This window comes from Drosophila miranda, assembly GCF_003369915.1.
Source record: "Drosophila miranda strain MSH22 chromosome Y unlocalized genomic scaffold, D.miranda_PacBio2.1 Contig_Y1_pilon, whole genome shotgun sequence".
Lineage (NCBI taxonomy): Eukaryota > Metazoa > Arthropoda > Insecta > Diptera > Drosophilidae > Drosophila > Drosophila miranda.
This window is the reverse complement of record NW_022881603.1, coordinates 14,345,243-14,417,331: the sequence shown is the minus strand read 5'-3', so window position 1 is coordinate 14,417,331 and position 72,089 is coordinate 14,345,243. Positions and strand designations below refer to the sequence as shown.

The 72,089-nt window shown below is 43.6% G+C and overlaps 4 protein-coding genes across 4 annotated transcripts; 2 read left to right on the top strand and 2 right to left on the bottom strand.

The window, feature by feature from the left end:
* Positions 1-5,385: 5,385 nt before the first annotated feature.
* On the top strand, positions 5,386-6,202 carry LOC117191002. Its single transcript, XM_033395982.1, has 2 exons — positions 5,386-5,703; positions 5,774-6,202. The coding sequence occupies exons 1-2, from the start codon at positions 5,528-5,530 to the stop codon at positions 6,027-6,029; spliced, it is 432 nt and encodes a 143-aa protein (XP_033251873.1). The 5' UTR covers positions 5,386-5,527; the 3' UTR covers positions 6,030-6,202.
* Positions 6,203-6,999: 797 nt separating this feature from the next.
* LOC117191998 lies at positions 7,000-9,216 on the bottom strand. The gene is made up of 2 exons (XM_033396722.1): positions 7,740-9,216; positions 7,000-7,670 (listed from the first exon to the last, which is right to left on the bottom strand). Exon 1 carries the CDS (start codon positions 9,087-9,089, stop codon positions 8,094-8,096), a length of 996 nt encoding a protein of 331 aa, XP_033252613.1. The 5' UTR covers positions 9,090-9,216; the 3' UTR covers positions 7,000-7,670; positions 7,740-8,093.
* A 19,114-nt stretch (positions 9,217-28,330) lies between these two features.
* Positions 28,331-29,129, top strand: LOC117190957. Its single transcript, XM_033395950.1, has 2 exons — positions 28,331-28,637; positions 28,708-29,129. The coding sequence occupies exons 1-2, from the start codon at positions 28,462-28,464 to the stop codon at positions 28,961-28,963; spliced, it is 432 nt and encodes a 143-aa protein (XP_033251841.1). The 5' UTR covers positions 28,331-28,461; the 3' UTR covers positions 28,964-29,129.
* A 1,045-nt stretch (positions 29,130-30,174) lies between these two features.
* LOC117191441 lies at positions 30,175-32,229 on the bottom strand. Its single transcript, XM_033396307.1, has 3 exons — positions 31,029-32,229; positions 30,673-30,753; positions 30,175-30,603 (listed from the first exon to the last, which is right to left on the bottom strand). Exons 1-3 carry the CDS (start codon positions 31,561-31,563, stop codon positions 30,422-30,424), a joined length of 798 nt encoding a protein of 265 aa, XP_033252198.1. The 5' UTR covers positions 31,564-32,229; the 3' UTR covers positions 30,175-30,421.
* Between the last annotated feature and the right edge of the window lie 39,860 nt (positions 32,230-72,089).

Here is a 72,089-nt window from a genome sequence, read left to right as displayed (position 1 = left end):
CGGTGTACTATTTCCATAATTTAAATACTCGCAATAAATTCCACCAAAACCACATATCCACGGTTCGTAGTTCTGAACTTCCACGTCGCCATTTCCGCTCACCTACCTTTGCGACTCTAATACGCGTTATCGCAGATCCATCAGCAAAACATGCCCACTGTTGAGAAGAAATTTCGCAAGAAGTTTAAGCGGGTGAGTTCGCTGAGTTTGACCCATCCACCCAGCTCCAACGGCTCAGTCACTACGCCCACATCTTCCCGTCCGGCCCCAGCTGAGCGAGGTCCGACCACGTCCAGGGCTCACGGTGCACGGCTCCTAGCACTATGGCCGCCAGTTCCGCACAGTCTAAGTTTGCCTTGGCTGAAAGCAGACTGACCCGCTTCGACCAGAAGCTCAGCGCTCCAGATGCTAGCACACCAACCCGCTCGCTCTCCCAAGTCCATCGAGAACAACTCCGAAGCCTGTGGGCAAAGGTGGACGCGGAGTTCGCGGCCTGTTCGGTGACGATGGCGGAAGAGGATCCAGAGGGTGTAGCTGATGTCCAAGAGATGTACGATGACTGCTACGCGGTCTACGCGCAATGCCTGGCCGAACTGAACGATCAGCTCGAGCCCCCGACTGTCCCTCACACGCCGCAACTGGCCGTTCAAGTGCCGACTTCCGGCGGTTGCCGCCTTCCTCCATGTGACACTGAAGTTTTCAGTGGGGACTACCAGCAGCGGCCCACGTTCCGAGACCTGTTCACCGCCATCTACATAGAAAACCCAAGGTTGGCTCCAGTGGAAAAACTGTTCCACCTCAACAAAAAGACCAGCGGTGAAGCCCACGACATAGTGCCACAGGCTCCACTTACGAACGAGGGTTTCGCGTCCGCATGGAACGCCCTCCGTGAGCGTTTCCAAACAAGAGGCTGATACTCAAGGCCCAGCTGAAGATCCTTTTCAGTCTGCCCCAAATCCGTACCGAGTCAGCAGCAGCGCTAAAAGATCTCCAGAGGGCCGAATATTCCATTGCATCCGATCTCGCAAGGGTTCTTGAGAGACCTGCCGAACCTCTCATGGGCGGATGCGACCTTCTATGAGAGTTCACAAATAGATGTCCTGATTGGAGCGGATATCCTTCCGTCCATTCAGTTAAGTGGCTCACTTACCAACATCTGTGGCTCTCTCCTCGGGCAGGAGACCATTTTCGGCTGGGTACTCACAGGTCCAGTGCCTCAGGTGATGAATCAAATCTCATCGTTCTCGAGTCAAATTTCCAGACGACCTATCACACTGGTAGAAGACTCGGGGTCTTTCTACGACAGCAATTTCCTTCCAGCTTCCTCCGCAGAAGTTTTCGAACGGTCTCCTGACCGACGGAAATATTTCCAAAATAAGCACTGTATGAAAGCTCTACGCTCCGGTCCGAATTCAAGCCTGAACTCGAAGGTGAATCCGTCCTTAGATCAACATATCCTCACCAGACTATGTAACCGGGCGGCAATTTCCAATGTCTTAAATGTTCCTCTCACCCGTTCCAAGATCGTTACTAATGTGTCTTCGACGCCTTTTTTTCAACTTAGTTCTCCGCACCCAGATATGGCCCCACGTCCCCGCGCCAACCGCACCAGGGAGAACCGACGTGCTCGGGAAATTGGCTCCTACCGTTGCCGAATCTGCCAAGGAGTCCATCCGCTACGGACCTACCACCAATTTCTTCTCCTGAGCCCCAAAGAGAGACTCCGAGCTGTCCTTATCAACCAGTATTGCGGGAACTGCCTGGCTCACCAACACTCCGGCAAGAACAACCACACGCTACTCCACGTACCCACGTGGACGTGAACGTAAACTGAAGTGTCGCATATTTAATTATATATATATACACAACGAAACCCATTGGCCTTTCCTTTCTGTGACGACTGCTAGGAGTTTAAGCTGGAACATACACCTCGCCGTTGGATAATTGAATCTCGATCCGCCCGATTGAACCTACAAACATACACATTTAATTAATTAAAATTAATTTATGTTAAAATTTGGATTCCAATTTTGATTTGTTTTTTACCTATTAATACATTTAATTAGATTCCTGTATATATATCTCGATTCCAATACATAAACTACACAACTTCGTTGAGACAGTTTTAAACTTTATAGATAACTTTTACTCCTTTTTAAAATTATTTAACTTTTTATACCCGATACTCAAAATGAGTATTGGGGTATATTAGATTTGTGGTAAAAGTGGATGTGTGTAACGTCCAGAAGGAATCGTTTCCGACCCCATAAAGTATATATATTCTTGATCAGCATCAATAGCCGAGTCGATTGAGCCCTGTCTGTCTGTCCGTCCGTCCGTCTGTCCGTCTGTCCGTCCCCTTCAGCGCCTAGTGCTCAAAGACTATAAGAGCTAGAGCAACGATGTTTTGGATCCAGACTTCTGTGATATGTCACTGCTACAAAAAATTTTCAAAACCTTCGCCCCGCCCACTTCCGCCCCCACAAAGGACGAAAATCTGTGGCATCCACAATTTCGACGATACGAGAAAACTAAAAACGCAGAATCGTAGAAGATGACTATATCTTCTAGAGTGCAAAATCTGAACCAGATCGTATAATTAATATAGCCATAATCAAGAAAACAATTTCATTTTTTCTCGCCCTGTCTCTCTCTAACACACACGTAGCATAGCCGGCTTTGCTTAGAATAAAACATTAGCGCCTAGATCTCAGAGACTATAAAAGCTAGAGCAACCAAATTTGGTATCCACACTCCTAATATATCGGACCGAGACGAGTTTGTTTCAAAATTTCGCCACACCCCATTCCGCCCCCGCAAAGGATTAAAATCTGGGGATATTCACAAATCTCAGAGACTATTAAGGCTAGAGTAACCAAATTTGGTATCCGCACTCCTGTTAGATCTCACTATAAAACGTATATCTCAAAATTTCGCCCTACCCCCTTCCGCCCCCACAAAGGACGAAAATCTGTTGCATCCACAATATTGAGGACACGAGAAAACTAAAAACGCAGAATCATAGATAATGATCATATATATCAGATTGCTGAATCTGGATCAGATCAGATCATTTTTATAGCCAAAAGGAACAAATCAATTTGCACTGGCTACGCAGCACCCGACGTCACGCTCAGACTGATTTTCTGTCTCTCTCGCACGCACTCCTTGTCGTGTCGTTTAATATTAGCGGCGTCTGCCGGAGGAGAGCCACACTGACTTAGTATCGGGTATAACCGTAGAGTTGCGGTGTCCGCAGCAACTCACAACGTTCCACCTCGTTTTATTTGTGAACGACCTTCCTCAAGTTATAACATACTTTACTACACTAATGTATGCTGATGATGTCAAAATCTGTCTTTCTTACTCTGATTGGTATTTGCACACACGCCTTCAACTTGATCTAAGTGAACTACTATTGTGGTGTTCAACTAATCTTCTTTTTCTGAACCTTTCCAAATGCAAACTTATGACATTTTACCGTCGCGCTCCTCATATTGTCTCATATGTTCTAGGAAATCATGTCCTTGGCCGAATTTCGAGTTCAAATGACCTCGGAGTCCTTTTTGATCATAAGATGTGTTTCAACACCCATATAGCTGCAACTGTAAATAAAGCTAAGGGTGTTTTAGCGTTCATCAAGCGTTGGTCCAAGGAGTTTGACGACCCGTACGTTACGAAACAACTGTACATCTCGTTAGTACGTCCTATATTGGAGTATTGTTCTTTTGTGTGGAGCCCGCAGAATAAAGAGCAGCAGGCTGTTATTGAATCCGTGCAAAAGCAATTTTTAATTTTTGCGCTTCGGAACTTTAACTGGGACTCGGGTAGAATCTTGCCACCCTACCGTTCTAGGCTAAATCTTATTGACCTGCCGTCGTTGCACCATCGCAGAATATGCAATGGCGTAATGTTCGTGCACAAGCTCCTTCTTGGGACTGTTAACTCCCAAATTCTCTTGGGTCAGATTGACTTGGCCGTTCCATCTAGACCTACCCGTACTTTTAGGCCTATCCGTCAACCCATATGTAGGTCTAATTATGCTGATCATGAACCTTTTAGGGTTTTATGCCATAATTATAACTCCCTCTGTCAAACCCTATCCCCTGAACTGTCTCTTAAACTAATTGCATGCAATATTTATAATCATTTAAATTTAGCTAACTTTTAACTTCTCTTTTTCCGCCTTTAGTAACTAAGTACCTTTATTAACAGATAAATTGTTAATTTAAAAAATAAATAAAAAATAAAAAAAATACGCCTCGGACTTCCGTTCGCGGCAACGTCCGCGGTGTGTCTGAAAGCGGAGCTCTAAAAGGTGGATTCCTGGTCTGGCGACCACCTGCCTGGTCTGGTAATTATAGGTTCCTGTCACACAACCCCATCCGCATACCCCTGGCAACCCCACCACGGGCAGCCGATTTGGTTGGGGACCTCGGCTAAGTCCTAAGCCAGCCAAAACGCCCTCCCGTCTGATTCAACCAATTACGCAATGTTGACGGTAATTATTCGTCAAATACATGACACTTTTCCACGCCGACTGGCATTTATATTGCTGCCCGGTTACAAGGACTTCATATAAGGTTTTCCATATTGTTTCACTTAAACATAATCTAAGAAGTTACAATCCGCCTTGGCGTAGAAGTCCCGGAACGCTACTTTTACCGTCTTCCCGCACGAGTCTTCGTTCAACCCGTTCATGTGCCCCATACCATCCCATCACATTTCGTCCCGTGCGGTGCAGTTGAGAAACTTTCACCTGTTTGTAAAGGTTAATTGGCAGTTTGAGCCCCGGGCACCACATCGTAGCCGGAAGTTAGACGGCAAAACAGTCGCATCCTCATAACATTTCGTAAGGTATGCGCTAATTTATTATCTGTGGGTAAAAGTTTTGCCACAGTTAACCCTTTGACTGGCGTGGCACCGAGTTATGTCTATTATTCGATGTCTTTTATGGCGCGTCGCCTTACAATGGGTTGAATCGGGAATACGGAATAGGAGGATTGCGTGCTGGGGTGACATGTCTGATCTAATAGAAGAACGGGTTTGCCATACATATTTAAAAACTATACTATGCATAGAAAATATGTCTTTAGGAATACAATTAGTAGGGAAATCTATAAATTGCCTCCCATCCAAAGGACTACGACTAATGCAATGGGGGGAACGGAGAGAACCCTTCGGACAGAGACTATTTTACTATAAGTATTGGGCATATTACCAAGTAATAAAAAACCCCGAACATGTAATTGTTGCAATTTGTACTCTATTTTACTGGGTCAATAATTGGAGAGCACAAGGGACCTCGACACCGACAAACCGTTAATGACACCTCTAATTGGATGACAGCGCTTGGGATTTGAGGCAACACAACTCCGAGTAGGCATGACTAAGTAGCCCCTGCCTAAAATGGGTTCACATACATGTGATATACATATGTATAAGCCCCGTTCTGCTTGTCCGAGATACAGGCGAAAAAATATTGTAGAATACGAATAAATATAGAACTGCCACGAGACTAATCAATATGTCTGACGAGGCCCCGATTAGCGACTGTGCGCCGAGCAATTCGAGTCTGCCCTTCAACGCTTATCATATCCACTTGTCGCTCTACATCATGGACATGGTGCGCGTCTTTCAGGATCATCCCAGCTACGTCGATGGCATACAGGAGGCTACTATCATAGAGATGCTAAAAAAGGAGTAAGACATGCATCACAATAATCTCACAATGCACATGTGTAAGCGAAACAATATTCCTTCACCCTGACAGACCATTCGCCTGTGGCGATCTGGAAGCCCAGGTGAAGACAGCCCTCATGGACCTCACTGCCAAGGGCTTCGTACGTTACATTGGCAATGGGTATCGCACGCTGGGACCTATTGCGAAGTTGTCCAATTCCCGATCTGCGCGCCACTTCAACCAGACATGGCAGCGCATTGCCGCCTTGCAGATGCTCCACGGTGGCAGCCCGGAGGCTTCCACCAGCAGCACTGGCAATTGCCCTCAGCGCGGGTCCAGCTGCTAAGGATGGACGGGGAGCTTTGAACTCTCCCCAAATATATTTATTTCGCTTCTTGTTTCGTTAAATGAGTTGAGTTTCTTCCAACATAAGCAGACAAACGTACACCCACCCAAACAGCAATCGAAATTGTATCAGTGTAGTAAAATTCGTGCTAAGAAGGCCACCAAATCAAAAAAGATGGAGCTTGGGGTGGTTCAGTGCCCATCATCGTCATCATCATTATGCTTTGGAATATATGTCTGGGATCGGGGATTGGGGTCTGCCATCCTTTTGACACTTAACTGGCCGCCTAATTATGGCCAGGGGTTGGCCACAATAGCGAATAGAGGCATGTAGAACACAGCAGGTGACTCTGCCTATCTATTTCGATGGGAACAAAACTATTCTCCTTCCTGAAAGTAATTAGAATCTGGAAATTGAGCGAGTCCAAGGTCCACTTAAGGGAGTACGAGTACATGGTAGATTTCGTTCCTACAACTCTAGTCAGTTCTTGCAATTCACAGTCCAGTCCGAAGCTCATCCCAGCTCTGAGGGACGCGACCCTTGGGCCTTCAGCTATTACCCTTTTGGCCGAAACATTTAAATTGTCAACACCAGGACCAAAGAGCGGAGGACCTGTCCTCAATGTGCTCTCGTCCCCACCCACCCACATGTGCGGGTCGAGCCAAACACGCATGTGATCCCGGCCTGGTGTAAATTATTGCATTTCTAATCGTTGCGGCATAATCTATTAGCACCCCGCACCGCACCGGATCCAGGACGAGACCACGACAATAGCTCGGTTTCCTTTGATTTTTTTGCGCTTGCACATTAGAGGCAATTATTATTATTGTTTTAGTTTTGAGGCTTTTGCTGCTGCTTGTCATTGGCCTTTGCTTTGCGTTTTGTGCCTTTCCTTGGCAATTGGGCGAGTCCCAAGAAAAACATTAATCAAGCGACTTGACGTGTGAGAGAAATGAGGAATATACCCCTGAACATATACATATGTTTTGTTTATTCGGTGTGGATGTGGTACTAAAAAAAAGCTAAGGGATTCGTAATTCAAAGTTATCTAAAAAGGGCATAAATAGGTGGCTCCGCCAGGAAGCATATCCGTCTTTCTCAATCTACGGCAATAGTCAATGTTTGCTTAAAAACCGAACTACTCCAGCACCGTCTCCGTTGTGTTCGATTGTGTTGTGGGTGTTAAAAAATTTAATTAAGAAATATTGGAATGCTATATGAATGACTATGTTATACTTCGTATTACAAGAAAAGGAAATACGTTTACAGATCAAGATCCGAATCATATGGTTACGACCCTCCTCATCGGGCTGTGCATAGCCGCGCTTCATCAGTTGCTCGGCCAGATCGGCATTGTCGCCAAGGAATCGAATCCAAAACCAGCACCACGTCTTCCTCCACGTTGAGTATGTCCAACATATGCGGTTTCTGCTTGAACTGACTCTTGGCCCCTAGGACATCATTCTTGATCCATACCAGAGGAGAAGAGCCATCCACAATGAAACTGCATTTCCACAATGCTTCCAAATTTTTTTGGGAATGGCGCATCAAACTCGGTTTCCGGCAGAGCGTCTTCCACCTCCAAGTCCTTGGTGACGCCCTGAGGTGCAAATAACTCATGCAACAAGCGACAGTGTCTACCTAAGGGGAAACATGAATTTTATCAAGACTTTTCCTGGGAGTTTGATTGTTTTCTATGCACAGACTTACCCTTGAAGCAGCCATTGAGCTTAGGATCGTAATGCCCACAGATTCCTTGTTCTTTTCTGCTTTTGACTGATCTGGGTAGGAATCAACTGCCAAGAGCTCTGCTGGTGGGCAAGAGGAAGTGGACTGATCTTTAATAGAACAGATTTCCTTGCTAAGCAGTGGGTCCTGTGGCTTGGCTGAGGTTGGACCCGCGGAATCGGACTCTACTCCATTAGAATCGACTGCCACTCCTAACTGTGGCCCATTTGTCTTGGTTGGCACGGATTGATCTTGAATAGAATCGGCTGCAGCTGATTTGACAGGACTCTTCCTGCGACGACTGTTGTTGGCCTTGTCATCGGCCAGTTCAACTATTCAATCGCCACCACATTTTTCCAAAACACGCAAGGCCACTCTTGTCAATCGGAACTCGGTCATATGGGAGACATCGCCTTCTTTGAAGAAGCATCTGATGGCCTCCGCCGGCAGCAGCCGTATGTCATCTGGTAGGGCAAATATATTCTCGCCGAAATCAATCAAATAGGCATCATAGCCACCCTCATCCGCATAATCATTGATTGTGACACGTGGAATGACCCCGTCGTGGCAATCGTACACCGCAAATATCTCCCCAAAGTTGGGAAGCTGGTCCAACTCCTTAAGAAGTAATTTCCCCTCGAATAACTTTTGCAGCGGCTCCGCACCCCACATGCCTACAAAGAAACACTTTTCGGCTATGTTTAGATGCATCATTTCAGCTTTTATCACACTTCCCTCTGGAAAGGCGGCTATGTTCTTTACGATCTGATGATAGATTTCACTGCTGGATGTTGTTCTTCCGCATTTCGGTGGCTCGAGGATACGTTTACGTGGTGAAACAGGCAGCATGGTTTTTGTTTTAGCGGAAACAGTGGCCGTGTCCTGTGGCTGTGCTGAAGTGGGCTGTGGGGACGTAATGGGCTTTGCTTTTTGCTTTGGGACTTTTGCATCCGGTTTATTCAACCAACTCGAACGCGTTGATAGCGAAAGACTATCCGAAACCGGCCTGCCTGGACACTGTGTTGACTCCACATCTCGCACTACCGCTGCCGACTGATCAATTGGAATTATATGCTTGGAGTCCGCCATTTGTTGGATTATCGGTAGTCGGTGTAGACGTTCATTCAAGATATTTTCAACTACAATCCCATCTTTATTAGTGTTTGTGACGAAGTCATTGCGCTGCAGAGGTTCGGCGATGTCGGCGACCAAAGTTTCGAGACTGTTTAGATCAATGTGCATGTTACACTTGATTACACATTTATTGAAACTATTCATGCTGCTTAGCATGTCATCGTGCAGACCGATAAGTTCACGATCCGCTTTAGCCATGTTCACCCAACGATGATGAAGATCTGTGTACAAATTTAGCGTGCATTTTATCGATATTTTTCTCGAGCAGCTACTTCAAAAATATCATTCAAATCCATTGCTTATAAACGTTATAAATTACAACACTGGCAGCAGCCTAAAAAATTTACCGGCAAATAACTGTAAGCAGCAGTGTGACTGTGAAATTATCGTTAAAATATACCGACCCTCAGAAATATACCAAAATCTACCGTCTCATTTTAAAAATATACCGTAAATATACTGACGAATTCTAGTTCTATTATACATATTCCCCGATTTTGATATTCCGTGGAATATTACTAGCTAGATAGTACATAGGCCTGCCCACATAATTTTATCCGAATAATCAATCACTGGCTAATCAATTGACTGGCTTATTAAATACTTGACTTTGATTGGTTTTTGAGTCTCGTATGATGAAGAACCGAACTTAGCCCACTTAAGCCCCCTATATTTCAATAGTTAAACTACTTGAGGTAAATGGCGGAATATATTAACGATTGTAAATTCTTCTCGTAGATCCATCCTCTTTATCCTTTTTAACTACACGATAACTACACTGTTCAGGCCAGCAGTAAACCATTTCCGCGCACTGTGCCAACTCCGTGCGCCCCGGTCCCAACTCGCTCTCGCGCGCTCGGAGGGGCGCTCGGATCCACAATCCACGATCCACTCGGCGCTCACGGCAGCAAAAGCATCATAAGGCATAGAGTTAGTTAGTTACGTTTTCACCCCTGCTTCAACCTGTCGACATACCGCGCGAATACCCAATAACTACATGAACAATATATAGTGACATATCTATAGTCCATGCTCCGCATACCCTTGTCTATGTCTATTACCCTGCACCCACAATACTATAAACAATACGACACCCTCAGCTTCGAACCCTCATAAACAATCTCACGCTCGAAATGGACCACGCGCAGCCGATTGCAGGCAATGTAAACAAACACCCTAAACTGGAAGTTGAACATAAAACAATAGATGCCGCCCTAGAATCCAGCCGCACTAGAATCCAGCCGCACCAGAATCACGCCACTCTTTAGAGATCAATTACGAATCGATTCTCAAGAATCACACCATCCTAGCTGACCAATCAGAGGCCCTATTCTCAGCCACCCCCAAGTAATGCAACACCGATCATACGCAGCGGAAACCTTTCATCAAAAGCCGCCTTTCCCACATATCGATCGAGTCACGTACTCCATCTCCGAAGCCGAAGTCGAAGCCAACGCCTCCGAATCCAAATCCGAATCCCAAACCGAGCATCATAATATAAATAGTCTGCATCTAAGAAGCCAACTCAGTTCTGTTCAAGACAAACGTCAATCGCGACACCGTCGGAGAATTCAATCTTTCGTATCTTTCGTAGTGATCAGACGTGTTTTTGTTTTGCGCTCCGCATTTTTTCCTTTTGTTTTGAATAAACAGCCGGTGTTTTCCTAACTAAATTCTAATTATACTTCCTAACCAGACAACAATCTGGAAACCTATGCTATTACGCGAGTGCATGCCTTTTGATTTGTGTTAAAACATTATTTAACTTTTTATTTTTCGGCGTCGGCTTGTGCTTGTGCTTGTGTTTGTGTTGTTGCAGTGAGTGAGTACGCATTACATTGCATTGCAGTCCGCTCTCGTCTGGTAGCTTTTGTTGTTTTATCACTCTCTCGCTATCACCTCAACTTCAATAACTGTTCTTTCTCTCTCGCTCTTTAAACTTTCTGAGCAATAGCGCTCTCTGCTTAGTAGCTCTCGCTATAACCGCTCTCCACTCTGCTCTCTTTTTTTTTACCAATTCCGCTTCGAGCGTTGTCTGGCACATTGGTCTGATACCAATTTGTTTTGCAAATAATAGTATATATATAAATAAATAATAAAATAAAATGGAATACGCTGTGGTCTGTGCCAAAAAAAGCTGTAAGAAGCAGATCACCCACGATCAGCCGAATGTCCCCTGCTGGCTCTGCGACAGCGTAGTGCACGCAAAATGCGCTGGATTTTCTGGCCTCGTGAGTGATGCTATAGCCAAACGTAATGGCTTGCATTACAGTTGCGAGGCATGCCGTGCGGTGGAGAAAGACATGGTGGCTTTCATGAGGCAGACGCGGAGTGGCTTTAAGGAGCTGACCGTTGGTTTTAAAAACCAATACGATCGGCTCCTAGCCATGGAGGCTCAGTTTAGCGGTTTAAAACTGCTGAATGAGTCTCCGAGGCGCAAAAAGGTCACTCCGCGGGATCTGCAATTGCCAACCGTCACTCAGCCGTGCGCCGCCGAAAAACTGACTCCGACCACTCCAAGTGTGCAGCAGTTGATCTCGTTTGCCACTCCAAGGGCAACGACAGCTGCTGGCGACGCAGATTCGGTAGCCGAATTCATCGCCTCGGAGAATGTGCAGCCAAGTACGTCTGCAGCGTCCGTGTCCGTGGTGTCCGCAAGTTCGCTAGTTGTCCCGTCTATACCGATCCCACCAGTAAATAGACGTTCCGGACCTCCGGATATTGCCACCACAGGTACTAGGCCTGTGGTGACTAAACCACTGGTGGGAGTCCCACCAAAACGACAAGTTTTTGTTTCACGGCTGGCCCCTGACCTCACATCTAATGATGTAATTGCTTTTATTCAAAGCAAAATAAAAGCCGTGGGTTTAAAGGTGGAGAAATTTAACTTCTCTTATGCCAGGGAGATAGCCTCGTTTAAGATAAGCATCTCCCCAACTCAATTTGACACCATTTGCTCCGCCAAATTTTGGCCGGAGCATTTGGTGGTGAAGGAGTTTAAGGCTAAGAAGAAGAATAGGCCCCCCATATCCCTTCCAAACCTTTCCAGTGTGCCACCCTCAACCTCAACGTCAACTTCCTCTTCCTCAACTTCCCGTCTTGCTTCCACCTTTCCAAAAAACTAACTTCTCTTTTAGTAACCTATCAGAATGTAAGAGGCTTGCGTAGTAAGCTCAGCATTCTTTTCCGGGATAGTGTTGCATTTGCTTCCCACGTTATTGTGTTTACTGAAACCTGGTTAAAGCCGGACATTCTTAGTTCCGAGGTTTTGGCAGGTCGGTACACAACTTTTAGAAAGGACCGTTCGTCTCGACGGGCAGGGGGGGTTCTAATTGCAGTGGACTCTTACTTCACGTCGGAACACTTCACAGTCCAAGTTCAACAGGAACTGGAATTCCTGTGTGTAAAACTGATTCTTCCCGCTTTCGCTATATTCATTACTTGCTCGTATATCCCACCTTCTTCGGATATTTCAATTTATGAGCAGCACTTGTCCGCTTTAACCGCTGTTTCTTCCTCGCTATCTGATAAAGATCGTATGATAGTTCTTGGTAACTTCAACTTGCCAGGAACTGTTTGGTCTTCGGTGTATCCTAGTATCCTAGTGCCCATATCACGACATGACTTTGTTGACGGCTTGCTTGACCTATCCCTGTCTCAAGTCAACCATGTGAAAAATTCCTTGGGTCGATTGCTTGATCTGTGCTTTGTATTGGATCCGACCATAGTGTTGTTAACCCGAGCCCTTCCGCTCACTATACCTGAAGACGCCTACCACCCTACTTTCGAGGTGTCGCTAGATATAGGACCAACTGTATTGGATCGGTCGAGTAGGCTGCCCGAACGTGTCCGCTGCTTTCGTAAAGCCGAGTTTGCGAAGCTTAATAACCTCATTAGGGATTTTGATTGGTCCGCTTTGTACTTGTGCACTGATATCATAAAAGGCACAAACATTTTTTACAATGCTCTTGGCACATTTTTCGATTCTTGTGTCCCGCTTTCTTGTCCGACTAGATCTGGAAAACCCCCTTGGTTTACCAAAGAGTTATCCAGTCTAAAAAACTTAAAATCAAGACTTTATAAAAAATTTCAAGAAGTGGGTTCTCCTACTTCTCACTCTCGCTATGTATTAGCTCGGTCAAACTTTTCAGTTCTTAATGCTCAATGCTATAAGAACTACCTATCTCGATGCAGGATACGTTTTTCTCAGGCCCCTAAACAGTTTTACAGCTTCGTAAGCAGTAAGCGTAGAACGTCCGCACACCCATCCTCGCTATCATTTTGTAATACGTCGGCAAATAATGATCAGGCAATTGCCGATCTTTTTGCCCAATTCTTCCAAACCACCTATTCTGAGGAAAGCTACTCTGGTCATCCGTACCCATACGGTTTACCGAGGTCGAACGGCATTTTCAGTCCCTTGTTAAATGAATGTTCCCTACTTCATGATCTTCGACTAGTTAAGCCGGTGTTTTCACCGGGTCCAGACGGGGTTCCAGGTTGTGTACTCAGGTACTGTGCCGAGGCTCTGTGTGGACCTTTGCTTAAACTATTCACCCTATCCATTGATTCTTCTTGCTTCCCCCCGATCTGGAAGGAATCGTTTATAATTCCTCTCCATAAAAAAGGTAGCAAGTCTGATGCAAAAAATTATAGAGGTATAGCAAAGTTATCCGCTATTCCTAAAATGTTTGAGAAGGTTTTAACTCCGCACTTGCAACATCTCTGCAAGTCACTTATATCTCCAACTCAGCATGGATTTATAAGGCGGCGATCAACCACCACGAACTTGTTAGAGTTTACCTCTTTCATTATTAAAGGCTTTCAAGGTAACTTACAGACGGATGTTATTTACACCGACTTTAGTAAAGCATTCGACTCTGTAAACCATTCCATTTTAGCGCATAAACTTGACCTTTTAGGGTTTCCGCCCAACCTCCTGAGATGGATTTATAGCTATCTTTGTTCTAGGTCTCAAAGAGTCCTCTTCAAAAACTCCCTCTCTTTCCCAGTAAAGGTTTCTTCGGGAGTACCACAAGGCAGCCATCTAGGCCCCTTACTCTTCACACTCTTTATTAATGACTTACCTTCAGTATTAACATACTCTCGAGTACTTATGTATGCGGATGATGTTAAGCTCTGTGTCCAGTACAAGGACATTTCATTTCATTCTCGCTTGCAATCCGATCTCAATATCTTTCAGTCATGGTGTTGTGCAAACTTGTTACACCTTAATGCCTCGAAATGCAAAGTTATGACATTTCATCGTTCTAGCCCTTTGTTGGCTCCCTACACCCTATTTGGTGGTTCTCTTGAGAGAATTACCCTGGTGGATGATCTGGGTGTTATGTTAGACCCCAATGGTAAATAAGGCCATGGGCGTGCTTGGGTTTATAAAGAGGTGGTCAAAGGAATTTGACGACCCCTATATAACAAAGACTCTCTATACCTCGCTTGTTCGTCCGATCTTAGAATACGGCTCCTGTGTATGGTGCCCTCAGTACAAAGTACACCAGGACCGTATAGAATCAGTACAGAAAAACTTTTTACTCTTTGCTCTGCGGGGCCTTAACTGGGATGCGGGTGTAAGACTCCCATCTTACTCTAGTAGACTACTATTAGTAAACCTCCCATCCTTAGTTAACCGTAGAAAAATGCTTGGTGTGATATTTATGCACAACTTGATCAGGGGTGACATAGACAGCCCTGATCTGTTGAGCCGCATAAACTTCACGATTCCTATTAGACTGACTAGAAATTTTATGCCGTTGTTCCTTCCACTTTGTAGATCAATTTATTCCTTGCATGAACCGTTTAGGGTCTTATGCTCGGATTATAATTCCCTCTACCATATTATATCCACCACTAATTGTCTTCCTCTTATTAAATTATTAATCCTTACACACCTTTCTATTAATTAGTAACTGTAGTGGTATTTGTACTTTGATTGCATGCTTAGTTTCTTAGTAAGTTTAGTACTAATTTTCCTCGAATGTTAGTCTAATAGCTATCTTTCTTGCATGTTCGCGTTTGGTTTGGCTACGCACCGCGCGTCATGCGGCAGCGCCCCTCGGTCGGTTGGGCGGGAGGAGGGCTGCGTTTTGCCTGGGATCCGCGCGTAACAGCCTTCTGCTGGTGTCACACGGGCCACTTGACGGTGCAGTAACTGCATCGCCTCTTGAAAGATGCAGTCATTGCATGTCAACGTCCACACATTCAAAGTTAATTCCGTTCAAGACTTCAGACCTCAGTCATCGTCGGGGAAATAACTAATCAATGTACGCTAAAGTTTAAGTGAAGAATAAAACCTTTTTTAAAACGTAAACTGAAGTGTCGCATATTTAATTGGCGCAGCCGGTAGGATCTCAGTTAAAAGTGAATCCCTTTTTTTAAGACGATCAATTGGCGTAGTGACAGTTACAGTGCGTAATAACCTACAGTGATCAGAGAAAAAGTAACGCTAATACTAAAGAGATCCGCCAAAGAATCTACACACGAAACTCAATTAATATTAGAAAAAATAAATAAATAAAAAGAAATCAACATGCCGCTAACAGAAATACACCAAGCCTTGAAGTCAATCAGGCAAATTCCACCATACGACGGATGCCAAGAACGCCTAAGCTCGTTCATAAGTAGGATCGAGTACATCTCCGAATTGTACTCAACAGAAGACATCCGGCAACAAAGCATCATGTACGGAGCCACTGAGGGTCAACTGTGCGGACGAGCACAACTTTTATCACAAAGCCTTCAACCCAACACCTGGACCGATCTAAAAGCAGCCCTAATCAGCAAATTCAACAACCACACCCCATACGAGACGCTGCTACAACAATTACGCGACACCAAATTCAATGGGAATATTCGTAAGTTCGTAGAAGAACTAGAAATTAAGTCAAATGTTATAGTAAGTAAACTAAATCTGGAGACTAGCCCAGAAAATAAGATAATCTTTAAAAACGCTCTGGCAAATGCCACCAGACATACCATAGAAGATGCTCTACCCAATAAACTATTCATCATTTTAGCAAAAAAAGACATTTCTACTATGGCTAATCTAGAAAAATCAGCTCAAGAGTTAGGAATCTACGAAAATTTCGTAACTGATAACAAGAATCACGAACATTCAAGAAACGGAAACAAAAATCGTAGGAATGTTGGAACTTATTACCCTCGCTATAGTAGTAACGATTACAACAATCAAAACCCAAGTACTTCCAGAAATAATCTTGGATCGAATCGAAATAATTCAGGAAATAATGCCGTAAATAATAAAGGGTTATTTAACGAATTTAGAAATTTCTTAAACCAGGGCAGAGTCCAGAATCCCACAAACTATCAAATCAATCAGACACAGGCAGGTAGCAGTGCACCAAATCAGCCAGTCAAACGATCTAGGGAAAGCCAAAGCGGACAAATGAAAAAGGATGTAAATTTTCAGCAGAGTGCCTCGGAAGAAATCGAGGAAGACCATATATAGAAATAATCGTAAATAATAAAAAATTAAGAGGTATCGCGGACTCGGGATCGTCAATAAATATAATAAAAGAAAACTATACAGATTCCAAAGTCGATAGCGACAACCTCACCGTCCATACCATCAATGGACCCGTCCGTCTGACTCAGAGCATTACACGCGATGCAACCAAAAACTGTCCGACAAAACAAAAATTTTATATTCATAATTTTTCTGAAAATTATGACATACTCTTAGGCAGAGAATATTTGATGGCCAGCAAAGCCGTCATCGATTACCGAAATGAAACGGTAACGTTAGGAGAAAGGTCATACCCAATCATCCAAAGTGGAGAAGCAATTGCCGTCGGCAAGACCGCACACAAAGGTGTTAAGCCATCTTCAAAGGAAGATATATCTACACCTAAGTGCCTTGACCCATCTCCTGAAGGAGAGCAATACTTCGCTTCCGCATTAGAGAATGAATTAAGGGAATGCAACCAGCTAAGGTTGGAACATTTAAATGACGAAGAAAAGGAGAAACTAAAGAAAGTTCTCTATGAATTTAAGGACGTGCAGTATAAAGAAGGTGACATTTTGACCTTCACTAGTACTATAAAGCACGAAATAAAAACCCATCACGAAGATCCTGTATATCGTCGACCATATAAATATGCTCAAATACACGATCAAGAAGTGACACAACAAATCAAAGATATGATTAGACAGGGAATCATTCGTAAGTCGAACTCTCCCTATTGTGCACCCATCGCTATGATACCAAAGAAAATAGATGCTACAGGAAAGTAGAAATATCGTATGGTAGTAGATTATAGAAGTCTAAACGAGGTGACAATAAAGGATAAATTTCCTACACCCAGAATGGACGAAATACTAGATAAACTAGGTAGGTGCCAATATTTCACAACAATCGATTTAGCTAAGGGATTCCATCAAATTCCTATGGAACCTAGCTCAATCCCAAAAACAGCTTTCTCCACGAAGCATGGTCATTACGAGTAAACTCGTATGCCCTTTGGGCTAACCACTGCCCCCGCTACCTTCCAAAGATGTATGAACAATCTGCTAGAAGAGTTAATCTTCAAAGATTGCCTCGTATACTTAGACGACATCATTATATTTTCCACTTCATTGGAAGAACACCTGTTGTCACTAAGGAGAGTATTTGGAAAGTTGAGGGACGCCAACTTAAAGCTACAAATGGATAAGTGTGAATTCCTGAAGAAAGAAACGGAATTCCTAGGCCATGTAGTAACAACTAACGGCATAGTTCCTAATCCAAAGAAAATATCTGCCATAATAAACTTCCCAATACCCAATACAACCACAAAAATAAAATCATTCATAGGTTTATGTGGATTCTATAGGAAATTCATTCCCAACTTCGCTAATATAGCAAAACCTATGACACTCAAATTAAAGAAACGAGCCGTCATAGACCCAACAGAGGAAAAATACGTCGAGGCCTTCGAAAAATTGAAAGTACTTATCACCTCAGACCCCATCCTCAACAAAATGTTCACGGTAACAACCGATGCAAGTAACATTGCATTAGGAGCAGTGTTGTCGCAAGATTACAAACCAATCTGCTATGCAAGTAGAACCTTAAACGAAAACGAAATCAATTATTCAGCAATAGAAAAGGAATTACTAGCTATAGTTTGGACAACTAAGTATTTCAGATCATACCTGTTTGGTAGAACGTTTGAGATATTAAGTGATCACAAACCCTTGATTTGGTTGAATAACCTCAAGGAACCAAATATGAAGCTACAACGATGGAAGATCAAATTAAATGAATTTGACTTCAAAATAAAATATTTACCCGGAAAGGAGAACCATGTAGCCGATGCGCTATCAAGAGTAAAGATTAACGAAAACCTACTCGGGGAAACCATTAATAGTGATTGTGCAACGGTCCATAGCGCGCAAGAAGATAATACAAATTATATTCCACTTACAGAATGACCAATCAATTACTATAATAGGCAAATAGAACTGATTAAAGGTAATGAGGATAAGGTAGAAACATCCCACTATTTCCACAAGATACTGATAAAAATCGCATATACCGAAATGACAGAATCATTAGCAAAAGATATAATAAAGGAATATGTGTGTACCAAAAAGAGTGCACTATATTTCCATAACGAAGTAGACTTCCCACTGTTCCAAAGGGCATTCCTGGAGATAATCAGTCCAAATCACTTCACTAAACTGATTAAATCCAGTACCAAACTCATAAATATTCCCAACTACTCCGAATTCAAAGAACAAATATTGAAGAATCATAAAGAGCTACTTCACCCAGGTATCGAAAAGACCACTAATTGGTTTAAAGGAAAATTCTACTACCCCGATTATCAAAAGTTAATCCAAAATATTATCAATGAATGTCCTACGTGCAACGTTGCTAAAACTGAGCATCGTAACACCAATCTAACCTTCGAAATCACCCCTGAAATACAAAATATCAGAGAAAAGTATGTCATGGATTTCTATTTGGTAGGCAATCAACAATTCCTATCATGCATTGATGTATATTCTAAATTCGCTACCCTTGTAGAAGTTAAGAGTCGCGACTGGTTAGAAACCAAGAGAGCCATCATAAAAGTCTTTAACGAAATGGGCAAGCCACAGGGAATTAAAGCCGGCAAAGATTCAACCTTTATGTGCGCAGCATTGCAAGCATGGTTGAATGCGGAAAATGTGAAAATCGAAATCACCACCAGTAAAAACGGAGTTTCTGATGTAGAACGACTACATAAAACGATCAATGAAAAATTAAGAATCATTTCAAGTGAGGATAACATAGAAAACAAGCTCACAAAATTCGAGTTAATTCTATACACTTATAACCATAAAACGGTTCATAATACTACAAAAAGATCCCCAGCTGATATCTTCCTGTACGCCGGACTACCAGATTATAACACTCAACTGAATAAAGTTAGGAAGATCAATCATTTGAATAACGATAGAATCGACTTTGAAGTAGACACACGCTTCAAGAATGCACCCCTAGTTAAAACAAAAACAACCAACCCGTTCAAAAGAACAGGGGAAATTAGGCAGGTAGACGAAAAGCACTTTGAAGAGAAAAATAGAGGAAGGAAAATCACCCACTATAAAACGAAATTCAAAAGAAAGAAAAAATCTAATTAAAGTAAATACGATAATTGCAGAGTACCCGAAGAGAGTACTGGGAATCCGGAGCTACAACATGATTAAGATTATAATCTTACTAATGTTCACCGTCCTACAGTCTTCCGGACAGAATATAGAGATAGATCCCATCAACTCAAGGAATGGATATCTCATATTCAAAACAAATACCATTAACATACCCATTAATTATGAATACCATTATCTAACAATTAATATAACAAGAACAGATGAAACATATCAGAGTTTACTAGAACAGGCAACCCAATTTAATAACGAAATCCAAGTTCAATATTTAGTCGAGAAATTGCAACGTGAATTCAACGGCATCAAAATAGCCAAAAGAAACAAAAGAGGCCTTATAAATGCAGTAGGCACAGTATATAAATATCTATTTGGAACATTAGATCAAGATGATAAAGTCGAATTAGAAGGGAAAATAAACAATCTGGCTAGCCACAGTGTTCAAGCTAACGAATTAAACTTAGTAATCCAAGCAGTAAATTCTGGCATAGAAGTTGTCAATAAATTAAGCAAGGATAATGATAGAAATAAGCAACTAGAGATATTAATATTTAACCTTCAACATTTTACAGAGTACATAGAGGATATTGAATTAGGCATGCAGCTAACAAGATTAGGGATCTTTAATCCAAAATTATTGAGCCAGGATTACCTGAAACACATCGATTCAGAGAAATTATTAAATATCAAAACATCTACCTGGTTGAAAACAGACACTAACGAAATACTAATAATTTCCAACATCCCACGAGAGATCAGAAATATTCCTATACTTAAAATTGTCCCATATCCAGATGAAGATAATAACATCCTCACTGACCTAACGCAAAACAATTATTACGTTCTAGAAAACGAGGTATATGAAAAAGAATCAAAACGAAAAATAAATGACGAATGTATTTCAGGAATAGTCAAACAAGTAGAAACAAAATGTCCATACACCAAAGCACACCAAAACTTTCAAATAAGTTTCATAGAACCCAACATATTGTTAACTTGGAAATTACCAAAAACCATATTAAACCAAGATTGCCTAAACCCAGCAATAAAAGTAGAAGGTAACGCATTAATAAAAATACATAATTGCAGTGTACAGTTAAACGAATTCTTAATATCCAACTTCATACCAGAATTTGCACAAAGCATCTACATCAACAATAACGTAACAAAAATTAAACCATTGTCTTATTTGCAAACCAAAGAAATCGTAATAGAAAGTACGCGATTAAATAATGTATTACATGTAAGCTTAATACTACTATTTGTCATAATCATAATAGGATTAAGCTACAAATTGTTTAATCTAAGTAAAAGCAATAAGCCTAAAACCGACCCGCACATAGAAACACCTTCAGACGAAGACGAGGAATCCCCAGCAGGCACAGTTTTAGACGCACCCGAACTATATCCAAGGATAATCGCCTGAGGACAGGCTTAAATCTAACAATGGGGGAGTGACATATCTATAGTCCATGCTCCGCATACCCTTGTCTATGTCTATTACCCTGCACCCACAATACTATAAACAATACGACACCCTCAGCTTCGAACCCTCATAAACAATCTCACGCTCGAAATGGACCACGCGCAGCCGATTGCAGGCAATGTAAACAAACACCCTAAACTGGAAGTTGAACATAAAACAATAGATGCCGCCCTAGAATCCAGCCGCACTAGAATCCAGCCGCACCAGAATCACGCCACTCTTCAGAGATCAATTACGAATCGATTCTCAAGAATCACACCATCCTAGCTGACCAATCAGAGGCCCTATTCTCAGCCACCCCCAAGTAATGCAACACCGATCATACGCAGCGGAAGCCTTTCATCAAAAGCCGCCTTTCCCACATATCGATCGAGTCACGTACTCCATCTCCGAAGCCGAAGTCGAAGCCAACGCCTCCGAATCCAAATCCGAATCCCAAACCGAGCATCATAATATAAATAGTCTGCATCTAAGAAGCCAACTCAGTTCTGTTCAAGACAAACGTCAATCGCGACACCGTCGGAGAATTCAACCAAAGTTAATTCCGTTCAAGACTTCAGACCTCAGTCATCGTCGGGGAAATAACTAATCAATGTACGCTAAAGTTTAAGTGAAGAATAAAACCTTTTTTAAAACGTAAACTGAAGTGTCGCATATTTAATTATATATATATACACAACGAAACCCATCGGCCTTTCCTTTCTGTGACGACTGCTAGGAGCTTAAGCTGGAACATACACCTCGCCGTTGGATAATTGAACCTCAATCCGCCCCACTACAAACATTGGTCCTTCGAGCCGGATCTTCGCCTTCCCCATAAGGAGAAGCTCACCCCAGCCAGCATCGGCGGATCGCTCCAAGTTCAAGATAAGTACTCTTCGATTGTGCCTAACAACAGGGCAGTGATTTTGTGCGAGTTTTCCATCCCAGTCCGAGTTCCCGTGGCATATGTACATACATATATACATATGTATTTATTTATCGCTCTAGCTCCAAATTAAACCATACCTCGTTCTGCCAACGGTTGTGGCCTCCTACTTCTCCAAAGGTTTAATTTGATCCGAGCTAACTCCTGCGTTCAGCTTCCGATCCAGTCTAAATAATATTCTTACCTCTTCTACTAGCTGAGCTTTCGTTGCTACATACATACATACATGTACATATGTACACATCGCAACGCAATCCAAGCGGCTGGCAACAAACATAAAGGCATATTCTTGCAATTATTTTTGTTGTTTATTCCGTGCATGCTCAACGTTCCATAGTTTGTCGGTTTTATAAGGAAATAAAATAACAAATCACTGCGCCTCCTTATTTAACTAATTACACTACCAACAAAATTACGATCCATACATACGGCACATACATATGTATGTATTTATCTTACATGTATATAATATACATATTGTATATAAAACGGTTATCCACCGTTTTACCCGTTGTTTGACATCTCTTCAACCCAAGCCGCGGTACATAGCACTTACAGCCATACATACACACATACAAGCAGCAGCAGCAGTGCATTCTTTTCGTTTCGCTTTCGCTTCTCCACCGTTTGCCTGCGTTGTAGTTGTTGGGAGAATATTTTTCGGTGCCGCGCTTGACCGTAACGGAACGCCAAGTGACGCGCTACCCTGCATTTCGAGAGTATATTGTTTTAAACCGACTCTATACATTGGTATATTGGTACCTCGTGCATCCTCAATTTTCGTTCTTGGTTAGACATTTGTTTGTTGATCGTAGTATTTATATATATATATTCCGGCCACGGTGTACTATTTCCATAATTTAAATACTCGCAATAAATTCCACCAAAACCACATATCCACGGTTCGTAGTTCTGAACTTCCACGTCGCCATTTCCGCTCACCTACCTTTGCGACTCTAATACGCGTTATCGCAGATCCATCAGCAAAACATGCCCACTGTTGAGAAGAAATTTCGCAAGAAGTTTAAGCGGGTGAGTTCGCTGAGTTTGACACATCCACCCAGCTCCAACGGCTCAGTCACTACGCCCACATCTTCCCGTCCGGCCCCAGCTGAGCGAGGTCCGACCACGTCCAGGGCTCACGGTGCACGGCTCCTGGCACTATGGCCGCCAGTTCCGCACAGTCTAAGTTTGCCTTGGCTGCAAGCAGACTGACCCGCTTCGACCAGAAGCTCAGCGCTCCAGATGCTAGCACACCAACCCGCTCGCTCTCCCAAGTCAATCGAGAACAACTCCGAAGCCTGTGGGCAAAGGTGGACGCGGAGTTCGCGGCCTGTTTGGTGACGATCGCGGAAGAGGATCCAGAGGGTGTAGCTGATGTCCAAGAGATGTACGATGACTGCTACGCGGTCTACGCGGAATGCCTGGCCGAACTGAACGATCAGCTCGAGCCCCCGACTGTCCCTCACACGCCGCAACTGGCCGTTCAAGTGCCGACTTCCGGCGGTTGCCGCCTTCCTCCATGTGACACTGAAGTTTTCAGTGGGGACTACCAGCAGCGGCCCACGTTCCGAGACCTGTTCACCGCCATCTACATAGAAAACCCAAGGTTGGCTCCAGTGGAAAAACTGTTCCACCTCAACAAAAAGACCAGCGGTGAAGTCCACGACATAGTGGCACAGGCTCCACTTACGAACGAGGGTTTCGCGTCCGCATGGAACGCCCTCCGTGAGCGTTTCCAAAACAAGAGGCTGATACTCAAGGCCCAGCTGAAGATCCTTTTCAGTCTGCCCCAAATCCGTACCGAGTCAGCAGCAGCGCTAAAAGATCTCCAGAGATCTCCGAATATTCCATTGCATCCGATCTCGCAAGGGTTCTTGAGAGACCTGCCGAACATCTCATGGGCGGATGCGACGTTCTATGAGAGTTCACAAATAGATGTCCTGATTGGAGCGGATATCCTTCCGTCCATTCAGTTAAGTGGCTCACTGACCAACATCTGTGGCTCTCTCCTCGGGCAGGAGACCATTTTCGGCTGGGTACTCACAGGTCCAGTGCCTCAGGTGATGAATCAAATCTCATCGTTCTCGAGTCAAATTTCCAGACGACCTATCACACTGGTAGAAGACTCGGGGTCTTTCTACGACAGCAATTTCCTTCCAGCTTCCTCCGCAGAAGTTTTCGAACGGTCTCCTGACCGACGGAAATATTTCCAAAATATGCACTGTATGAAAGCTCTACGCTCCGGTCCGAATTCAAGCCTGAACTCGAAGGTGAATCCGTCCTTAGATCAACATATCCTCACCAGACTATGTAACCGGGCGGCAATTTCCAATGTCTTAAATGTTCCTCTCACCCGTTCCAAGATCGTTACTAATGTGTCTTCGACGCCTTTTTTTCAACTTAGTTCTCCGCACCCAGATATGGCCCCCCGTCCCCGCGCCAACCGCCCCCGGGAGAACCGACGTGCTCGGGAAATTGGCTCCTACCGTTGCCGAATCTGCCAAGGAGTCCATCCGCTACGGACCTACCACCAATTTCTTCTCCTGAGCCCCAAAGAGAGACTCCGAGCTGTCCTTATCAACCAGTATTGCGGGAACTGCCTGGCTCACCAACACTCCGGCAAGAACAACCACACGCTACTCCACGTACCCACGTCTCGTCGTCCAGCCCGCTCAGCCTCGGGAGCATCGTCGCCATCTAAATCGAACCATGCCAAACGCCGCCCTCGTCGTCCAGCCCGCTCAGCCGCGACTGTACCGTCGCCATCTACATCGGCTCACGACGAACGACACACTCGTCTCCCCGCGAGCCGCCCCGTCGTAGGACCCACGGCGCCATCCACAGATTCCTCAAGAGCAACCCCCGTTTTGCGCATCCTCACGCCTATCCGACCGGGGAGCGACACTGAGTCGACGTCCTTGTCAAGTCCAGAGCGTTTTTTTTTTTGGATGAATCGGGTCCGGTGCGTACGCCCAGCCATAGGCCACCCCATTATACTTTGCAATCCTGCAAGGGGGGGGGGGGGGGGGGTGGAGGATGTTCAGGCCAGCAGTAAACAATTTCCGCGCACTGTGCCAACTCCGTGCGCCCCGGTCCCAACTCGCTCTCGCGGGCTCGGAGGGGCGCTCGGATCCAGCAAAAGCATCATAAGGCATAGAGTTAGTTAGTTACGTTTTCACCCCCGCTTCAACCTGTCGACATACCGCGCGAATACCCAATAACTACATGAACAATATATATATACATATATACACAACGAAACCCATCGGCCTTTCCTTTCTGTGACGACTGCTAGGAGTTTAAGCTGGAACATACACCTCGCCGTTGGATAATTGAATCTCGATCCGCCCGATTGAACCTACAAACATACACATTTAATTAATTAAAATTAATTTATGTTAAAATTTGGATTCCAATTTTGATTTGTTTTTTACCTATTAATACATTTAATTAGATTCCTGTATATATATCTCGATTCCAATACATAAACTACACAACTTCGTTGAGACAGTTTTAAACTTTATAGATAACTTTTACTCCTTTTTAAAATTATTTAACTTTTTATACCCGATACTCAAAATGAGTATTGGGGTATATTAGATTTTGTGGTAAAAGTGGATGTGTGTAACGTCCAAAAGGAATCGTTTCCGACCCCATAAAGTATATATATTCTTGATCAGCATCAATAGCCAGTCGATTGAGCCATGTCTGTCTGTCCGTCTGTCCGTCCGTCCGTCCGTCCGTCTGTCCGTCTGTCCGTCCCCTTCAGCGCCTAGTGCTCAAAGACTATAAGAGCGAGAGCAACGATGTTTTGGATCCAGACTTCTGTGATATGTCACTGCTACAAGAATATTTCAAAACTTTGCCTCGCCCACTTCCGCCACCACAAAGGGCGAAAATCTGTGGCATCCACAATTTCGACGATACGAGAAAACTAAAAACGCAGAATCGTAGAAGATGACTATATCTTCTAGAGTGCAAAATCTGAACCAGATCGTATAATTATTATAGCCAGAATCAAGAAAACAATTTCATTTTTTCTCGCCCTGTCTCTCTCTAACACACACGTAGCATAGCCGGCTTTGCTTAGAGTAAAACATTAGCGCCTAGATCTCAGAGACTATAAAAGCTAGAGCAACCAAATTTGGTATCCACACTCCTAATATATCGGACCGAGACGAGTTTGTTTCAAAATTTCGCCACACCCCATTCCGCCCCCGCAAAGGATTAAAATCTGGGGATATTCACAAATCTCAGAGACTATTAAGGCTAGAGTAACCAAATTTGGTATCCGCACTCCTGTTAGATCTCACTATAAAACGTATATCTCAAAATTTCGCCCTACCCCTTTCCGCCCCCACAAAGGACGAAAATCTGTTGCATCTACAATATTGAGGACACGAGAAAACTAAAAACGCAGAATCATAGATAATGATCATATATATCAGATTGCTGAATCTGGATCAGATCAGATCATTTTTTTAGCCAAAAGGAACAAATCAATTTGCACTGGCTACGCAGCACCCGACGTCACGCTCAGACTGATTTTCTGTCTCTCTCGCACGCACTCCTTGTCGTGTCGTTTAATATTAGCGGCGTCTGCCGGAGGAGAGCCACACTGACTTAGTATCGGGTATAACCGTAGAGTTGCGGTGTCCGCAGCAACTCACAACGTTCCACCTCGTTTTATTTGTGAACGACCTTCCTCAAGTTATAACATACTCTACTACACTAATGTATGCTGATGATGTCAAAATCTGTCTTTCTTACTCTGATTGGTATTTGCACACACGCCTTCAACTTGATCTAAGTGAACTACTATTGTGCTGTTCAACTAATCTTCTTTTTCTGAACCTTTCCAAATGCAAATGATCGTGCACAAGCTCCTTCTTGGGACTGTTTACTCCCAAACTCTCTTGGGTCAGATTGACTTGGCCGTTCCATCTAGACCTACCCGTACTTTTAGGCCTATCCGTCTACCCATATGTAGGTCTAATTAAGCTGATCATGAACCTTTTAGGGTTTTAAGCCATAATTATAACTCCTTCTGTCAAACCCTATCCCCTGAACTGTCTCTTAAACTAATTGCATGCAATATTTATAATCATTTAAATTTAGCTAACTTTTAACTTATCTTTTTCCGCCTTTAGTAACTAAGTACCTTTATTAACAGATAAATTGTTAATTTAAAAAATAAATAAAAAATAAAAAAAATACGCCTCGGACTTCCGTTCGCGGCAACGTCCGCGGTGTGTCTGAAAGCGGAGCTCTAAAAGGTGGATTCCTGGTCTGGCGACCACCTGCCTGGTCTGGTAATTATAGGTTCCTGTCACACAACCCCATCCGCATACCCCTGGCAACCCCACCACGGGCAGCCGATTTGGTTGGGGACCTCGGCTAAGTCCTAAGCCAGCCAAAACGCCCTCCCGTCTGATTCAACCAATTACGCCATGTTGACGGTAATTATTCGTCAAATACATGACACTCTTCCACGCCGACTGGCATTTATATTGCTGCCCGGTTACAAGGACTTCATATAAGGTTTTCCATATTGTTTCACTTAAACATAATCTAAGAAGTTACAATCCGCCTTGGCGTAGAAGTCCCGGAACGCTACTTTTACCGTCTTCCCGCACGAGTCTTCGTTCAACCCGTTCATGTGCCCCATACCATCCCATCACATTTCGTCCCGTGCGGTGCAGTTGAGAAACTTTCACCTGTTTGTAAAGGTTAATTGGCAGTTTGAGCCCCGGGCACCACATCGTAGCCGGAAGTTAGACGGCAAAACAGTCGCATCCTCATAACATTTCGTAAGGTATGCGCTAATTTATTATCTGTGGGTAAAAGTTTTGCCACAGTTAACCCTTTGACTGGCGTGGGACCGGGTTATGTCTATTATTCGATGTCTTTTATGGCGCGTCGCCTTACAATGGGGGGAATCGGGAATACGGAATAGGAGGATTGCGTGCTGGGGTGACATGTCTGATCTAATAGAAGAACGGGTTTGCCATACATATTTAAAAACTATACTATGCATAGAAAATATGTCTTTAGGAATACAATTAGTAGAGAAATCTATAAATTGCCTCCCATCCAAAGGACTACGACTAATGAAATGGGGGGAACGGAGAGAACCCTTCGGACAGAGACTATTTTACTATAAGTATTGGGCAAATTACCAAGTAATAAAAAACCCCGAACATGTAATTGTTGCAATTTGTACTCTATTTTACTGGGTCAATAATTGGAGAGCACAAGGGACCTCGACACCGACAAACCGTTAATGACACCTCTAATTGGATGACAGCGCTTGGGATTTGAGGCAACACAACTCCGAGTAGGCATGACTAAGTAGCCCCTGCCTAAAATGGGTTCACATACATGTGATATACATATGTATAAGCCCCGTTCTGCTTGTCCGAGATACAGGCGAAAAAATATTGTAGAATACGAATAAATATAGAACTGCCACGAGACTAATCAACATGTCTGACGAGGCCCCGATTAGCGACTGTGTGCCGAGCACTTCGAGTCTGCCCTTCAACGCTTATCATATCCACTTGCCGCTCTACATCATGGACATGGTGCGCGTCTTTCAGGATCATCCCAGCTACGTCGATGGCATACAGGAGGCTACTATCATAGAGATGCTAAAAAAGGAGTAAGACATGCATCACAATAATCTCACAATGCACATGTGTAAGCGAAACAATATTCCTTCACCCTGACAGACCATTCGCCTGTGGCGATCTGGAAGCCCAGGTGAAGACAGCCCTCATGGACCTCACTGCCAAGGGCTTCGTACGTTACATTGGCAATGGGTATCGCACGCTGGGACCTATTGCGAAGCTGTCCAATTCCCGATCTGCGCGCCACTTCAACCAGACATGGCAGCGCATTGCCGCCTTGCAGATGCTCCACGGTGGCAGCCCGGAGGCTTCCACCAGCAGCACTGGCAATTGCCCTCAGCGCGGGTCCAGCTGCTAAGGATGGACGGGGAGCTTTGAACTCTCCCCAAATATATTTATTTCGCTTCTTGTTTCGTTAAATGAGTTGAGTTTCTTCCAACATAAGCAGACAAACGTACACCCACCAAAACAGCAATCGAAATTGTATCAGTGTAGTAAAATTCGTGCTAAGAAGGCCACCAAATCAAAAAAGATGGAGCTTGGGGTGGTTCAGTGCCCATCATCGTCATCATCATTATGCTTTGGAATATATGTCTGGGATCGGGGATTGGGGTCTGCCATCCTTTTGACACTTAACTGGCCGCCTAATTATGGCCAGGGGTTGGCCACAATAGCGAATAGAGGCATGTAGAACACAGCAGGTGACTCTGCCTATCTATTTCGATGGGAACAAAACTATTCTCCTTCCTGAAAGTAATTAGAATCTGGAAATTGAGCGAGTCCAAGGTCCACTTAAGGGAGTACGAGTACATGGTAGATTTCGTTCCTACAACTCTAGTCAGTTGTTGCAATTCACAGTCCAGTCCGAAGCTCATCCCAGCTCTGAGGGACGCGACCCTTGGGCCTTCAGCTATTACCCTTTTGGCCGAAACATTTAAATTGTCAACACCAGGACCAAAGAGCGGAGGACCTGTCCTCAATGTGCTCTCGTCCCCACCCACCCACATGTGCGGGTCGAGCCAAACACGCATGTGATCCCGGCCTGGTGTAAATTATTGCATTTCTAATCGTTGCGGCATAATCTATTAGCACCCCGCACCGCACCGGATCCAGGACGAGACCACGACAATAGCTCGGTTTACTTTGATTTTTTTGCGCTTGCACATTAGAGGCAATTATTATTATTGTTTTAGTTTTGAGGCTTTTGCTGCTGCTTGTCATTGGCCTTTGCTTTGCGTTTTGTGCCTTTCCTTGGCAATTGGGCGAGTCCCAAGAAAAACATTAATCAAGCGACTTGACGTGTGAGAGAAATGAGGAATATACCCCTGAACATATACATATGTTTTGTTTATTCGGTGTGGATGTGGTACTAAAAAAAAGCTAAGGGATTCGTAATTCAAAGTTATCTAAAAAGGGCCTAAATAGGTGGCTCCGCCAGGAAGCATATCCGTCTTTCTCAATCTACGGCAATAGTCAATGTTTGCTTAAAAACCGAACTACTCCAGCACCGTCTCCGTTGTGTTCGATTGTGTTGTGGGTGTTAAAAAATTTAATTAAGAAATATTGGAATGCTATATGAATGACTATGTTATACTTCGTATTACAAAAAAGGAAATACGTTTACAGATCAAGATCCGAATCATATGGTTACGACCCTCCTCATCGGGCTGTGCATAGCCGCGCTTCATCAGTTGCTCGGCCAGATCGGCATTGTCGCCAAGGAATCGAATCCAAAACCAGCACCACGTCTTCCTCCACGTTGAGTATGTCCAACATATGCGGTTTCTGCTTGAACTGACTCTTGGCCCCTAGGACATCATTCTTGATCCATACCAGAGGAGAAGAGCCATCCACAATGAAACTGCATTTCCACAATGCTTCCAAATTTTTTTGGGAATGGCGCATCAAACTCGGTTTCCGGCAGAGCGTCTTCCACCTCCAAGTCCTTGGTGACGCCCTGAGGTGCAAATAACTCATGCAACAAGCGACAGTGTCTACCTAAGGGGAAACATGAATTTTATGAAGACTTTTCCTGGGAGTTTGATTGTTTTCTATGCACAGACTTACCCTTGAAGCAGCCATTGAGCTTAGGATCGTAATGCCCACAGATTCCTTGTTCTTTTCTGCTTTTGACTGATCTGGGTAGGAATCAACTGCCAAGAGCTCTGCTGGTGGGCAAGAGGAAGTGGACTGATCTTTAATAGAACAGATTTCCTTGCTAAGCAGTGGGTCCTGTGGCTTGGCTGAGGTTGGACCCGCGGAATCGGACTCTACTCCATTAGAATCGACTGCCACTCCTAACTGTGGCCCATTTGTCTTGGTTGGCACGGATTGATCTTGAATAGAATCGGCTGCAGCTGATTTGACAGGACTCTTCCTGCGACGACTGTTGTTGGCCTTGTCATCGGCCAGTTCAACTATTCAATCGCCACCACATTTTTCCAAAACACGCAAGGCCACTCTTGTCAATCGGAACTCGGTCATATGGGAGACATCGCCTTCTTTGAAGAAGCATCTGATGGCCTCCGCCGGCAGCAGCCGTATGTCATCTGGTAGGGCAAATATATTCTCGTCGCCAGTCATGTGTATATGCTCGCCGAAATCAATCAAATAGGCATCATAGCCACCCTCATCCGCATAATCATTGATTGTGACACGTGGAATGACCCCGTCGTGGCAATCGTACACCGCAAATATCTCCCCAAAGTTGGGAAGCTGGTCCAACTCCTTAAGAAGTAATTTCCCCTCGAATAACTTTTGCAGCGGCTCCGCACCCCACATGCCTACAAAGAAACACTTTTCGGCTATGTTTAGATGCATCATTTCAGCCTTTATCACACTTCCCTCTGGAAAGGCGGCTATGTTCTTTACGATCTGATGATAGATTTCACTGCTGGATGTTGTTCTTCCGCATTTCGGTGGCTCGAGGATACGTTTACGTGGTGAAACAGGCAGCATGGTTTTTGTTTTAGCGGAAACAGTGGCCGTGTCCTGTGGCTGTGCTGAAGTGGGCTGTGGGGACGTAATGGGGACTTTGGGACTTCTGCATCCGGTTTATTCAACCAACTCGAACGCGTTGATAGCGAAAGACTATCCGAAACCGGCCTGGCTGGACACTGTGTTGACTCTACATCTCGCACTACCGCTGCCGACTGATCAATTGGAATTATATGCTTGGAGTCCGCCATTTGTTGGATTATCGGTCGTCGGTGTGGACGTTCATTCAAGATATTTTCAACTACAATCCCATCTTTATTAGTGTTTGTGACGAAGTCATTGCGCTGCAGAGGTTCGGCGATGTCGGCGACCAAAGTTTCGAGACTGTTTAGATGTGCATGTTACACTTGATTACACATTTATTGAAACTATTCATGCTGCTTAGCATGTCATCGTGCAGACCGATAAGTTCACGATCCGCTTTAGCCATGTTCACCCAACGATGATGAAGATCTGTGTACAAAACATCCAAGTGACGCCTAAAGTTGTTTAATTTAGCGTGCATTTTATCGACATTTTTCTCGAGCAGCTATTTCAAAAATATCATTCAAATCTATTGCTTATAAACTTTATAAATTACAACACTGGCAGCAGCCTAAAAAATTTTGCGGCAAATAACTGTAAGCAGCAGTGTGACTGTGGAATTATCGTTAAAATATACCGACCCTCAGAAATATACCAAAATCTACCGTCTCATTTTAAAAATATACCGTAAATATACTGACGAATTCAAGTTCTATTATACATATTCCCCGATTTTGATATTCCGTGGAATATTACTAGCTAGATAGTACATAGGCCTGCCCACATAATTTTATCCGAATAATCAATCACTGGCTAATGAATTGACTGGCTTATTAAATACTTGACTTTGATTGGTTTTTGCGTCTCGTATGATGAAGAACCGAACTTAGCCCACTTAAGCCCCCTATATTTCAATAGTTAAACTACTTGATGTAAATGGCGGAATATATTAACGATTGTAAATTCTTCTCGTAGATCCACCCTCTTCATCCTTTTTAACTACACGATAACTACACGATAACTACACTGTTCAGGCCAGCAGTAAACAATTTCCGGGCACTGTGCCAACTCCGTGCGCCCCGGTCCCAACTCGCTCTCGCGCGCTCGGTGGGGCGGTCGGATCCACAATCCACGATCCACTCGGCGCTCACGGCAGCAAAAGCATCATAAGGCATAGAGTTAGTTAGTTACGTTTTCACCCCTGCTTCAACCTGTCGACATACCGCGCGAATACCCAATAACTACATGAACAATATATAGTGACATATCTATAGTCCATGCTCCGCATACCCTTGTCTATGTCTATTACCCTGCACCCACAATACTATAAACAATACGACACCCTCAGCTTCGAACCCTCATAAACAATCTCACGCTCGAAATGGACCACGCGCAGCCGACTGCAGGCAATGTAAACAAACACCCTAAACTGGAAGTTGAACATAAAACAATAGATGCCGCCCTAGAATCCAGCCGCACTAGAATCCAGCCGCACCAGAATCACGCCACTCTTCAGAGATCAATTACGAATCGATTCTCAAGAATCACACCATCCTAGCTGACCAATCAGAGGCCCTATTCTCAGCCACCCCCAAGTAATGCAACACCGATCATACGCAGCGGAAGCCTTTCATCAAAAGCCGCCTTTCCCACATACCGATCGAGTCACGTACTCCATCTCCGAAGCCGAAGTCGAAGCCAACGCCTCCGAATCCAAATCCGAATCCCAAACCGAGCATCATAATATAAATAGTCTGCATCTAAGAAGCCAACTCAGTTCTGTTCAAGACAAACGTCAATCGCGACACCGTCGGAGAATTCAATCTTTCGTATCTTTCGTAGTGATCAGACGTGTTTTTGTTTTGCGCTCCGCATTTTTTCCTTTTGTTTTGAATAAACAGCCGGTGTTTTCCTAACTAAATTCTAATTATACTTCCTAACCACACAACAATCTGGAAACCTATTCTATTACGCGAGTGCATGCCTTTTGATTTGTGTTAAAACATTATTTAACTTTTTATTTTTCGGCGTCGGCTTGTGCTTGTGCTTGTGTTTGTGTTGTTGCAGTGAGTGAGTACGCATTACATTGCATTGCAGTCCGCTCTCGTCTGGTAGCTTTTGTTGTTTTATCACTCTCTCGCTATCACCTCAACTTCAATAACTGTTCTTTCTCTCTCGCTATTTAAACTTTCTGAGCAATAGCGCTCTCTGCTTAGTAGCTCTCGCTATAACCGCTCTCCACTCTGCTCTCTTTTTTTTTACCAATTCCGCTTTGAGCGTTGTCTGGCACATTGGTCTGATACCAATTTGTTTTGCAAATAATAGTATATTTATAAATAAATAATAAAATAAAATGGAATACGCTGTGGTCTGTGCCAAAAAAAGCTGTAAGAAGCAGATCACCCACGATCAGCCGAATGTCCCCTGCTGGCTCTGCGACAGCGTAGTGCACGCAAAATGCGCTGGATTTTCTGGCCTCGTGAGTGATGCTATAGCCAAACGTAATGGCTTGCATTACAGTTGCGAGGCATGCCGTGCGGTGGAGAAAGACATGGTGGCTTTCATGAGGCAGACGCGGAGTGGCTTTAAGGAGCTGACCGTTGGTTTTAAAAACCAATACGATCGGCTCCTAGCCATGGAGGCTCAGTTTAGCGGTTTAAAACTGCTGAATGAGTCTCCGAGGCGCAAAATGGTCACTCCGCGGGATCTGCAATTGCCAACCGTCACTCAGCCGTGCGCCGCCGAAAAACTGACTCCGACCACTCCAAGTGTGCAGCAGTTGATCTCGTTTGCCACTCCAAGGGCAACGACAGCTGCTGGCGACGCAGATTCGGTAGCCGAATTCATCGCCTCGGAGAATGTGCAGCCAAGTACGTCTGCAGCGTCCGTGTCCGTGGTGTCCGCAAGTTCGCTAGTTGTCCCGTCTATACCGATCCCACCAGTAAATAGACGTTCCGGACCTCCGGATATTGCCACCACAGGTACTAGGCCTGTGGTGACTAAACCACTGGTGGGAGTCCCACCAAAACGACAAGTTTTTGTTTCACGGCTGGCCCCTGACCTCACATCTAATGATGTAATTGCTTTTATTCAAAGCAAAATAAAAGCCGTGGGTTTAAAGGTGGAGAAATTTAACTTCTCTTATGCCAGGGAGATAGCCTCGTTTAAGATAAGCATCTCCCCAACTCAATTTGACACCATTTGCTCCGCCAAATTTTGGCCGGAGCATTTGGTGGTGAAGGAGTTTAAGGCTAAGAAGAAGAATAGGCCCCCCATATCCCTTCCAAACCTTTCCAGTGTGCCACCCTCAACCTCAACTTCCTCTTCCTCAACTTCCCGTCTTGCTTCCACCTTTCCAAAAAACTAACTTCTCTTTTAGTAACCTATCAGAATGTAAGAGGCTTGCGTAGTAAGCTCAGCATTCTTTTCCGGGATAGTGTTGCATTTGCTTCCCACGTTATTGTGTTTACTGAAACCTGGTTAAAGCCGGACATTCTTAGTTCCGAGGTTTTGGCAGGTCGGTACACAACTTTTAGAAAGGAACGTTCGTCTCGACGGGCAGGGGGGTTCTAATTGCAGTGGACTCTTACTTCACGTCGGAACACTTCACAGTCCAAGTTCAACAGGAACTGGAATTCCTGTGTGTAAAACTGATTCTTCCCGCTTTCGCTATATTCATTACTTGCTCGTATATCCCACCTTCTTCGGATATTTCAATTTATGAGCAGCACTTGTCCGCTTTAACCGCTGTTTCTTCCTCGCTATCTGATAAAGATCGTATGATAGTTCTTGGTGACTTCAACTTGCCAGGAACTGTTTGGTCTTCGGTAAACGAGTCTAGTATCCTAGTGCCCATGTCACGACATGAGTTTGTTGACGGCTTGCTTGACCTATCCCTGTCTCAAGTCAACCATGTGAAAAATTCCTTGGGTCGATTGCTTGATCTGTGCTTTGTATTGGATCCGACCATAGTGTTGTTAACCCGAGCCCTTCCGCTCACTATACCTGAAGACGCCTACCACCCTACTTTCGAGGTGTCGCTAGATATAGGACCAACTGTATTGGATCGGTCGAGTAGGCTGCCCGAACGTGTCCGCTGCTTTCGTAAAGCCGAGTTTGCGAAGCTTAATAACCTCATTAGGGATTTTGATTGGTCCGCTTTGTACTTGTGCACTGATATCATAAAAGGCACAAACATTTTTTACAATGCTCTTGGCACATTTTTCGATTCTTGTGTCCCGCTTTCTTGTCCGACTAGATCTGGAAAACCCCCTTGGTTTACCAAAGAGTTATCCAGTCTAAAAAACTTAAAATCAAGACTTTATAAAAAATTTCAAGAAGTGGGTTCTCCTACTTCTCACTCTCGCTATGTATTAGCTCGGTCAAACTTTTCAGTTCTTAATGCTCAATGCTATAAGAACTACCTATCTCGATGCAGGATACGTTTTTCTCAGGACCCTAAACAGTTTTACAGCTTCGTAAACAGTAAGCGTAGAACGTCCGCACACCCATCCTCGCTATCATTTTGTAATACGTCGGCAAATAATGATCAGGCAATTGCCGATCTTTTTGCCCAATTCTTCCAAACCACCTATTCTGAGGAAAGCTACTCTGGTCATCCGTACCCATACGGTTTACCGAGGTCGAACGGCATTTTCAGTCCCTTGTTAAATGAATGTTCCCTACTTCATGATCTTCGACTAGTTAAGCCGGTGTTTTCACCGGGTCCAGACGGGGTTCCAGGTTGTGTACTCAGGTACTGTGCCGAGGCTCTGTGTGGACCTTTGCTTAAACTATTCACCCTATCCATTGATTCTTCTTGCTTCCCCCCGATCTGGAAGGAATCGTTTATAATTCCTCTCCATAAAAAAGGTAGCAAGTCTGATGCAAAAAATTATAGAGGTATAGCAAAGTTATCCGCTATTCCTAAAATGTTTGAGAAGGTTTTAACTCCGCACTTGCAACATCTCTGCAAGTCACTTATATCTCCAACTCAGCATGGATTTATAAGGCGGCGATCAACCACCACGAACTTGTTAGAGTTTACCTCTTTCATTATTAAAGGCTTTCAAGGTAACTTACAGACGGATGTTATTTACACCGACTTTAGTAAAGCATTCGACTCTGTAAACCATTCCATTTTAGCGCATAAACTTGACCTTTTAGGGTTTCCGCCCAACCTCCTGAGATGGATTTCTAGCTATCTTTGTTCTAGGTCTCAAAGAGTCCTCTTCAAAAACTCCCTCTCTTTCTCAGTAAAGGTTTCTTCGGGAGTACCACAAGGCAGCCATCTAGGCCCCTTACTCTTCACACTCTTTATTAATGACTTACCTTCAGTATTAACATACTCTCGAGTACTTATGTATGCGGATGATGTTAAACTCTGTGTCCAGTACAAGGACATTTCATTTCATTCTCGCTTGCAATCCGATCTCAATATCTTTCAGTCATGGTGTTGTGCAAACTTGTTACACCTTAATGCCTCGAAATGCAAAGTTATGACATTTCATCGTTCTAGCCCTTTGTTGGCTCCCTACACCCTATTTGGTGGTTCTCTTGAGAGAATTACCCTGGTGGATGATCTGGGTGTTATGTTAGACCCCAATGGTAAATAAGGCCATGGGCGTGCTTGGGTTTATAAAGAGGTGGTCAAAGGAATTTGACGACCCCTATATAACAAAGACTCTCTATACCTCGCTTGTTCGTCCGATCTTAGAATACGGCTCCTGTGTATGGTGCCCTCAGTACAAAGTACACCAGGACCGTATAGAATCAGTACAGAAAAACTTTTTACTCTTTGCTCTGCGGGGCCTTAACTGGGATGCGGGTGTAAGACTCCCATCTTACTCTAGTAGACTACTATTAGTAAACCTCCCATCCTTAGTTAACCGTAGAAAAATGCTTGGTGTGATATTTATGCACAACTTGATCAGGGGTGACATAGACAGCCCTGATCTGTTGAGCCGCATAAACTTCACGATTCCTATTAGACTGACTAGAAATTTTATACCGTTGTTCCTTCCACTTTGTAGATCGAATTATTCCTTGCACGAACCGTTTAGGGTCTTATGCTCGGATTATAATTCCCTCTACCATATTATATCCACCACTAATTCTCTTCCTCTTATTAAATTATTAATCCTTACACACCTTTCTATTAATTAGTAACTGTAGTGGTATTTGTACTTTGATTGCATGCTTAGTTTCTTAGTAAGTTTAGTACTAATTTTCCTCGAATGTTAGTCTAATAGCTATCTTTCTTGCATGTTCGCGTTTGGTTTGGCTACGCACCGCGCGTCATGCGGCAGCGCCCCTCGGTCGGTTGGGCGGGAGGAGGGCTGCGTTTTGCCTGGGATCCGCGCGTAACAGCCTTCTGCTGGTGTCACACGGGCCACTTGACGGTGCAGTAACTGCATCGCCTCTTGAAGGATGCAGTCATTGCATGTCAACGTCCACACATTCAAAGTTAATTCCGTTCAAGACTTCAGACCTCAGTCATCGTCGGGGAAATAACTAATAAATGTACGCTAAAGTTTAAGTGAAGAATAAAACCTTTTTTAAAACGTAAACTGAAGTGTCGCATATTTAATTGGCGCAGCTGGTAGGATCTCAGTTAAAAGTGAATCCCTTTTTTTAAGACGATCAATTGGCGTAGTGACAGTTACAGTGCGTAATAACCTACAGTGATCAGAGAAAAAGTAACGCTAATACTAAAGAGATCCGCCAAAGAATCTACACACGAAACTCAATTAATATTAGAAAAAATAAATAAATAAAAAGAAATCAACATGCCGCTAACAGAAATACACCTGAACCAAGCTTTGAAGTCAATCAGGCAAATTCCACCATACGACGGATGCCAAGAACGCCTAAGCTCGTTCATAAGTAGGATCGAGTACATCTCCGAATTGTACTCAACAGAAGACATCCGGCAACAAAGCATCATGTACGGAGCCACTGAGGGTCAACTGTGCGGACGAGCACAACTTTTATCACAAAGCCTTCAACCCAACACCTGGACCGATCTAAAAGCAGCCCTAATCAGCAAATTCAACAACCACACTCCATACGAGACGCTGCTACAACAATTACACGACACCAAATTCAATGGGAATATTCGTAAGTTCGTAGAAGAACTAGAAATTAAGTCAAATGTTATAGTAAGTAAACTAAATCTGGAGACTAGACCAGAAAATAAGATAATCTTTAAAAACGCTCTGGCAAATGCCACCAGACATACCATAGAAGATGCTCTACCCAATAAACTATTCATCATTTTAGCAAAAAAAGACATTTCTACTATGGCTAATCTAGAAAAATCAGCTCAAGAGTTAGGAATCTACGAAAATTTCGTAACTGATAACAAGAATCACGAACATTCAAGAAACGGAAATAACAATCGTAGGAATGTTGGAACTTATTACCCTCGCTATAGTAGTAACGATTATAACAATCAAAACCCAAGTACTTCCAGAAATAATCTTGGATCGAATCGAAATAATTCAGGAAATAATGCCGTAAATAATAAAGGGTTATTTAACGAATTTAGAAATTCCTTAAACCAGGGCATAGTCCAGAATCCCACAAACTATCAAATCAATCAGACACAGGCAGGTAGCAGTGCACCAAATCAGCCAGTCAAACGATCTAGGGAAAGCCAAAGCGGACAAATGAAAATGGATGTAAATTTTCAGCAGAGTGCTTTGGAAGAAATCGAGGAAGACCATATATAGAAATAATCGTAAATAATAAAAAATTAAGAGGTATCGCGGACTCGGGATCGTCAATAAATATAATAAAAGAAAACTATACAGATTCCAAAGTCGATAGCGACAACCTCACCGTCCATACCATCAATGGACCCGTCCGTCTGACTCAGAGCATTACACGCGATGCAACCAAAAACTGTCCGACAAAACAAAAATTTTATATTCATAATTTTTCTCTTAGGCAGAGAATATTTGATGGCCAGCAAAGCCGTCATCGATTACCGAAATGAAACGGTAACGTTAGGAGAAAGGTCATACCCAATCATCCAAAGTGGAGAAGCAATTGCCGTCGGCAAGACCGCACACAAAGGTGTTAAGCCATCTTCAAAGGAAGATATATCTACACCTAAGTGCCTTGACCCATCTCCTGAAGGAGAGCAATACTTCGCTTCCGCATTAGAGAATGAATTAAGGGAATGCAACCAGCTAAGGTTGGAACATTTAAATGACGAAGAAAAGGAGAAACTAAAGAAAGTTCTCTATGAATTTAAGGACGTGCAGTATAAAGAAGGTGACATTTTGACCTTCACTAGTACTATAAAGCACGAAATAAAAACCCATCACGAAGATCCTGTATATCGTCGACCATATAAATATGCTCAAATACACGATCAAGAAGTGACACAACAAATCAAAGATATGATTAGACAGGGAATCATTCGTAAGTCGAACTCTCCCTATTGTGCACCCATCGCTATGATACCAAAGAAAATAGATGCTACAGGAAAGCAGAAATATCGTATGGTAGTAGATTATAGAAGTCTAAACGAGGTGACAATAAAGGATAAATTTCCTACACCCAGAATGGACGAAATACTAGATAAACTAGGTAGGTGCCAATATTTCACAACAATCGATTTAGCTAAGGGATTCCATCAAATTCCTATGGAACCTAGCTCAATCCCAAAAACAGCTTTCTCCACGAAGCATGGTCATTACAAGTTCACTCGTATGCCCTTTGGGCTAACCACTGCCCCCGCTACCTTCCAAAGATGTATGAACAATCTGCTAGAAGAGTTAATCTTCAAAGATTGCCTCGTATACTTAGACGACATCATTATATTTTCCACTTCATTGGAAGAACACCTGTTGTCACTAAGGAGAGTATTTGGAAAGTTGAGGGACGCCAACTTAAAGCTACAAATGGATAAGTGTGAATTCCTGAAGAAAGAAACGGAATTCCTAGGCCATGTAGTAACAACTAACGGCATAGTTCCTAATCCAAAGAAAATATCTGCCATAATAAACTTCCCAATACCCAATACAACCACAAAAATAAAATCATTCATAGGTTTATGTGGATTCTATAGGAAATTCATTCCCAACTTCGCTAATATAGCAAAACCTATGACACTCAAATTAAAGAAACGAGCAGTCATAGACCCAACAGAGGAAAAATACGTCGAGGCCTTCGAAAAATTGAAAGTACTTATCACCTCAGACCCCATCCTCGCATTCCCAGATTTCAACAAAATGTTCACGGTAACAACCGATGCAAGTAACATTGCATTAGGAGCAGTGTTGTCGCAAGATTACAAACCAATCTGCTATGCAAGTAGAACCTTAAACGAAAACGAAATCAATTATTCAGCAATAGAAAAGGAATTACTAGCTATAGTTTGGGCAACTAAGTATTTCAGATCATACCTGTTTGGTAGAACGTTTGAGATATTAAGTGATCACAAACCCTTGATTTGGTTGAATAACCTCAAGGAACCAAATATGAAGCTACAACGATGGAAGATCAAATTAAATGAATTTGACTTCAAAATAAAATATTTACCCGGAAAGGAGAACCATGTAGCCGATGCGCTATCAAGAGTAAAGATTAACGAAAACCTACTCGGGGAAACCATTAATAGTGATTGTGCAACGGTCCATAGCGCGCAAGAAGATAATACAAATTATATTCCACTTACAGAGAGACCAATCAATTACTATAATAGGCAAATAGAACTGATTAAAGGTAATGAGGATAAGGTAGAAACATCCCACTATTTCCACAAGATACTGATAAAAATCGCATATACCGAAATGACAGAATCATTAGCAAAAGATATAATAAAGGAATATGTGTGTACCAAAAAGAGTGCACTATATTTCCATAACGAAGTAGACTTCCCACTGTTCCAAAGGGCATTCCTGGAGATAATCAGTCCAAATCACTTCACTAAACTGATTAAATCCAGTACCAAACTCATAAATATTCCCAACTACTCCGAATTCAAAGAACAAATATTGAAGAATCATAAAGAGCTACTTCACCCAGGTATCGAAAAGACCACTAATTGGTTTAAAGGAAAATTCTACTACCCCGATTATCAAAGTTAATCCAAAATATTATCAATGAATGTCCTACGTGCAACGTTGCTAAAACTGAGCATCGTAACACCAATCTAACCTTCGAAATCACCCCTGAAATACAAAATATCAGAGAAAAGTATGTCATGGATTTCTATTTGGTAGGCAATCAACAATTCCTATCATGCATTGATGTATATTCTAAATTCGCTACCCTTGTAGAAGTTAAGAGTCGCGACTGGTTAGAAACCAAGAGAGCCATCATAAAAGTCTTTAACGAAATGAGCAAGCCACAGGGAATTAAAGCCGGCAAAGATTCAACCTTTATGTGCGCAGCATTGCAAGCATGGTTGAATGCGGAAAATGTGAAAATCGAAATCACCACCAGTAAAAACGGAGTTTCTGATGTAGAACGACTACATAAAACGATCAATGAAAAATTAAGAATCATTTCAAGTGAGGATAACATAGAAAACAAGCTCACAAAATTCGAGTTAATTCTATACACTTATAACCATAAAACGGTTCATAATACTACAAAAAGATCCCCAGCTGATATCTTCCTGTACGCCGGACTACCAGATTATAACACTCAACTGAATAAAGTTAGGAAGATCAATCATTTGAATAACGATAGAATCGACTTTGAAGTAGACACACGCTTCAAGAATGCACCCCTAGTTAAAACAAAAACAACCAACCCGTTCAAAAGAACAGGGGAAATTAGGCAGGTAGACGAAAAGCACTTTGAAGAGAAAAATAGAGGGAGGAAAATCACCCACTATAAAACGAAATTCAAAAGAAAGAAAAAATCTAATAAAAGTAAATACGATAATTGCAGAGTACCCGAAGAGAGTACTGGGAATCCGGAGCTACAACATGATTAAGATTATAATCTTACTAATGTTCACCGTCCTACAGTCTTCCGGACAGAATATAGAGATAGATCCCATCAACTCAAGGAATGGATATCTCATATTCAAAACAAATACCATTAACATACCCATTAATTATGAATACCATTATCTAACAATTAATATAACAAGAACAGATGAAACATATCAGAGTTTACTAGAACAGGCAACCAAATTTAATAACGAAATCCAAGTTCAATATTTAGTCGAGAAATTGCAACGTGAATTCAACGGCATCAAAATAGCCAAAAGAAACAAAAGAGGCCTTAAAAATGCAGTAGGCACAGTATATAAATATCTATTTGGAACATTAGATCAAGATGATAAAGTCGAATTAGAAGGGAAAATAAACAATCTGGCTAGCCACAGTGTTCAAGCTAACGAATTAAACTTAGTAATCCAAGCAGTAAATTCTGGCATAGAAGTTGTCAATAAATTAAGCAAGGATAATGATAGAAATAAGCAACTAGAGATATTAATATTTAACCTTCAACATTTTACAGAGTACATAGAGGATATTGAATTAGGCATGCAGCTAACAAGATTAGGGATCTTTTTTTTTTTTTTTTTTTTCATGTGGAAAATTTGTATTTTATTGTAAACAAGTTTACTGCTACCTTTCGTGGCGACTTAATCTAGTTTTACATTTAAGGGGAAAAACAATTGATCACAGGAGATACATACTTAAACTTAATGTTACATATATGGAGTAGGTACATACATTATTTAGAATATTTACAAAAAGTTAATGAGATGTTATAGGAGGGATCTAGTAGGGAGATCCAGTGGATGACTCCTTTTGAGTCTTCTTTTCCTTGGCGGGTTAATTAGACGTCTGGCTAGCGCATTAGGGTGACCACCAAGTCGTTGCAAGTACCTTGCTGCATGTAATTGTATAACATCGCCCACTTTGGGAACCTTTAGGTCCCTCTCGATGTCGCTGTTTCGTATGTACCATGGAGCATTGCATATTCGTCGTAGAATTTTTGACTGAGCAACTCTAATTTTATTTAAGTTGGTTTTTGACGCGATGCCGTAAACTTGAAGTGCGTATTTCCATATGGGGCTGAGGATGGACTTGTATATCGTGACTTTGCTGTACAGCGATAGCTTATTTCTTGGTGCAAGTAGCCACGCCATCTTTCCCGCTTTCGCCATCACAGACTGTCGAACCATGGTAGTATGGGTTTTGAAATTTAGTGACCTGTCGAGTACAACACCCAGGTATTTGTACGAGCGCTTGTGCGTAAGTGTGGAGCCCAGCATATTAATGCCTCCGCAAGAAAGTGTTCTCGTAGCAAAAGTAACATTAGCACATTTGCTGCTGTTGATGCCTATGTTCCATTTCTGAGCCCAGACCTCAAAGCTGCTCACATATTGTTGCAGAGCTTCCGTAGCTAGATTTATGCTTGGACTTCTGGTCAGCACTGCAGTGTCATCCGCGTAGGTTGCTATCAACACATCGTCCTCGTCCAACCCAGTTATTACCCTTGAGGAAGGCATATCGGCTGTATATAGGGTATATAACGTTGGTCCAAGAACGCTGCCTTGTGGGACGCCTGCACAGATTGGGCGCTTCGATGATTTTGCTCCATTTACAACAACTCTAAAACTTCTGTCCATTAGAAAGCTACTCACCAGCTGGAATAGCTGCGGCGGCAATATGTTTCTCAGCTTAAAGAGGAGGCCATCATGCCACACCCTGTCAAACGCTTGTTGAATGTCCATAAACACAGCTACCGAATACATTTTTTGCTCCATTGCATCAAGCGCGAAGTTGACCACTCGATGAAGTTGTTCTGGCGTGCCGTGACCTTGTCTAAATCCAAACTGCCACTTTAGAATTCTTTTCTTTACAGGTTCAAGCTGCATGATGCGGTTCAGTATCATTCTTTCCGCCATCTTCCCTAGCGCTGAGAGCAGGCTAATTGGTCTGTAGCCATCGACTTCTGTGTGTTGTTTTTCTGGCTTAGGTACCATGGAGATTAGCGACATCTTCCAGCAGGTAGGAAAGTGTCCTATCCTAAGAATGCTGTTGAGGAGCAGCACTATAAATAGCAGCGCTTTTTTAGGCAGAAGTTTTAAAGTCCTGTTGTCCAGCAGGTCCTCACCAGGGGATTTTTTGGCCTTCAGCTTCTTAATTTGCTGCACCACCTCTTGAAATGTGACTGGGCTTGCTGGCAAGGACATTTGAAATGGCATTTCCAATTGTAGCTCGACGGCCCTTCGTGTAACAGCAGACGTAAGATTAAATGGCTTAAATCTTTGCTCTAAACTGTCTGCGAAGATATCAGCCTTTTGCTGACTGGAGTAGCACCAACCGCCTGCTGGATTTTTAATTGGCGATTTAGGCATGACTACTCTTTTAAATCGGCTTGTAAGCTTCCAGAGAGTATAGTTGAAAGATGCATCGGGGCCAGCTTTTTCTAAAATGTTATCAATGCTCGTCTGCTTGACTTTTGCAAGTACCTTTTGCAAACGGTTTGATAGTCTCAAGTAGATTTGATGAACTCGAGTATCACCCGTTCTCGCATACTCTCTTCTTACTCTTCTTTTCAGGCGCAGGAGAGCTACGGCACTTGGGGGAAGAGTATCTTGTCGTCGTTGGCTTGGTGAACATTGGTTTACAGGCGCAGCAGAAGATGCAGCCAATATTACGTTTCTCATAAATATCGAGATTGCATCTTCTATATCATCGGGACTTTTTATTTCCGTGTTGAGGTTGATTCTACTATCTAGTTCGGCTTGAAATACTTCAACGCAAGAGCCTCGAGGGAGAATTTGTTGCTTCATAGTTTTGATTTGAGGAGAATGATGCACTGATGCTACAATTGGCAGGTGATCCGAGGAGAGTTCATATTTAGTTTCGACTGACAGCTTGTTTTGCGCAATCCCGTTTACAATGAAAAAGTCGAGAGCAGAAGGTGTAAGGCGAGTGTTGTATGAGAAGAAAGTTGCCTCGCCAGTGGCAAGGATTTCGCATGTGCTACTGACGATGGCCTCTTGCAATCGCTTCCCTCGACAGCATGATCTGACGTTACCCCACCATGGGTGCTTTGCGTTAAAGTCACCGCCTGCGATGAATCTGTTCCCCAGGCTAAGAAAAAGTTGCTCAAAATCAGTTGTACTCCAAGGTTGGTTGGGTGGCAGGTATATTGAGGAGATCTTGATGCATCCAACATTAGTCGGCACACTCACGCTGGCAACTTGTATGTTTATCCTGGACATAGGTTCGTTCTGAGTATGGGCAATGGACGATCGTATGAACAGAGCAGAGCCACTTTTCGATGTTCCGCTGGGATGATCAGCGTAATATTGATCGTATCCTGGTACGAATGCTCTCCGACCAGGGCGCATATGTGTCTCTGTTATCAACATTACATCGATTTTATTAGCATTAAGGAAAAGTCTAAGTTCTTCAATGTTCTTGACTAGCCCTCGTGCATTCCATAATCCGATTTTTAATTGAAGCTTGTTCATTTTGAAATAAGCTTCTGTACCAGGTCGCGGAAGGCTTTGTTTGCCTCCATCGTATCCTGTATTAGTTTGAACATTTGATCCATTCTACTATTAAGGTCGTTTATAGCTTTTTCTAATATTTTGAATTTGCTACTAAAATGTTGATCTTCAGCACCATTAAACAACCGGGAGCTGTCATGTAATGTGTTCACGTTAATATTTTTCTCTGCACGCGGTCTTGTTATGTCTGCATAGGAGAACCCACTCCTCACATTGGCATTTGAGATGACTTGCGATCCGACTGGGTGATTTTTATTTTTGCTACTGGCAGGCATTCCATCTTCTGGTAGTCTGGCTGTCGGCTTAAGCTTCTTGCTGAGTTCAATTCGGACTGAACAACTTTTATAGCTAGATAGGTGATCTTCGCCGCAGTTTGCACAAATGGATTTGTTACTAAGACTTAGTTCGCACGATTTTGATCCAGTATAGTGGTCGCCAGAGCATTTTCCACAGACTGGCTTTTTAAGGCAGTAGTTTCGCGTATGTCCAAAATCTTGGCATCTAAAGCACTGCACCAATTCTTTACTGTGCTTTGCCTTAATTACTGTTACTCTGTGCCTTCCAATTTGAGTAATCTTAAGTGCCTCTGCAATATTTGGTGTTTTCTTTAGGTTCACGTAGAACATACTCTGTCTTGTTTTTAAGTTATTTATTTCATGATCATCCTCTTCATTTATTTCAATATTACGCCAGTTTGGCTTCCTGGGGCAGTAGATGTTCATGACTGTGAAACCCTTGTCGGTGAAAGTGTGCTCAATTAAGTGTTTTGGTACATTTGGATGGATATCTCGAATAATCAATCTGTACGGCGTATCCTCTCTCAACTGATGGTGCCAGAATTCACAGTTTTGCTTCGTCAGCATATCAATAACTGTTCGAAAAGCTTGGAAATTTTTTGCATATATACGCGAAACTCCAAATCTGGATGTGCGAATGTCATACTCATCAGCTGGAATTACAGAATTGAGGGCGTCTTCGAGTTTGTCCATTTTATTCACTTGCGGTACGCAAATAGCTGGAGGCTTAGGCACTATGCTCGGCTGCTGCTCATTGCTAGCTTCGTTTGCTACTAGCCCATGTTGCTCTTCTTCGTCCAGTTCCATGACAGATTCAGCTTCTTCAGATAGCGCTGCATAGCGATTATTTAGAAGTGCTACTGAAGGGGTAGTAACAGGTGTAAAATTTTGGCGGCCCTTGAATGGGTGATTTTTTGGAATAGCTGGGTGTGTAGTTTTTTTAATTGTTTTTGAGACTTTATCAGCTCTTTTTTGCTTTTTACTAATAGAGACCATCGGCATCTGAAAGCTACAATCTTTTCCTTGGGATACTTTTTTGGCTAAGCTTGAAGTAGACGCCTCAGCTCTAGAGGTGCTCGGTACTGAACATATGCTGCCAGTTACGGTATTTGCCATTGAGTAATTCGCTGGACATTTCCCTGTTGAAAAAGATAGTGTGCTCGTGGTAATAGTGCTTGTAGTCGTTGCGATCAAGCTACTATTGTAGTTAGGCGTTCCAATTGCCTTATATAGGTCTTTAGCCAAGCTGGCACGGAATTCTGCAGGTGCACCAGCTATTTTCCTCATCTTATCAGTCGCTGAAAGCTTATCACTAAGCTGGGAATGATCAGGTGAGTCTACGTCCATTTTTTGGCACTTCACGAAATTTGCTTGTTACAAATTTGTGATTGCCTAGCATCAAGAATTCTTGCTACTAAGAAAAGTTGAGCTTTTGTTGCCCTTCGTTTGCGGCTGCGCGCAGGGCGAGGGCAAAAGCTTGCCCGCTGTACGACAGCTTACTTCGCTTACTGTTCTTTGTTGTTCTCGTGTTACCGACACCGCTACGCAGTGTCTAAAAATAGATTCTCGTGCGAGATAAGCACACAGAATGCTCTTTGCGATTATTTAGAAACTTCAATGCGCGACACGTCCGTCTTCGACGAATGTATGGAAAGAACAGGGATCTTTAATCCAAAATTATTGAGCCAGGATTACCTGAAACACATCGATTCAGAGAAATTATTAAATATCAAAACATCTACCTGGTTGAAAACAGACACTAACGAAATACTAATAATTTCCAACATCCCACGAGAGATCAGAAATATTCCTATACTTAAAATTGTCCCATATCCAGATGAAGATAATAACATCCTCACTGACCTAACGCAAAACAATTATTACGTTCTAGAAAACGAGGTATATGAAAAAGAATCAAAACGAAAAATAAATGACGAATGTATTTCAGGAATAGTCAAACAAGTAGAAACAAAATGTCCATACACCAAAGCACACCAAAACTTTCAAATAAGTTTCATAGAACCCAACATATTGTTAACTTGGAAATTACCAAAAACCATATTAAACCAAGATTGCCTAAACCCAGAAATAAAAGTAGAAGGTAACGCATTAATAAAAATACATAATTGCAGTGTACAGTTAAACGAATTCTTAATATCCAACTCCATACCAGAATTTGCACAAAGCATCTACATCAACAATAACGTAACAAAAATTAAACCATTGTCTTATTTGCAAACCAAAGAAATCGTAATAGAAAGTACGCGATTAAATAATGTATTACATGTAAGCTTAATACTACTATTTGTCATAATCATAATAGGATTAAGCTACAAATTGTTTAATCTAAGTAAAAGCAATAAGCCTAAAACCGACCCGCACATAGAAACACCTTCAGACGAAGACGAGGAATCCCCAGCAGGCACAGTTTTAGACGCACCCGAACTATATCCAAGGATAATCGCCTGAGGACAGGCTTAAATCTAACAATGGGGGAGTGACATATCTATAGTCCATGCTCCGCATACCCTTGTCTATGTCTATTACCCTGCACCCACAATACTATAAACAATACGACACCCTCAGCTTCGAACCCTCATAAACAATCTCACGCTCGAAATGGACCACGCGCAGCCGATTGCAGGCAATGTAAACAAACACCCTAAACTGGAAGTTGAACATAAAACAATAGATGCCGCCCTAGAATCCAGCCGCACTAAAATCCAGCCGCACCAGAATCACGCCACTCTTCAGAGATCAATTACGAATCGATTCTCAAGAATCACACCATCCTAGCTGACCAATCAGAGGCCCTATTCTCAGCCACCCCCAAGTAATGCAACACCGATCATACGCAGCGGAAGCCTTTCATCAAAAGCCGCCTTTCCCACATATCGATCGAGTCACGTACTCCATCTCCGAAGCCGAAGTCGAAGCCAACGCCTCCGAATCCAAATCCGAATCCCAAACCGAGCATCATAATATAAATAGTCTGCATCTAAGAAGCCAACTCAGTTCTGTTCAAGACAAACGTCAATCGCGACACCGTCGGAGAATTCAACCAAAGTTAATTCCGTTCAAGACTTCAGACCTCAGTCATCGTCGGGGAAATAACTAATCAATGTACGCTAAAGGTTAAGGGAAGAATAAAACCTTTTTTAAAACGTAAACTGAAGTGTCGCATATTTAATTATATATATATACACAACGAAACCCATCGGCCTTTCCTTTCTGTGACGACTGCTAGGAGTTTAAGCTGGAACATACACCTCGCCGTTGGATAATTGAACCTCAATCCGCCCCACTACAAACATTGGTCCTTCGAGCCGGATCTTCGCCTTCCCCATAAGGAGAAGCTCACCCCAGCCAGCATCGGCGGATCGCTCCAAGTTCAAGATAAGTACTCTTCGATTGTGCCTAACAACAGGGCAGTGATTTTGTGCGAGTTTTCCATCCAAGTCCGAGTTCCCGTGGCATATGTACATACATATATACATATGTATTCATTTCTCGCTCTAGCTTCAAATTAAACCATACCTCGTTCTGCCAACGGTTGTGGCCTCCTACTTCTCCAAAGGTTTAATTTGATCCGAGCTAACTCCTGCGTTCAGCTTCCGATCCAGTCTAAATAATATTCTTACCTCTTCTACTAGCTGAGCTTTCGTTGCTACATACATACATACATGTACATATGTACACATCGCAACGCAATCCAAGCGGCTGGCAACAAACATAAAGGCATATTCTTGCAATTATTTTTGTTGTTTATTCCGTGTATGCTCAACGTTCCATAGTTTGTCGGTTTTATAAGGAAATAAAATAACAAATCACTGCGCCTCCTTATTTAACTAATTACACTACCAACAAAATTACGATCCATACATACGGCACATACATATGTATGTATTTATCTTACATGTATATAATATACATATTGTATATAAAACGGTTATCCACCGTTTTACCCGTTGTTTGACATCTCTTCAACCCAAGCCGCGGTACATAGCACTTACAGCCATACATACACACATACAAGCAGCAGCAGCAGTGCATTCTTTTCGTTTCGCTTTCGCTTCTCCACCGTTTGCCTGCGTTGTAGTTGTTGGGAGAATATTTTTCGGTGCCGCGCTTGACCGTAACGGAACGCCTAGTGACGCGCTACCCTGCATTTCGAGAGTATATTGTTTTAAACCGACTCTATACATTGGTATATTGGTACCTCGTGCATCCTCAATTTTCGTTCTTGGTTAGACATTTGTTTGTTGATCGTAGTATTTATATCTATATATTCCGGCCACGGTGTACTATTTCCATAATTTAAATACTCGCAATAAATTCCACCAAAACCACATATCCACGGTTCGTAGTTCTGAACTTCCACGTCGCCATTTCCGCTCACCTACCTTTGCGACTCTAATACGCGATATCGCAGATCCAACAGCAAAACATGCCCACTGTTGAGAAGAAATCTCAACAAACAAGCAGACTGACCCGCTTCGACCAGAAGCTCAGCGCTCCAGATGCTAGCACACCAACCCGCTCGCTCTCCCAAGTCCATCGAGAACAACTCCGAAGCCTGTGGGCAAAGGTGGACGCGGAGTTCGAGGCCTGTTCGGTGACGATGGCGGAGGAGGATCCAGAGGGTGTAGCTGATGTCCAAGAGATGTACGATGACTGCTACGCGGTCTACGCGCAATGCCTGGCCGAACTGAACGATCAGTTCGAGCCCCCGACTGTCCCTCACACGCCGCAACTGGCCGTTCAAGTGCCGACTTCCGGCGGTTGCCGCCTTCCTCCATGTGACACTGAAGTTTTCAGTGGGGACTACCAGCAGTGGCCCACGTTCCGAGACCTGTTCACCGCCATCTACATAGAAAACCCAAGGTTGGCTCCAGTGGAAAAACTGTTCCACCTCAACAAAAAGACCAGCGGTGAAGCCCACGACATAGTGGCACAGGCTCCACTTACGAACGAGGGTTTCGCGTCCGCATGGAACGCCCTCCGTGAGCGTTTCCAAAACAAGAGGCTGATACTCAAGGCCCAGCTGAAGATCCTTTTCAGTCTGCCCCAAATCCGTACCGAGTCAGCAGCAGCGCTAAAAGATCTCCAGAGGGCCGAATATTCCATCGCATCCGATCTCGCAAGGGTTCTTGAGAGACCTGCCGAACCTCTCATGGGCGGATGCGACCTTCTATGAGAGTTCACAAATAGATGTCCTGATTGGAGCGGATATCCTTCCGTCCATTCAGTTAAGTGGCTTGTAACGGTTGCGATTGGACAATACCGATTCAAAATAGGTTATCGCTATGGTGCTCGGATATCGCATGCAATAACCTTGGGCCAATTATCGCTGCAAGGCATAGTATAGTTGGGGATGGTGCAAGCAAGCTCGAGGTAGGGAACAGCTGAGCTGAGCTGCCGTAAGTGCTGTGCAGCGCATCGCAACGGAGCTTTCGAAGCCGAGCTTTAAGATCGGTAAGCTCTTATTTAAGCAGTGCAAAAGCACCAGAACGTTCTCTTTCGAAAATTTGAATCTGCAGCCGGTGGCTATCTCCGCGTCGGTAGCAAATATATAACTAAATCGACCACGTGTAAGCCCAAAAGAAAAGAAAAGTAACCCAAATAAGTGCCACAAAGACAAACCGAAAAGAAATAAAACGGAACGGGGAAAATCCCACACGGTGGGCGGGCCGCAAAAATCGGGCGAAAATTAATAACCGTGCGCCGAGAAAACTGGCAAGAAACTACCCTGGCGAAAAGTGCATATTTGCCTCGCCTCGCCAGCAAGTGTTGTTCTTGTTGCAAACCCGTGCGTCCCGCAGCTCTGCCAGACAACCCAACGCTCGTGTCTCCGTGGAAAAGTCCGAAAAACCGGTATGTTAAAGTGCCCTGTAGGGAAAATGTAGATTTTTTTCTTAGCCCTCGTGGTTTTGGTTCTGTTTCGCCCATAGGGCCCTGGCCCCGAGCGGTAGCCACCCGGCTCTCCCAAAGTTCTGCACCACCCACACCAAACTCCCACCCTTGACGGGAGTACTCTTCGGAGTCGACCTTGGTGTGGGGCCGAGATTTTTTATACCCGATACTCAAAATGAGTATTGGGGTATATTAGATTTGTGGTAAAAGTGGATGTGTGTAACGTCCAGAAGGAATCGTTTCCGACCTCATAAAGTATATATATTCTTGATCAGCATCAATAGCCGAGTCGATTGAGCCCTGTCTGTCTGTCCGTCCGTCAGCGCCTAGTGCTCAAAGACTGTAAGAGCTAGAGCAACGATGTTTTGGATCCAGACTTCTGTGATATGTCACTGCTACAAAAATATTTCAAAACTTCGCCCCGCCCACTTCCGCCCCCACAAAGGACGAAAATCTGTGGCATCCACATTTTTAAAGATACGATAAAACCAAAAACGCAGAATCGTAGAGGATGACTATATGTTTTAGAATGTAAGATCTCAACCAGATCGTATAATTATTATAGCCAGAATCAAGAAAACAATTTCATTCTTTCTCGCTCTGTCTCTCTCTAACACACAGGTTTCATGGTCGGTTTTGCCAATTGCAAAATATGAGTTCTAGGATCTCAGAACCTATAAGAGCCAGAGCAACCAAATTTGGTATCCACACTCCTGTGATATCGGACCTTGACCGTTTCGTGTCCAAATTTCGCCACACCCCCTTCCGCCCCCGCAAAGGACGAAAAACTGGGGCATCCACAAATCTCAGAGACTATTAAGGCTAGAGTAACCAAATTTGGTATCCGCACTTCTGTTAGATCTCACTATAAAACGTATATCTCAGAATTTCGCCCCCCCCCCTTCCGCCACCACAAAGGACGAAAATCTGTTGCATCCACAATATTGCACATTTGAGAAAACTAAAAACGCAGAATCATAGATAATGACCATATCTATCAGATTGCTGAATCTGGACCAGATCAGATAATTTTTATAGCCAAAAGGAACAAATCAATTTGCACTGGCTTTGCAGCGCCCGACGTCACGCTCAGACTGATTTTCTGTCTCTCTCGCACGCACTCCTTGTCGTGTCGTTTAATATTAGCTGCTCCGCCGGAGGAGAGCCATACTGACTTAGTATCGGGTATAACTGTAGAGTTGCGGTGTCCGCAGCAACTCACAACGTTCCCCCTCGTTTTCCTTTTGGAGTCGTTGAAGCATCCACCTGCCCGGCGACATAACCTCCACCGGCCATAACCCTTGCGCCATATCTAACGTACGCGCATAGAGGGCATAGAGATCACCCCCCCCTATGCGTCGCTAACTCGCTGTCTGCGACGGCCCAGAAGACGCCGCCACGGATCCGGACCCAGATTTCGTAGCATAGTGTAGTTTTAATTGTAATTTTTTTTTGGTTCCTTCTGAGCACTTATATGACTATGTAACTTTCCTTAACTCTGCGTCACAGTCCTACCTCGATAGGCGGGAATGTGAAAGTTCTCAAAACGGAATTTATTTTTGCGGGTTGGAGACCGAAAAACTTAATCATAAAGTAACAGACTACAAAAAAAAAAAAAAAAAACAAAAACAAAAAAAAACCTTTTTCATACCCCCCCTATTTACCAACCCCCCTCCGACCTGGGCACACATTAACATGGTTTCCACAGCTCCACAACGAAAGGCGCCTTTCAGCGAGGGACCACTGTATTAAAGCCGTAAGTGACCCAATTTCAATTTTCTCCTTTGCGCCTGTCTTCGTCTAAATCTAAAACGCATGCGCAGCGGCCAGCCGCTGCTGATAAGAGAGCGCAACGCTTGCGTTCCACACGCTCGAAGCTTTTCGGTCTCTTCGGTGCCAATTCTGCTAAGCTTGCCTTGCTCGCATTCCCTGCATTCTTTTAATGCATGGAAACGTAGCCAAGCCATACACTAACCAACATGGAAAAAAAAATCTCCTCAACCCAGAAAAAAAAAAATCCATAAATTTATAATGTTTAATTAAATTTCGTTTTGGCTCACCATTGCTGATCGCTGGTATGACCCCCGCTGCTTTTGAAAATTTTTTTGATTTTTATTTTTTTTCCTTTATACATACCTAATTTACTTATTTCGAATATCCTATATTATATTCCTATCTTTTCTATTTATACTCCACCGTTTATATATACCTATATCTATAAATTTTTTTTCCTCCTTAGGGATTAAGCCTCCTATTTTTTTTTCATTCCACTAAAATTTTTTTTTGATTTGCCTGCTGATTGTAGTTTAATACTTGTGTTATTTTTGGAAGTGAAACTTGGTTTGCTAGTTTTTGATTGAAGCAACATGTCTATGATGAAGTACAACGAAATATATTGAATGTTATTAGCAATGAACATGGAGTAGACTTATAATTTCCAAGGGACAGGGTGACGTAATGGGGTAGGGTAAGAAGTTTAGGGATTTCCAGAACCTTCGCACCACTGGAAATCATGGAAGGGTGGGTATAGAATCGTGTGGGTCGACTTCCATCGCAAGACCTCACGCCCGCGAGAGTTTGGAACACGCCGACGAAAGCCCCTAGTACTTTTCGGGTACGCCCTATGATTGTGCCATGTAATGTCCGTTATGCTCGGAATAGGCATAGTGTTGTTTTCGGAGCTCGCTCCCGGTAGAGTCACGGGATTCTAAAAAATTTAAAGTTTATGTAGTAGGAGTCGAGACGCGGTCAAACGAACCATTAAATGTCACCCTAGGAAAAATTTGGTAAAATATAGTAAAAAAAAAAAAACAAAATAAAAAAATCTTATAAAAAATGCTGCTGCGACATAGTCCTCAGCAAAACAATCCGCTGAGTTCGGAAAACTTTTGCGGCATTTGTTGCTCCGAAATGTCCAATACTCAGCCGTGTTTTTGTACTCCGTGCAATCACGTTTTCCATAAAGCATGTCTGGAAGAATGGTTCCCTCATCACGATGATTGTCCGAACTGTAGCCGAGTATGTACGTTATCGCAAGCAAAACTAGTTGTTAGCAATTGTTCTCCAAACAAGCCGCAGCCGGAACCAACAGAATTACCCGGTCCCTCGGGAATTACTACTCGAAGTCTTGCCAAAGCTTTGGAGGTCGTACAGACCCCGGCAAATGGACATTTTCAGCCAGAGACGGGAAAGATATCCGAGGGAAATGGCAAGAATACCCAATTGAGCCAAATTCCAACTGTAGGTTCAGTCCCGGTAGAACGAACCACTAGGCCAACTCGTTCCAAAAGAACTCGAGCACCAGCCAAAAAGCAGGTCCCGAAGTTCCCGCCAGGTCGATCTTCCGGTCCGGAAGTAGTGTGTTTGTCGGGATTGGATGCTAGCCGTAGCTCCAACCAGACTGAAGCTCCGTCAGCTAATGCGCCACTCACTCTAGCCCTTGGGAAGCACCCAATGCACGGACAGCCCCTCTAAGCCAGGGGTTGGACTTGGATGTCCTCCAACAGATAATTGAGCGCACTGTGGCCAGAGCCATATCCACTTTGCAGATTCAGCCGCCAGCGAGTCCGCAGGAAGGGTATGCGAGGCCAAATATCCCAACACCAGTTTCATGTATAAACAGCATGACTAGCCTGCGAACGGCCAAGACGGCCAACATTATGCAAAAGTGGAATGTTCCTTTTGATGGTTCTACCGAAGGTTTAGGGGTAGAAGAATTCATTTACCGAGTCAAAACATTAACCGATGAAACCTTGGATAGCGATTTTCTCGGCCTTTGCAAACATTTGCACATCTTGCTGGTTGGCAAAGCGCGCGATTGGTATTGGAGATACCACAAGCAGGTAGATCGCATCGTTTGGACAGAATTTTGTGCAGCTCTTAGACAACAATATAAAGACTATCGTTCGGAGTTTATGAGCAAGGAATTGATTCGAGCTCGAAAGAAACACGTCGGAGAACCCTTCGTCGCTTTTCACGACGCCGTGGCTGGTCTTATAGATAAATTTGGCATTAAAATGGCGGAAGAGGAATTAATAGAAATATTAAAAGCAAATTTGCTTCCCGAAACCCGTCACAAAATCTTATATCAGTCCATTAGCTCAGTTGGTCAATTGAGAAGATTAGTACAGATGCATGAAAATCTAGTGCAGGAGTTACAGAAATCTGACAAGTCTCGGCCACCGGTCGGCCGCCGTTCGATACATAGTCTGGAGGAATCGCGCCCTGAAAGCGATCAAGAAGAGTATGAGGATATCAGCGTAGAGGCCATTCAAAGTTCGACGGCTAAGCGTTCTTGTTGGAATTGTGAGGAGCTTGGACATGTGTGGGAAAATTGTATGGCAGATAGGCGGATATTTTGTTACGGCTGTGGAGCTCCGAATGTCTATAAGCCGCAGTGCCAAACATGCATTCGTAGAGCTTCGGAAAACCGTCAGAAGGGTGCATCCAACAACAGCCGGATGCCCCCAAAAAACCACCATTAATCTTGCCCGTTGACCTAGAGCGAGACAAGAAGAGTTTGGCTTCTTGTTGTGAGAAAAGAAAGGAAACGAATACGATCGTAAAGAGAGGTTGTCGGTTTTTACCCTATCCCGAACGGATTCATAAATATTTAGAGGTTCGAAACAGAATTCTCCGTGGAAAAGTCCGAAAAACCGGTATGTTAAAGTGCCCTGTAGGGAAAATGTAGATTTTTTTCTTAGCCCTCGTGGTTTTGGTTCTGTTTCGCCCATAGGGCCCTGGCCCCGAGCGGTAGCCACCCGGCTCTCCCAAAGTTCTGCACCACCCACACCAAACTCCCACCCTTGACGGGAGTACTCTTCGGAGTCGACCTTGGTGTGGGGCCGAGATTTTTTATACCCGATACTCAAAATGAGTATTGGGGTATATTAGATTTGTGGTAAAAGTGGATGTGTGTAACGTCCAGAAGGAATCGTTTCCGACCCCAGAAAGGATATATATTCTTGATCAGCATCAATAGCCGAGTCGATTGAGCCCTGTCTGTCTGTCCGTCTGTCCGTCCGTCCGTCAGCGCCTAGTGCTCAAAGACTGTAAGAGCTAGAGCAACGATGTTTTGGATCCAGACTTCTGTGATATGTCACTGCTACAAAAATATTTCAAAACTTCGCCCCTCCCACTTCCGCCCCCACAAAGGACGAAAATCTGTGGCATCCACATTTTTAAAGATACGATAAAACCAAAAACGCAGAATCGTAGAGGATGACTATATGTTTTATAATGTAAGATCTCAACCAGATCGTATAATTATTATAGCCAGAATCAAGAAAACAATTTCATTCTTTCTCGCTCTGTCTCTCTCTAACACACAGGTTTCATGGTCGGTTTTGCCAATTGCAAAATATGAGTTCCAGGATCTCAGAACCTATAAGAGCCAGAGCAACCAAATTTGGTATCCACACTCCTGTGATATCGGACCTTGACCGTTTCGTGTCCAAATTTCGCCACACCCCCTTCCGCCCCCGCAAAGGACGAAAAACTGGGGCATCCACAAATCTCAGAGACTATTAAGGCTAGAGTAACCAAATTTGGTATCCGCACTTCTGTTAGATCTCACTATAAAACGTATATCTCAGAATTTCGCCCCCCCCCCCCCCTTCCGCCACCACAAAGGACGAAAATCTGTTGCATCCACAATATTGCACATTTGAGAAAACTAAAAACGCAGAATCATAGATAATGACCATATCTATCAGATTGCTGAATCTGGACCAGATCAGATAATTTTTATAGCCAAAAGGAACAAATCAATTTGCACTGGCTTTGCAGCGCCCGACGTCACGCTCAGACTGATTTTCTGTCTCTCTCGCACGCACTCTTTGTCGTGTCGTTTAATATTAGCTGCTCCGCCGGAGGAGAGCCATACTGACTTAGTATCGGGTATAACTGTAGAGTTGCGGTGTCCGCAGCAACTCACAACGTTCCCCCTCGTTTTCATTTTGGAGTCGTTGAAGCATCCACCTGCCCGGCGACATAACCTCCACCGGCCATAACCCTTGCGCCATATCTAACGTACGCGCATAGAGGGCATAGAGATCACCCCCCCCTATGCGTCGCTAACTCGCTGTCTGCGACGGCCCAGAAGACGCCGCCACGGATCCGGACCCAGATTTCGTAGCATAGTGTAGTTTTAATTGTAATTTTTTTTTGGTTCCTTCTGAGCACTTATATGACTATGTAACTTTCCTTAACTCTGCGTCACAGTCCTACCTCGATAGGCGGGAATGTGAAAGTTCTCAAAACGGAATTTATTTTTGCGGGTTGGAGACCGAAAAACTTAATCATAAAGTAACAGACTACAAAAAAAAAAAAAAAAAAAAAAAAACAAAAAAAAAACCTTTTTCATACCCCCCCTATTTACCAATCCCCCTCCGACCTGGGCACACATTAACATGGTTTCCACAGCTCCACAACGAAAGGCGCCTTTCAGCGAGGGACCACTGTATTAAAGCCGTAAGTGACCCAATTTCAATTTTCTCCTTTGCGCCTGTCTTCGTCTAAATCTAAAACGCATGCGCAGCGGCCAGCCGCTGCTGATAAGAGAGCGCAACGCTTGCGTTCCACACGCTCGAAGCTTTTCGGTCTCTTCGGTGCCAATTCTGCTAAGCTTGCCTTGCTCGCATTCCCTGCATTCTTTTAATGCATGGAAACGTAGCCAAGCCATACACTAACCAACATAGAAAAAAAAATCTCCTCAACCCAGAAAAAAAAAAATCCATAAATTTATAATGTTTAATTAAATTTCGTTTTGGCTCACCATTGCTGATCGCTGGTATGACCCCCGCTGCTTTTGAAAATTTTTTTGATTTTTATTTTTTTTCCTTTATACATACCTAATTTACTTATTTCGAATATCCTATATTATATTCCTATCTTTTCTATTTATACTCCACCGTTTATATATACCTATATCTATAAATTTTTTTTCCTCCTTAGGGATTAAGCCTCCTATTTTTTTTTCATTCCACTAAAATTTTTTTTTGATTTGCCTGCTGATTGTAGTTCAATACTTGTGTTATTTTTGGAAGTGAAACTTGGTTTGCTAGTTTTTGATTGAAGCAACATGTCTATGATGAAGTACAACGAAATATATGGAATGTTATTAGCAATGAACATGGAGTAGACTTATAATTTCCAAGGGACAGGGTGACGTAATGGGGTAGGGTAAGAAGTTTAGGGATTTCCAGAACCTTCGCACCACTGGAAATCATGGAAGGGTGGGTATAGAATCGTGTGGGTCGACTTCCATCGCAAGACCTCACGCCCGCGAGAGTTTGGAACACGCCGACGAAAGCCCCTAGTACTTTTCGGGTACGCCCTATGATTGTGCCATGTAATGTCCGTTATGCTCGGAATAGGCATAGTGTTGTTTTCGGAGCTCGCTCCCGGTAGAGTCACGGGATTCTAAAAAATTTAAAGTTTATGTAGTAGGAGTCGAGACGCGGTCAAACGAACCATTAAATGTCACCCCAGGAAAAATTTGGTAAAATATAGTAAAAAAAAAAAAAATAAATAAAAAAATCTTATAAAAAATGCCGCTGCGACATAGTCCTCAGCAAAACAATCCGCTGAGTTCGGAAAACTTTTGCGGCATTTGTTGCTCCGAAATGTCCAATACTCAGCCGTGTTTTTGTACTCCGTGCAATCACGTTTTCCATAAAGCATGCCTGGAAGAATGTTTCCCTCATCACGATGATTGTCCGAACTGTAGCCGAGTATGTACGTTATCGCAAGCAAAACTAGTTGTTAGCAATTGTTCTCCAAACAAGCCGCAGCCGGAACCAACAGAATTACCCGGTCCCTCGGGAATTACTACTCGAAGTCTTGCCAAAGCTTTGGAGGTCGTACAGACCCCGGCAAATGGACATTTTCAGCCAGAGACGGGAAAGATATCCGAGGGAAATGGCAAGAATACCCAATTGAGCCAAATTCCAACTGTAGGTTCAGTCCCGGTAGAACGAACCACTAGGCCAACTCGTTCCAAAAGAACTCGAGCACCAGCCAAAAAGCAGGTCCCGAAGTTCCCGCCAGGTCGATCTTCCGGTCCGGAAGTAGTGTGTTTGTCGGGATTGGATACTAGCCGTAGCTCCAACCAGACTGAAGCTCCGTCAGCTAATGTCGCCACTCACTCTAGCCCTTGGGAAGCACCCAATGCACGGACAGCCCCTCTAAGCCAGGGGTTGGACTTGGATGTCCTCCAACAGATAATTGAGCGCACTGTGGCCAGAGCCATATCCACTTTGCAGATTCAGCCGCCAGCGAGTCCGCAGGAAGGGTATGCGAGGCCAAATATCCCAACACCAGTTTCATGTATAAACAGCATGACTAGCCTGCGAAAGGCCAAGACGGCCAACATTATGCAAAAGTGGAATGTTCCTTTTGATGGTTCTACCGAAGGTTTAGGGGTAGAAGAATTCATTTACCGAGTCAAAACATTAACCGATGAAACCTTGGATAGCGATTTTCTCGGCCTTTGCAAACATTTGCACATCTTGCTGGTTGGCAAAGCGCGCGATTGGTATTGGAGATACCACAAGCAGGTAGATCGCATCGTTTGGACAGAATTTTGTGCAGCTCTTAGACAACAATATAAAGACTATCGTTCGGAGTTTATGAGCAAGGAATTGATTCGAGCTCGAAAGAAACACGTCGGAGAACCCTTCGTCGCTTTTCACGACGCCGTGGCTGGTCTTATAGATAAATTTGGCATTAAAATGGCGGAAGAGGAATTAATAGAAATATTAAAAGCAAATTTGCTTCCCGAAACCCGTCACAAAATCTTATATCAGTCCATTAGCTCAGTTGGTCAATTGAGAAGATTAGTACAGATGCATGAAAATCTAGTGCAGGAGTTACAGAAATCTGACAATCTGACGGTTTTTACCCTATCCCGATCGGATTCATAAATATTTAGAGGTTCGAAACAGAATTCTCCGTGGAAAAGTCCGAAAAACCGGTATGTTAAAGTGCCCGGTAGGGAAAATTTAGATTTTTTGCTTAGCCCTCGTGGTTTTGGTTCTGTTTCGCCCATAGGGCCCTGGCCCCGAGCGGTAGCCACCCGGCTCTCCCAAAGTTCTGCACCACCCACACCAAACTCCCACCCTTGACGGGAGTACTCTTCGGAGTCGACCTTGGTGTGGGGCCGAGATTTTTTATACCCGATACTCAAAATGAGTATTGGGGTATATTAGATTTGTGGTAAAAGTGGATGTGTGTAACGTCCAGAAGGAATCGTTTCCGACCCCATAAAGTATATATATTCTTGATCAGCATCAATAGCCGAGTCGATTGAGCCCTGTCTGTCTGTCCGTCTGTCCGTCCGTCCGTCAGCGCCTAGTGCTCAAAGACTGTAAGAGCTAGAGCAACGATGTTTTGGATCCAGACTTCTGTGATATGTCACTGCTACAAAAATATTTCAAAACTTCGCCCCGCCCACTTCCGCCCCCACAAAGGACGAAAATCTGTGGCATCCACATTTTTAAAGATACGATAAAACCAAAAACGCAGAATCGTAGAGGATGACTATATGTTTTAGAATGTAAGATCTCAACCAGATCGTATAATTATTATAGCCAGAATCAAGAAAACAATTTCATTCTTTCTCGCTCTGTCTCTCTCTAACACACAGGTTTCATGGTCGGTTTGGCCAATTGCAAAATATGAGTTCCAGGATCTCAGAACCTATAAGAGCCAGAGCAACCAAATTTGGTATCCACACTCCTGTGATATCGGACCTTGACCGTTTCGTGTCCAAATTTCGCCACACCCCCTTCCGCCCCGCAAAGGACGAAAAACTGGGGCATCCACAAATCTCAGAGACTATTAAGGCTAGAGTAACCAAATTTGGTATCCGCACTTCTGTTAGATCTCACTATAAAACGTATATCTCAGAACTCCCCCCCCCCCCCTTCCGCCCCCACAAAGGACGAAAATCTGTTGCATCCACAATATTGCACATTTGAGAAAACTAAAAACGCAGAATCATAGATAATGACCATATCTATCAGATTGCTGAATCTGGACCAGATCAGATAATTTTTATAGCCAAAAGGAACAAATCAATTTGCACTGGCTTTGCAGCGCCCGACGTCACGCTCAGACTGATTTTCTGTCTGAGCCGTCTTTCTTCTGGGCCGTCGCAGACAGCGAGTTAGCGGCGCATAGGGGGGGGGGGGGGGGTGATCTCTATGCCCTCTATGCGCGTACGTTAGATATGGCGCAAGGGTTATGGCCGGTGGAGGTTATGTCGCCGGGCATGTGGATGCTTCAACGACTCCAAAAGGAAAACGAGGGGGAACGTTGTGAGTTGCTGCGGACACCGCAACTCTACGGTTATACCCGATACTAAGTCAGTATGGCTCTCCTCCGGCAGACGCCGCTAATATTAAACGACACGACAAAGAGTGCGTGCGAGAGAGACAGAAAATCAGTCTGAGCGTGACGTCGGGCGCTGCGTAGCCACTGCAAATTGATTTGTTCCTTTTGGCTATAAAAATTATCTGATCTGGTCCAGATTCAGCAATCTGATAGATATGGTCATTATCTATGATTCTGCTTTTTTAGTTTTCTCGAATGTGCAATATTGTGGATGCAACAGATTTTCGTCCTTTGTGTGGGCGGAAGGGGGTGGGGCGAAATTTTAAGATACACGTTTTATAGTAAGATCTAACAGGAGTGCGGATACCAAATTTGGTTAGTCTAGCCTTAATAGTCTCTGAGATTTTTGAATATCCCCAGATTTTCGTCCTTTGCGGGGGCGGAATGGGGTGTGGCGAAATTTTGAAACAAACTCGTCTCGGTCCGATATATTAGGAGTGTGGATACCAAATTTGGTTGCTCTAGCTTTTGTAGTCTCTGAGATCTAGGCGCTAATGTTTTACTCTAAGCAAAGCCGGCTATGCTACGTGTGTGTTAGAGAGAGACAGGGCGAGAAAAAATTAAATTGTTTTCTTGATGCTGGCTATAATAATAATACGATCCAATTCAGATTCCGCAGTCTTAAAGATATGGTCATTCTCTACAATTCTACGTTTTTGGTTTTCTCATATCTTTAAAATTGTGGATGCCACAGATTTTCGTCCTTTGTGGGGGCGGAAGTGGGCGGGGCGAAGTTTTGAAATATTTTTGTAGCAGTGACATATCACAGATGTCTGGATCCAAAACATCGTTGCTCTAGCTCTTATAGTCTTTGAGCACTAGGCGCTGAAGGGGACGGACAGACGGACAGACGGACGGACGGACAGACAGACAGGGCTCAATCGACTCGGCTATTGATGCTGATCAAGAATATATATACTTTATGGCGTCGGAAACGATTCCTTCTGGACGTTACACACATCCACTTTTACCACCACAGTATCGGGTATAAAAATCTCCTCAACCCAGAAAAAAAAAAATCCATAAATTTATAATGTTTAATTAAATTTCGTTTTGGCTCACCATTGCTGATCGCTGATATGACCCCCGCTGCTTTTGAAATTTTTTTTTATTTTTATTTTTTTTCCTTTATACATACCTAATTTACTTATTTCGAATATCCTATATTATATTCCTATCTTTTCTATTTATACTCCACCGTTTATATATACCTATATCTATAAATTTGTTTTCCTCCTTAGGGATTAAGCCTCCTATTTTTTTTTCATTCCACTAAAATTTTTTTTTGAGTTGCCTGCTGATTGTAGTTCAATACTTGTGTTATTTTTGGAAGTGAAACTTGGTTTGCTAGTTTTTGATTGAAGCAACATGTGTATGATGAAGTACAACGAAATATATTGAATGTTATTAGCAATGAACATGGAGTAGACTTATAATTTCCAAGGGACAGGGTGACGTAATGGGGTAGGGTAAGAAGTTTAGGGATTTCCAGAACCTTCGCACCACTGGAAATCATGGAAGGGTGGGTATAGAATCGTGTGGGTCGACTTCCATCGCAAGACCTCACGCCCGCGAGAGTTTGGAACACGCCGACGAAAGCCCATAGTACTTTTCGGGTACGCCCTATGATTGTGCCATGTAATGTCCGTTATGCTCGGAATAGGCATAGTGTTGTTTTCGGAGCTCGCTCCCGGTAGAGTCACGGGATTCTAAAAAATTTAAAGTTTATGTAGTAGGAGTCGAGACGCGGTCAAACGAACCATTAAATGTCACCCTAGGAAAAATTTGGTAAAATATAGTAAAAAAAAAAAAATAAATAAAAAAATCTTATAAAAAATGCCGCTGCGACATAGACCTCACCAAAACAAACCGCTGAGTTCGGAAAACTTTTGCGGCATTTGTTGCTCCGAAATGTCCAATACTCAGCCGTGTTTTTGTACTCCGTGCAATCACGTTTTCCATAAAGCATGTCTGGAAGAATGGTTCCCTCATCACGATGATTGTCCGAACTGTAGCCGAGTATGTACGTTATCGCAAGCAAAACTAGTTGTTAGCAATTGTTCTCCAAACAAGCCGCAGCCGGAACCAACAGAATTACCCGGTCCCTCGGGAATTACTACTCGAAGTCTTGCCAAAGCTTTGGAGGTCGTACAGACCCCGGCAAATGGACATTTTCAGCCAGAGACGGGAAAGATATCCGAGGGAAATGGCAAGAATACCCAATTGAGCCAAATTCCAACTGTAGGTTCAGTCCCGGTAGAACGAACCACTAGGCCAACTCGTTCCAAAAGAACTCGAGCACCAGCCAAAAAGCAGGTCCCGAAGTTCCCGCCAGGTCGATCTTCCGGTCCGGAAGTAGTGTGTTTGTCGGGATTGGATGCTAGCCGTAGCTCCAACCAGACTGAAGCTCCGTCAGCTAATGCGCCACTCACTCTAGCCCTTGGGAAGCACCCAATGCACGGACAGCCCCTCTAAGCCAGGGGTTGGACTTGGATGTCCTCCAACAGATAATTGAGCGCACTGTGGCCAGAGCCATATCCACTTTGCAGATTCAGCCGCCAGCGAGTCCGCAGGAAGGGTATGCGAGGCCAAATATCCCAACACCAGTTTCATGTATAAACAGCATGACTAGCCTGCGAACGGCCAAGACGGCCAACATTATGCAAAAGTGGAATGTTCCTTTTGATGGTTCTACCGAAGGTTTAGGGGTAGAAGAATTCATTTACCGAGTCAAAACATTAACCGATGAAACCTTGGATAGCGATTTTCTCGGCCTTTGCAAACATTTGCACATCTTGCTGGTTGGCAAAGCGCGCGATTGGTATTGGAGATACCACAAGCAGGTATATCGCATCGTTTGGACAGAATTTTGTGCAGCTCTTAGACAACAATATAAAGACTATCGTTCGGAGTTTATGAGCAAGGAATTGATCAGGGGTCCAAAGCAACACGTCGGAGACCCCTTCGTCGCTTTTCACGACGCCGTGGCTGGTCTTATAGATAAATTTGGCATTAAAATGGCGGAAGAGGAATTAATAGAAATATTAAAAGCAAATTTGCTTCCCGAAACCCGTCACAAAATCTTATATCAGTCCATTAGCTCAGTTGGTCAATTGAGAAGATTAGTACAGATGCATGAAAATCTAGTGCAGGAGTTACAGAAATCTGACAAGTCTCGGCCACCGGTCGGCCGCCGTTCGATACATAGTCTGGAGGACTCGCGCCCTGAAAGCGATCAAGAAGAGTATGAGGATATCAGCGTAGAGGCCATTCAAAGTTCGACGGCTAAGCGTTCTTGTTGGAATTGTGAGGAGCTTGGACATGTGTGGGAAAATTGTATGGCAGATAGGCGGATATTTTGTTACGGCTGTGGAGCTCCGAATGTCTATAAGCCGCAGTGCCAAACATGCATTCGTAGAGCTTCGGAAAACCGTCAGAAGGGTGCATCCAACAACAGCCGGATGCCCCCAAAAAACCACCATTAATCTTGCCCGTTGACCTAGAGCGAGACAAGAAGAGTTTGGCTTCTTGTTGTGAGAAAAGAAAGGAAACGAATACGATCGTAAAGAGAGGTTGTCGGTTTTTACCCTATCCCGAACGGATTCATAAATATTTAGAGGTTCGAAACAGAATTCTCCGTGGAAAAGTCCGAAAAACCGGTATGTTAAAGTGCCCTGTAGGGAAAATTTAGATTTTTTGCTTAGCCCTCGTGGTTTTGGTTCTGTTTCGCCCATAGGGCCCTGGCCCCGAGCGGTAGCCACCCGGCTCTCCCAAAGTTCTGCACCCCCCACACCAAACTCCCACCCTTGACGGGAGTACTCTTCGGAGTCGACCTTGGTGGGGCCGAGATTTTTTATACCCGATACTCAAAATGAGTATTGGGGTATATTAGATTTGTGGTAAAAGTGGATGTGTGTAACGTCCAGAAGGAATCGTTTCCGACCCCATAAAGTATATATATTCTTGATCAGCATCAATAGCCGAGTCGATTGAGCCCTGTCTGTCTGTCCGTCTGTCCGTCCGTCCGTCAGCGCCTAGTGCTCAAAGACTGTAAGAGCTAGAGCAACGATGTTTTGGATCCAGACTTCTGTGATATGTCACTGCTACAAAAATATTTCAAAACTTCGCCCCGCCCACTTCCGCCCCCACAAAGGACGAAAATCTGTGGCATCCACATTTTTAAAGATACGATAAAACCAAAAACGCAGAATCGTAGAGGATGACTATATGTTTTAGAATGTAAGATCTCAACCAGATCGTATAATTATTATAGCCAGAATCAAGAAATCACTTTCATTCTTTCTCGCTCTGTCTCTCTCTAACACACAGGTTTCATGGTCGGTTTTGCCAATTGCAAAATATGAGTTCCAGGATCTCAGAACCTATAAGAGCCAGAGCAACCAAATTTGGTATCCACACTCCTGTGATATCGGACCTTGACCGTTTCGTGTCCAAATTTCGCCACACCCCCTTCCGCCCCCGCAAAGGACGAAAAACTGGGGCATCCACAAATCTCAGAGACTATTAAGGCTAGAGTAACCAAATTTGGTATCCGCACTTCTGTTAGATCTCACTATAAAACGTATATCTCAGAATTTCGCCCCCCCCCTTCCGCCACCACAAAGGACGAAAATCTGTTGCATCCACAATATTGCACATTTGAGAAAACTAAAAACGCAGAATCATAGATAATGACCATATCTATCAGATTGCTGAAGCTGGACCAGATCAGATAATTTTTATAGCCAAAAGGAACAAATCAATTTGCACTGGCTTTGCAGCGCCCGACGTCACGCTCAGACTGATTTTCTGTCTCTCTCGCACGCACTCTTTGTCGTGTCGTTTAATATTAGCTGCTCCGCCGGAGGAGAGCCATACTGACTTAGTATCGGGTATAACTGTAGAGTTGCGGTGTCCGCAGCAACTCACAACGTTCCCCCTCGTTTTCCTTTTGGAGTCGTTGAAGCATCCACCTGCCCGGCGACATAACCTCCACCGGCCATAACCCTTGCGCCATATCTAACGTACGCGCATAGAGGGCATAGAGATCACCCCCCCCCCCCCCCCCCCCCTATGCGCCGCTAACTCGCTGTCTGCGACGGCCCAGAAGACGCCGCCACGGATCCGGACCCAGATTTCGTAGCATAGTGTAGTTTTAATTGTAATTTTTTTTTGGTTCCTTCTGAGCACTTATATGACTATGTAACTTTCCTTAACTCTGCGTCACAGTCCTACCTCGATAGGCGGGAATGTGAAAGTTCTCAAAACGGAATTTATTTTTGCGGGTTGGAGACCGAAAAACTTAATCATAAAGTAACAGACTACAAAAAAAAAAAAAAAAAAAAAAAAAAAAAACCTTTTTCATACCCCCCCTATTTACCAATCCCCCTCCGACCTGGGCACACATTAACATGGTTTCCACAGCTCCACAACGAAAGGCGCCTTTCAGCGAGGGACCACTGTATTAAAGCCGTAAGTGACCCAATTTCAATTTTCTCCTTTGCGCCTGTCTTCGTCTAAATCTAAAACGCATGCGCAGCGGCCAGCCGCTGCTGAGAAGAGAGCGCAACGCTTGCGTTCCACACGCTCGAAGCTTTTCGGTCTCTTCGGTGCCAATTCTGCTAAGCTTGCCTTGCTCGCATTCCCTGCATTCTTTTAATGCATGGAAACGTAGCCAAGCCGTACACTAACCAACATAGAAAAAACGAGGGGGAACGTTGTGAGTTGCTGCGGACACCGCAACTCTACGGCTATACCCGATACTAAGTCAGTATGGCTCTCCTCCGGCAGACGCCGCTAATATTAAACGACACGACAAAGAGTGCGTGCGAGAGAGACAGAAAATCAGTCTGAGCGTGACGTCGGGCGCTGCGTAGCCACTGCAAATTGATTTGTTCCTATTGGCTATAAAAATGATCTGATCTGATCCAGATTCAGCAATCTGATAGATATGGTCATTATCTATGATTCTGCGTTTTTAGTTTTCTCGAATGTGCAATATTGTGGATGCAACATATTTTCGTCCTTTGTGTGGGCGGAAGGGGGTGGGGCGAAATTTTAAGATACACGTTTTATAGTAAGATCTAACAGGAGTGCGGATACCAAATTTGGTTACTCTAGCTTTAATAGTCTCTGAGCTTTTTGAATATCCCCAGATTTTCGTCCTTTGCGGGGGCGGAATGGGGTGTGGCGAAATTTTGAAACAAACTCGTCTCGGTCCGATATATTAGGAGTGTGGATACCAAATTTGGTTGCTCTAGCTTTTGTAGTCTCTGAGATTTAGGTGCTAATGTTTTACTCTAAGCAAAGCCGGCTATGCTACGTGTGTGTTAGAGAGAGACAGGGCGAGAAAAAATTAAATTGTTTTCTTGATGCTGGCTATAATAATAATACGATCCAATTCAGATTCCGCAGTCTTAAAGATATGGTCATTCTCTACAATTCTACGTTTTTGGTTTTCTCATATCTTTAAAATTGTGGATGCCACAGATTTTCGTCCTTTATGGGGGCGGAAGTGGGCGGGGCGAAGTTTTGAAATATTTTTGTAGCAGTGACATATCACAGAAGTCTGGATCCAAAACATCGTTGCTCTAGCTCTTATAGTCTTTGAGCACTAGGCGCTGAAGGGGACGGACAGACGGACAGACGGGCGGACGGACAGACGGACAGACAGACAGGGCTCAATCGACTCGGCTATTGATGCTGATCAAGAATATATATACTTTATGGCGTCGGAAACGATTCCTTCTGGACGTTACACACATCCACTTTTACCACAAATCTAATATACCCCAATACTCATTTTGAGTATCGGGTATAAAAATCTCCTCAACCCAGAAAAAAAAAAAATCCATAAATTTATAATGTTTAATTAAATTTCGTTTTGGCTCACCATTGCTGATCGCTGGTATGACCCCCGCTGCTTTTGAAAATTTTTTTGATTTTTATTTTTTTTCCTTTATACATACCTAATTTACTTATTTCGAATATCCTATATTATATTCCTATCTTTTCTATTTATACTCCACCGTTTATATATACCTATATCTATAAATTTGTTTTCCTCCTTAGGGATTAAGCCTCCTATTTTTTTTTCATTCCACTAAAATTTTTTTTTGAGTTGCCTGCTGATTGTAGTTCAATACTTGTGTTATTTTTGGAAGTGAAACTTGGTTTGCTAGTTTTTGATTGAAGCAACATGTCTATGATGAAGTACAACGAAATATATTGAATGTTATTAGCAATGAACATGGAGTAGACTTATAATTTCCAAGGGACAGGGTGACGTAATGGGGTAGGGTAAGAAGTTTAGGGATTTCCAGAACCTTCGCACCACTGGAAATCATGGAAGGGTGGGTATAGAATCGTGGGGGTCGGCTTCCATAGCAAGACCTCACGCCCGCGAGAGTTTGGAACACGCCGACGAAAGCCCCTAGTACTTTTCGGGTACGCCCTATGATTGTGCCATGTAATGTCCGTTATGCTCGGAATAGGCATAGTGTTGTTTTCGGAGCTCGCTCCCGGTAGAGTCACGGGATTCTAAAAAATTTAAACTTTATGTAGTAGGAGTCGAGACGCGGTCAAACGAACCATTAAATGTCACCCTAGGAAAGATTTGGTAAAATGTAGTAAAAAAAAAAAAAAATAAAAAAATCTTATAAAAAATGCCGCTGCGACATAGTCCTCAGCAAAACAATCCGCTGAGTTCGGAAAACTTTTGCGGCATTTGTTGCTCTGAAATGTCCAATACTCAGCCGTGTTTTTGTACTCCGTGCAATCACGTTTTCCATAAAGCATGTCTGGAAGAATGGTTCCCTCATCACGATGGTTGTCCGAACTGTAGCCGAGTATGTACGTTATCGCAAGCAAAACTAGTTGTTGGCAATTGTTATCCAAACAAGCCGCAGCCGGAACCAACAGAATTACCCGGTCCCTCGGGAATTACTACTCGAAGTCTTGCCAAAGCTTTGGAGGTCGTACAGACCACGGCAAATGGACATTTTCAGCCAGAGACGGAAAAGATATCCGAGGGAAATGGCAAGAATACCCAATTGAGCCAAATTCCAACTGTAGGTTCAGTCCCGGTAGAACGAACCACTAGGCCAACTCGTTCCAAAAGAACTCGAGCACCAGCCAAAAAGCAGGTCCCGAAGTTCCCGCCAGGTCGATCTTCCGGCCCGGAAGTAGTGTGTTTGTCGGGATTGGATGCTAGCCGTAGCTCCCACCAGACTGAAGCTCCGTCAGCTAATGTCGCCACTCACTCTAGCCCTTGGGAAGCACCCAATGCACGGACAGCCCCTCTAAGCCAGGGGTTGGACTTGGATGTCCTCCAACAGATAATTGAGCGCACTGTGGCCAGAGCCATATCCACTTTGCAGATTCAGCCGCCAGCGAGTCCGCAGGAAGGGTATGCGAGGCCAAATATCCCAACACCAGTTTCATGTATAAACAGCATGACTAGCCTGCGAACGGCCAAGACGGCCAACATTATGCAAAAGTGGAATGTTCCTTTTGATGGTTCTACCGAAGGTTTAGGGGTAGAAGAATTCATTTACCGAGTCAAAACATTAACCGATGAAACCTTGGATAGCGATTTTCTCGGCCTTTGCAAACATTTGCACATCTTGCTGGTTGGCAAAGCGCGCGATTGGTATTGGAGATACCACAAGCAGGTATATCGCATCGTTTGGACAGAATTTTGTGCAGCTCTTAGACAACAATATAAAGACTATCGTTCGGAGTTTATGAGCAAGGAATTGATTCGAGCTCGAAAGCAACACGTCGGAGAACCCTTCGTCGCTTTTCACGACGCCGTGGCTGGTCTTATAGATAAATTTGGCATTAAAATGGCGGAAGAGGAATTAATAGAAATATTAAAAGCAAATTTGCTTCCCGAAACCCGTCACAAAATCTTATATCAGTCCATTAGCTCAGTTGGTCAATTGAGAAGATTAGTACAGATGCATGAAAATCTAGTGCAGGAGTTACAGAAATCTGACAAGTCTCGGCCACCGGTCGGCCGCCGTTCGATACATAGTCTGAAGGAATCGCGCCCTGAAAGCGATCAAGAAGAGTATGAGGATATCAGCGTAGAGGCCATTCAAAGTTCGACGGCTAAGCGTTCTTGTTGGAATTGTGAGGAGCTTGGACATGTGTGGGAAAATTGTATGGCAGATAGGCGGATATTTTGTTACGGCTGTGGAGCTCCGAATGTCTATAAGCCGCAGTGCCAAACATGCATTCGTAGAGCTTCGGAAAACCGTCAGAAGGGTGCATCCAACAACAGCCGGATGCCCCCAAAAAAACACCATTAATCTTGCCCGTTGACTTAGAGCGAGACAAGAAGAGTTTGGCTT

Bases quoted from the DNA above. Each gene is read 5' to 3' on its own strand.
- LOC117191002 (XM_033395982.1), top strand. From the start codon at position 5,528: ATGTCTGACGAGGCCCCGATTAGCGACTGTGCGCCGAGCAATTCGAGT. The intron at 5,704-5,773 runs GTAAGACATGCA...TCACCCTGACAG, and splicing joins ATAGAGATGCTAAAAAAGGA to ACCATTCGCCTGTGGCGATC.
- LOC117191998 (XM_033396722.1), bottom strand. From the start codon at position 9,089: ATGGCTAAAGCGGATCGTGAACTTATCGGTCTGCACGATGACATGCTA.
- LOC117190957 (XM_033395950.1), top strand. From the start codon at position 28,462: ATGTCTGACGAGGCCCCGATTAGCGACTGTGTGCCGAGCACTTCGAGT. The intron at 28,638-28,707 runs GTAAGACATGCA...TCACCCTGACAG, and splicing joins ATAGAGATGCTAAAAAAGGA to ACCATTCGCCTGTGGCGATC.
- LOC117191441 (XM_033396307.1), bottom strand. From the start codon at position 31,563: ATGCTGCCTGTTTCACCACGTAAACGTATCCTCGAGCCACCGAAATGC. The intron at 30,754-31,028 runs GAATAGTTGAAC...TTGGCAGTTGAT, and splicing joins GGAAAAATGTGGTGGCGATT to TCCTACCCAGATCAGTCAAA. The intron at 30,604-30,672 runs GTAAGTCTGTGC...GTTTCCCCTTAG, and splicing joins GCTCAATGGCTGCTTCAAGG to GTAGACACTGTCGCTTGTTG.